The sequence below is a fragment of the Coregonus lavaretus genome (assembly GCF_964263955.1).
Source record: "Coregonus lavaretus genome assembly, chromosome: 2".
NCBI classification, from domain to species: Eukaryota; Metazoa; Chordata; class Actinopteri; order Salmoniformes; family Salmonidae; genus Coregonus; species Coregonus lavaretus.
This window is the reverse complement of record NC_139989.1, coordinates 35113782-35185870: the sequence shown is the minus strand read 5'-3', so window position 1 is coordinate 35185870 and position 72089 is coordinate 35113782. Positions and strand designations below refer to the sequence as shown.

Here is a 72089-nt window from a genome sequence, read left to right as displayed (position 1 = left end):
GGGTCACGCCTAGGCTCTTCGCACTCTGGGAGGAGGACACAGCGGAGTTGTCAACCGTGATGGCGAGATCATGGAACGGGCAGTCCTTCCCCGGGAGGAAGAGCAGCTCCGTCTTGCCAGGGTTCAGCTTGAGGTGGTGATCCGTCATCCATACTGATATGTCTGCCAGACATGCAGAGATGCGATTCGCCACCTGGTTATCAGAAGGGGGAAAGGAGAAGATTAGTTGTGTATCGTCAGCGTAGCAATGATAGGAGAGACCATGTGAGGATATGACAGAGCCAAGTGACTTGGTGTATAGGGAGAAAAGGAGAGGGCCCAGAACCGATCCCTGGGGGACACCAGTGGTGAGAGCACGTGGTGCGGAGACAGCTTCCCGCCACGCCACTTGGTAGGAGCGACCGGTCAGGTAGGACGCAATCCAGGAGTGAGCCGCGCCGGAGATGCCCATCTCGGAGAGGGTGGAGAGGAGGATCTGATGGTTCACAGTATCAAAGGCAGCAGACAGGTCTAGAAGGACAAGAGCAGAGGAGAGAGAGTTAGCTTTAGCAGTGCGGAGAGTCTCCGTGACACAGAGAAGAGCAGTCTCAGTTGAATGACCAGTCCTGAAACCTGATTGGTTTGGATCAAGAAGGTCATTCTGAGAGAGATAGCAAGAGAGTTGGCTAAAGACGGCACGCTCAATAGTTTTGGAAAGAAAAGAAAGAAGGGATACTGGTCTGTAGTTGTTGACATCAGTGGGGTCGAGTGTTGGTTTTTTGAGGAGGGGAGCAACTCTCGCTCTCTTGAAGACGGAAGGGACATGGCCAGCGGTCAAGGATGAGTTGATCAGCGAGGTGAGGTAGGGGAGAAGGTCACCGGAGATGGTCTGGAGAAGGGAGGAGGGGATGGGGTCAAGCGGGCAGGTTGTTGGGCGGCCTGCAGTCACAAGTCGCAGGATTTTATCTGGAGAGAGAGGGGAGAAAGAAGTCAAAGCATAGGGTAGGGCAGTGTGAGCAGGACCAGCAGTGTTATTAGACTTAACAAACGAGGATCGGATGTCGTCAACCTTCTTTTCAAAGTGGTTGACGAAGTCATCCACAGAGAGAGAGGAGGTGGGGGGGGGGGGAGGAGGATTCAGGAGGGAGGAAAATGTGGCAAAGAGCTTCCTAGGGTTAGAGGCAGATGCTTGGAATTTAGAGTGGTAGAAGGTGGCCTTAGCAGCAGAAACAGATGAAGAAAATGTAGAGAGGAGGGAGTGAAAAGATGCCAGGTCGGTAGGGAGTTTAGTTTTCTTCCATTTCCTCTCCGCTGCCCGGAGCTCTGTTCTGTGAGCTCGCAGTGAGTCATCAAGCCACGGAGCTGGGGGGGAGGACCGAGCCGGCCGGGAGGATAGGGGACACAGAGAGTCAAAGGATGCAGAAAGGGAGGAGAGGAGGGTTGAGGAGGCAGAATCAGGAGATTGGAGGGAGAAGGATTGAGCAGAGGGAAGAGATGATAGGATGGAAGAGGAGAGAGTAGTGGGAGAGAGAGAGCGAAGGTTGCGGCGGCGCATTACCATCTGTGTAGGGGCAGAGTGAGTAGTGTGGGAGGAGAGCGAGAGAGAAAAGGAAACAAAGTAGTGGTCGGAGACTTGGAGGGGAGTTGCAGTGAGATTAGTAGAGGAGCAGCATCTGGTGAAGATGAGGTCAAGCGTATTGCCTGCCTTGTGAGTAGGGGGGGACGGTGAGAGGGTGAGGTCAAAAGAGGAGAGGAGTGGAAAGAAGGAGGCAGAGAGAAATGAGTCAAACGTGGACATAGGAAGGTTGAAATCCCCCAAAACTGTGAGGGGTGAGCCATCCTCAGGAAAGGAACTTATCAAGGCGTCAAGCTCGTTAATGAACTCTCCAAGGGAACCTGGAGGGCGATAGATGACAAGGATATTCCCCCACACACACAGTGAAATGCCCCAATTAAATTCTTGGCCCAGTAACAAATAATTCTAAATCAATGTTCGTGATTAACCCAGTTCTATCTCCTAATCCATTAAAAAATACACATCATATCCCTCCTAATGAGATTACTAATCCCATAAATGTACAAAAGTATATTATATTTATGCTATCAATCACCATCTTTGCATTCAAAGTTATACTCATAATGAAAACATCACTATTTCTACTCAAAATAATTCCAATATAAGTGTTATTCTCCTAACATATTAAAACAAACGTAGCATTGTTTTAACCATATTACCGAGGACATGTTTAAAAATAGTGTCAACATCTTTAACTCACATATCTTCATTTAGATCACTCAGTCAGCTTACAATTCATAATCATAATTACCCAAAACAAATTTAGAATGACAATTCTTAGTTAGTCACCTTGGTTCCATCATTCAAAGTTAAAACTCTCACCTTGGCACATATTGACACTAACAGAATGTACATTTATATTATCCATAATTTTAGCATTAGCTTCCTCATAAGGAGAATTACAACAGATCAGTATCTCAATGCATTCCTAGTCTAAATTACTATACATTTAGCAGTGTATAATACCTCCTTAATCAACCTACTACCTCAACTAACACTCCCTTCCTCTACCGGCACTCAATCTTCTGACGTCCTCATTATGTTCTTCAGATAGCTTCAAATTTCATCTTGGATTGCCCATGGCAATGTCCCAATTCCAACGTCACACCTGAGCCGCCCCACCTCTACCTCCATTCTGTTTTGTCCATTGTGAAGATTTTGAACTACTGTTAATTCTTTAAACGGAGATGTGGTGCATATTATACTATTTTCTTTATTTAATTGTAATGTAATATATTGTACTCATCTATACCAATCATTGTCTAATGACTCCTTCCTTTCCCTTTCTTCTGCAGTTGGTATGGCTCTAACATGTACAGGTTTAGTGCACTTTCCCAAGGAATAACTACTTCAACAACCCTGCCCCCTGGAAATGTAGCACTAAATACTACATCAAATTGTTTATCTAAGTCTTGGGCTGTTACCCTTATGTCTATGATCCATCTGTCTTTTTCTTTCATTATTTTAAGGTCACCGTTACCCCATGTGATTTCCCCATAATCCTTGTGCTGGTTCCTCCCACACCAATAACCAGTTAACTCTTGTATTTTAGTAGTGATCCCTACCTGTAGTTTAGTTATGGTTCCTGCTGGTGCAGGAATATACATTCTAATCCTGTCTACATCCCTTCTATGTCTTGTTCTTCTGCTCTTTACTATTATCAGTACCCATTCCCCTTATTCTCAGGGAACTAGTCAATTGCAGAGAAATCGATGATGGGGATATCTGGTAGGTCTTGAAGGTCTCGAAAGTCTCGAAGGTCTCGGTGGTCTGCCCCTCCGCCGAGGGAATCAGCAAGAACACGTAGCTCATCAGTAATTGCCATCCTCCCCCATCTGATTCTCGCCAGCATCCTCAGCTCTCTCATCTCTTAGTCATCAGTTCCCTCACTCTGGTACAATGGTTTAGATGATACAAGCTGTTCCTGCTCCTCGCACCAAGCCAGTGCTGCGCGTCGCCAGCCCGGTCCGGCCTGTTCCTGCTCCTCTCACCAAGCCAGTGGTGCGCGTCGCCAGCCCGGTCCGGCCTGTTCCTGCTCCTCGCACCAAGCCAGTGGTGCGCGTCGCCAGCCTGGCCCGGCCTATTCCTGCTCCTCGCACCAAGCCAGTGGTGCGCGTCGCCAGCCTGGCCTGTTTCTGCTCCTCGCACCAAGCCAGTGATGCGCGTCGCCAGCCCGGCCCGGCCTGTTCCTGCTCCTCGCACCAAGCCAGTGGTGCGCGTCGCCAGCCCGGCCTGTTCCTGCTCCTCGCACCAAGCCAGTGGTGCGCGTCGCCAGCCCGGCCCGGCCTGTTCCTGCTCCTTGCACCAAGTCAGTGGTGCGCGTCGCCAGCCCGGCCTGTTCCTGCTCCTCGCACCAAGCCAGTGGTGCGCGTCGCCAGCCCGGCCCGGCCTGTTCCTGCTCCTCGCACCAAGCCAGTGGTGCGCGTCGCCAGTCCGGCCCGGCCCGTTCCTGCCCCTCGCACCAAGCCAGTGGTGCGTGTTCCTAGTCAGGTCTGGCCCGTGCCTGCTCCTCGCACCAGACCAGTGGTGCGTTTGTCCAGTCTGGCATGGCCCGTGCCCGTTCCACCGGTGCCTGGTCCGGCACCGGTCAGCTGCTCCACTCCGGAGCCAGAGCAGTCCGCTCCACCGGTGCCTGATCTAGTTCCGGTCAGCTGTTCCACTCCGGAGCCAGAGCAGTCCGCTCCACCGGTGCCTGATCCAGCTCCGGTCAGCTGCGCCACTCCGGAGCCAGAGCAGTCCGCTCCACCGGTGCCTGATCCAGCTCCGGTCAGCGGCTCCACTCCGGAGCCAGAGCAGTTCGCTCCACCGGTGCCCAGTCCAGCTCCGGTCAGCGGCTCCAGTCCAGACCATGACGTCAGCCCCTCTCCAAGTTCGGGGTCTCCCACACCAGGGTCCAGACAGGGCCTGGTGTATCGTGGGAGGAAGGAGAGGGGAAGTAGTGCGCCGAGGTCCAGACCAGACCAGGGGTGCAACTGGGATGCGGAGAGTGAGAGGTCGTCACGCCCCGAGGCGGAATGCCCACCTGGCCCCTACCCTGTTATGTTTATGTTGTGCGGTCGGAGTCCGCACCTTTGGGGGGGGGGGGGGGTTTAGTTTGTTGTTTTGTCGTTGTGTTTATTCGGTATAATAAACATGTATGCATATCACGCTGCGCCTTGGTCCGTCCCGTCTATGAACGAACGTGACATACAGCTCGATTCGTACTCGCTAGTCTGTCTCTCTTTTACCCGCGAACTAAAACATGGCATTAGTAAAGTCTATTCCCAAACCACCAATAACTAATAGTATATTTGCATTCATATCATTAAAATACAGTACTTTCCTCTGTCTATCCATACAATTCACCATTGAAATTCTAACTTCCCTATTAAATTGCTTTCCTTTGTTATCAATTCAAATCACGGCCTCAGCTCTATCGCAATTGCCAGTCCGCTATTCAATTTCTGTAACTGTCCTTTCTGATTATGCTCTAATTAGTAAAACAAACACTGGCTATAATTGACCCGCATACACTCAATTCATATCCATATTCAATTCAATATTCCAAATTCCAACCCTATTCTCAATAGTTTTCAAATTATCAACTCATTCGGGCGGCAGGTAGCTTAGTGGTTAAGAGCGTTGTGCCAGCAACCGAAAAGTCGCCGGTTCTTATCCCCGAGCCGACCAGGTGAAAAATCTGTCTATGTGCCCCTGAGCAAGGCACCCAACCCTAACTGCTCATGTAAGTCACTCTGGATAAGCGCGTTTGCCAAATGACCAAAATGGAATTCGGCGCCACAGAAAATAACTATCTTTCTTCCCCCCCCTATTCCGGTTGAATACAGGAGTCGTTCAATTTGAAATCAGCAAGCTGCTAAATCGTCCAGTCTTATAACACAAAATGAACACTGACTGTTCTATCAATCTAAGCAACCCATAATTGGACAATAATCAGAAAATCTAGATTTTAGTCAGTAATGCAAAATCTATGCTTTATTGGAATGACAAGTAAATCCTCCGTTATTCCAATTATAAATGGTCTGTATTTTTAGTATCTGACACATACCACATTTATCTCAAAATAGCTTTGAAGGACACAGATCTCACACGCTCAACGTAAATAACTTAGCAGTCAACGAGTCAAACCCACATTCATTGATTTGAAAACAGATCTAACGACTTTACTCAAATGAATTATATTTTCCCCCTAATATACTAAAATTCCTTGACCATATCACCTCTGCTTCTGAAATGATAATGAGCTATTATAATGCTTAATTGTATCTCTATCACATGATCTATGTACTGTCTCCCACCCCCCACGTATGTCTATGTGTTTGGGCGCGCAAGCCAGCACTTATATATTATTACACTTTTATCCACCCTCTACTAATCAATTACCCACACATAACATTCATCATATTTTAATATTATTCATACCAACCAAACCATTCGTATTTCTAAGGCTTCTTTATTGCCACACGTTAATTTACTCTAATCTAGTCCCAGTGGAACATCAATTTAACGACCTAGACCCCCGTCCCTCAGTCATAGCATCCTCTCAGAATCCTATGGACTGGTCACTGATAATACAATATTCTATGCCAGGCCGCGTTGTACACCCCCCAAGATATTATTATATAAAAAGCTTATTATCCACACCTATATAACATTATCATACACACCTCTTTATCTCTTCATCAAATCACATTCACACAATGTTGTTCTCAAACACGCTTCATCACTACTTGCATAACCTACAGGAATATTCCTTTACTATGGTCAATTTTACCATAATCCTACAGTGAGGGAAAAAAGTATTTGATCCCCTGCTGATTTTGTACGTTTGCCCACTGACAAAGACATGATCAGTCTTTATGTAAAAAATGTTATAAATTGATTTGCATTTTAATGAGAGAAATAAGTATTTGACCCCCTCTCAATCAGAAAGATTTCTGGCTACCAGGTGTCTTTTATACAGGGAACAAGCTGAGATTAGGAGCACACTCTTAAAGGGAGTGCTCCTAATCTCCGCTTGTTACCTGTATAAAAGACACCTGTCCACAGAGGCAATCAATCAATCAGATTCCAAACTCTGCCATGGCCAAGACCAAAGAGCTCTCCAAGGATGTCAGGGACAAGATTGTAGACCTACACAAGGCTGGAATGGGCTACAAGACCATCACCAAGCAGCTTGGTGAGAAGGTGACAACAGTTGGTGCGATTACTCGCAAATGGCAAAAACACAAAATAACTGTCAATCTCCCTCGGCCTGGGGCTCCATGCAAGATCTCACCTTGTGGAGTTGCAATGATCATGAGAACGGTGAGGAATCAGCCCACAACTACACGGGAGGATCTTGTCAATGATCTCAAGGCAGCTGGGACCACAGTCACCAAGAAAACAATTGGCAACACACTATGCCGTGAAGGACTGAAATCCTGCAGCGCCCGCAAGGTCCCCCTGCTCAAGAAAGCACATATACAGGCCCGTCTGAAGTTTGCCAATGAACATCTGAATGATTCAGTGGAGACCTGGGTGAAAGTGTTGTGGTCAGATGAGACCAAAATCGAGCTCTTTGGCATCAACTCAACTTGCCGTGTTTGGAGGAGGAGGAATGCTGCCTATGACACCAAGAACACCATCCCCACCGTCAAACATGGAGGTGGAAACATTATGCTTTGGGGGTGTTTTTCTGCTAAGGGACAGGACAACTTCACCGCATCAAAGGGACGATGGATGGGGCCATGTACCATCAAATCCTGGGTGAGAACCTCCTTCCCTCAGCCAGGGCATTGAAAATGGGTCGTGGCTGGGTCTTCCAGCATGACAATGACCCAAAACACACGGCCAAGGCAACAAAGGAGTGGCTCAAGAAGAAGCACATTAAGGTCCTGGAGTGGCCTAGCCAGTCTCCAGACCTTAATCCCATAGAACATCTGTGGAGGGAGCTGAAGGTTTGAGTTGCCAAACGTCAGCCTCGAAACCTTAATGACTTGGAGAAGAGTGGGACAAAATCCCTCCTGAGATGTGTGCAAAACTGGTGGCCAACTACAAGAAACGTCTGACCTCTGTGATTGCCAACAAGGGTTTTGCCACCAAGTACTAAGTCATGTTTTGCAGAGGGGCCAAATACTTATTTCCCTCATTAAAATGCAAATCAATTTATAAAATTTTTGACATGCATTTTTCTGGATTTTTTTGTTGATATTCTGTCTCTCACTGTTCAAATAAACCTACCATTAAAATTATAGACTGATCATGTCTTTGTCAGTGGCAAACATACAAAATCAACAGGGGATCAAATACTTGTTTCCCTCACTGTATATCCCTTCTAAATTTCCCAACTTTAATGACCCCCTAAAAGCTTGCCCGAAATTCAATGTGTCGACGTCATATGATCACCCCCGTACACGTGACCTGTTCCTTCAATAGGATTTCTCTCTCCTTTACGTTAGTAAATGAATATCCACTTACTATTAATTATTCTCTCCCTAATGCAAGATTGGGCTTTCCCTTTCTCTACCAGCCTTAGAAGCTTCAAACAACCTAAAATATAGTCCCTTTCCTTACACTTTCTCCACAAAGAAAAGGCTATTATTTACAGGATTTCTTTTGTTGTCCGATCACCCACACAAATAAGCCGCCACTCGTGCTTAAATGAATCACTGAATGACTCACAGCCGCTCAAGCTAACCATTCACCCGTATGAGATGAGCAGACCTACTCTATCTTATTATTTCTCTATACTTTGAAGCCCTGGTGGCGTTCACATCCGTTCTCCTACTAGGGATGAAAAGCGCGACTTCCAATTCAGGTGTCACCTTCTCAGGATGACTTACTTTTTTACCCGATTAGCTGTCTAATTTGTGCATCACCTCAACCAGGATAATGCACACCTACCCGAGCAGTCCTCTAATGATGAACTCCACGTTAGAGCGGTACCGTAGGCCCTCTCAGTCTTATGTACACTACAGTCTTATGTACAACTCTTGGCTAGCCACCTACTCTTCCAGCCCTCTGGAGTGCTAACTTAGCTCTCCACAGCGGTACCACAGGATTTAACTTATTTACACTTTTCAACAATCACATTGCATGCATGTTTATTCTTTATTCAAACAAAAACTCTGTTCTTCTGCTAAATTTGGTCCTTCAATTCTGGAGAGAACCCTTCCATACCCTACCCTCAGATTCAGCTGGATCGAAACACACAGTTTAATTAAGAACGTTGCTTACCTTTTTTTAAACAGTGGCCACTGATTGTGTGATTCGTCAAAACCTCCTCCGATGGCAAAGCACTCAAAGATCTCTATATCCAGTCCCTTCGTGGTCGCCAATTATGTTTTGGAAAATAACCACTATACTTCATTACAAATAAGGTCTTACAGAGTTTTTGTTGCATCAAGAAATGACTTTATTAAAGTTTCAACAAAGCCGATACCAGTCTGCAGAGTGGCACCCCGTTCTCTCTCTCTCACGTCACATTATATACCATCATCCCCAACTCTTCTAGCTCTAAATCCCTCCGTCTTCAGTTTCCCGTTCTTTATCACTCCACGCCCACTTCCTTTGTATCTGAGGGCGGCTAAACTCAACTTTTATTTTGCACATAATACTCCAACCAATCACTCACTCCCCTGTCTTGCACACACACTCATGTTTAGTTTAAACATGACAAGGCCCTAACATACACAAACCTCACCCCATCATGCTGTAATCAATCAAGAAGATACCAAGGAGACAAAGGTGTATCCCAAACTCCATTCAACCCTGGTGCCGCTCCCTTCATGGTGTTTGAAGAGAGAGACAAAAGGCCACAAGCTAGTTTCAGTCTCTCATCAGATAAGACAGCCATGGATTGAAGTAAGAGCAAGCCATTTGACCCTAGGGTAGATTTCCTCTCTACTCCCCCACACACACAGTGAAATGCCCCAATTAAATTCCTGGCCCAGTAACAAATAATTCTAACTCAATGTTCGTGATTAACCCAGTTCTATCTCCTAATCCATTAAAAAATACACATCAAAACTGGTTAGAATTGAAGGAATGATGGATGGCACTAAATACAGGGAAATTCTTGAGGGAAAGCTGTTTCAGTCTTGCAGAGACTTGAGACTGGAACGGAGGTTCACCTTCCAGCAGGACAATGACCCTAAGCATACTGCTAAAGCAACACTCGAGGGGTTTAAGGGGAAACATTTAAATGTCTTGGAATGGCCTAGTCAAAGCCCAGACCTAAATCCAATTGAGAATCTGTGGTATGACCTAAAGATTGCTGTACACCAGCGGAACCCATTCAAAAGCTGGAGCAGTTTCTCCTTGAAGAATGGGCAGGAATCCCAGTGGCTAGATGTGCCAAGCTTACAGCAATTACAGACTTGCAGTTGTAATTGCTGCAAAATGTGGCTCTACAAAGTATTGACCTTGGGGGGGGGGGGGGGGTGAATAGTTATGCATGCTAAAGTTTTCTGTTTTTTTGTCCTATTTCTTGTTTGTTTCACCCCAAAAAATATTTTGCATCTTCAAAGTTGTAGGCATGTTGTGTAAATCAAATGATACAAACCCCAAAAATCCATTTAAATTTCAGGTTGTAAGGCAACAAAATAGGAATAATGCCAAGGGGGGTGAATACTTTCGCAAGCCACTGTAGGTGCTGTTGTGAGAATAACAGTTTTAGAGAGGATGGATGCTTAAAATTCATGTATGGGGACATATACTGTAGCAGTTAGTGCTAGACGAGAATATATGGATTTTTAGAATTCCTAAATTGCTGTATTAATCACTTGAATGCCATTCTCAACTGTGCTTTAAAATTTAAATTGAATACATTGGGAGGTTACATTAAATTAAATCTAATCACATTGTATTTGTCACATAGACAGTTTACAGCATGTATAAAAGGTGCAGTGAAATGCTTGCATGCTAGGCTAGCGCCCTCAATATTATTATTACATGCTTATTGCCTGTATAATTAATCAATCACATTTTATTTATGAAGCCCTTTTTACATCAGCAGATGTCACAAAGTGCTATACAGAAACCCAGCCAATGCAGATGTAGAAGCACGGTGGATTGGGAAAAACTCCCTAGGAAGAAACCTAGAGAGGAACCAGGCTCTGAGGGGTGGCCAGTCCCCTATAAGCAATATGAAATGATTAACTTGTCTGTTGCCTACGTCATCTCTCCTCATTCTCCTTGTTAAAAGTACAATACTGTCTGCTTTTGGTCAAATATGGCAGATAAACACCTGGTTTCAGTTCTGTTTGCTTTCAGGACAGTACACGTAATCCAATACAATGTGATTGTGCAGCCTATTCTGAAACCCCTTCCCCCATCCACTTTTCTGTGGACTCATTGTAATGAAGGATTTAGTCTTTAGCCCTGACATTGGCAGGATGTTTTTACACAATGAAGTGCATCCTCCATATTGCCTTTTAAAAAGGAAATTGTTCTGATAAGTGTGATTCATGTCACAATGTCCTACATCTGTCTAATAGGAATCATTCAAACAACTTATTATTCATAAATGTGATTAATAAAGCTAATTCTTTCTAGTTTATTTTTTATTTTTAAGTACGTATACAGCCATATCTCAGACTGCCCATCTTAATCTTTTCTTTTTATTGGCCAGTCTGAGATATGGCTTTTTCTTTGCAACTGTCAAGGGGTGCTGAAGGTGGGTGTGGTGCATGAATCAAGCGCAGGACGCAGAAGCTCAGTCCAAAATACTTTAGTGCAATAATCACGTAGAAAATAAGCACAATAAGCCCGAAGGCGAAATCACGGCGCACACAGGCGTCAAACAAACGGCGCACTAACATGTGCGAAAACCCTCTCCAAAACACTAGAGGGAAGTACGTAGCTCCAACACGAAAACAGAAGAGCAATCACACACAAAGACAAACACAACCAACGAGAACTAAATAGGACACTAACGAGGACTAACAAGACACAGGTGTACAACATAAAGACAAAACCAAACGAACATGAAACATAGATCGGTGGCAGCTAGTACTCCGGGGACGACGACCGCCGAAGCCTGCCCGAACCAGGAGGAGGAGCAGCCTCGGCTGAAACCGTGACAGCAACTCTGCCTAGAAGGTCAGCATTCCGGAGTTGATGTTGAGACTGGTGTTTTGCGGGTACTATTTAATGAAGCTGCCAGTTGAGGACCTGTGAGGCGTCTGTTTCTCAAACTAGACACTCTAATGTATTTGTCCTCTTGCTCAGTTGTGCACCGGGGCCTCCCACTCCTCTTTCTATTAGAGCTAGTTTGCGCTGTTCTGTGAAGGGAGTAGTACACAGCGTTGTACGAGATCTTCAGTTTCTTGGCAATTTCTCGCATGGAATAGCTTTCATTTCTCATTATTATATTATTTCTCAGAACAAGAATAGACTGACGAGTTTCAGAAGAATGTTATTTGTTTCTGGCCATTTTGAGCCTGTAATCGAACCCACAATTGCTGATGCTCCAGATACTCAACTAGTCTCAAGAAGGCCAGTTTTATTGCTTCTTTAATCAGCACAACAGTTTTCAGCTGTGCTAACATAATTGCAAAAGGGTTTTCTAATGATCACTTAGCCTTTTAAAATGATAAACTTGGATTAGCAAACACGACGTGCCATTGGAACACAGGACTGATGGTTGCTGATAATGGGCCTCTGTATGCCTATGTAGATATTCCATTACAAATCAGCTGTTTCCAGCTACAATAGCCATTTACAACATTAACAATGTCTACACTATATTTCTGATCAATTTGATGTTATTTTAATGGACCAAAAAATTGCTAATAATACATGAAGTAGTACAATTATTCACATGTTCCAAGGCATGAATCATGACAACATCATGGCATTTTATTACCTGACATGTTACATCAGGTATTTATGTCCTTATAGTTGCAGTGTTGAAAAAGTATTGATAGTTCAACTTCCCTTTTGAATATTTGGTATAAGTTGCAGCCTACTTACTTTCCAATGGCAAACACTGTGGTTGCTTTGTAGAGGTTCATGGGCTTGTAGATATTGTCGACGAGCACAGGGTCAAAGGTGCCTTCCCAGACGATGGGTGCCAACCATGGGGTCACTGCCACCACATCAGCATGTCTAGAGAAACAGAACAGGGTCCTGCCTGACTGTGTTGTACTGACCAAAGTCATGTTATGATCTCAATATTTCACTATGGTACTGGCAATTAAAGGACCTTGAAACAAGGTGTGGTATTTAGGCTACACCTCCTCACACTGACGTGTCAGACACTAATGTCAGGTGTGACCTCGTAATATATCAAAGCTCCCCACGCTGACTTGTCAGACACCTACAGTACGTCAGCTAATATGACTTTAACATAAGATAAAAATGCTACTTACCCCACCAAGACACTGGGCTGCTTGTACAATAGCCTGGGAGAACAAAATGTAGTTAATTCCTTAATAATAATGAAGAGATGGGCTGATGTTGGTATTATTAAATAGACCGAACTGTAATATTTGTACTACTACAGAAAATATACATTAATAGAACTACTGCCCCAACCACAGTGCTATAAAATCAACACATACAGTAGCCCATCTCCAATTCATGCAGTGAATCAAACATGATGCTCATGTACATTTCTATGACATAAAAGGACCACTAATCGGATTGATTGTCTGTCCTTTTTGGGAAGATATTTGGTAGGATTGATTTGGTTGTTTTCATCAGTACAGCATGACACCATACTGCTAGGGTGAATGATGGTAGAGTAAAATACTGATACACACTTTTCAGGAGAGACAGTTCCGTACTCTGCTCCTGAACATAGGCTTACTCTGTATGAATAGAAAAGCATAGTTAGAGGAAACACAATGAAGATCATATATACTAAAAAGAGTACTTTTTCATTAAGAAAAATTGTGACTTGCTTCAGCTGTCCAGAAGTATTTATATGTTAGTGGAAGGAGTTTAGAAGTTTAAATTGTTAGAAGCTAGTGTTGACAATTTGAGGCTAGTGTAGTAGTGACTGTATTGTAAATAGTAGTGGGATAGTAGCCAACTGTATTTTTTACAAATTCCAATCTTGATTTTTCGGGCCCACCATAGCACAGAGACAGCCTTAGTTAAAGTGGTAAATGATCTTAGAGCCAACACCGATGCCAAACAGCTCTCTGTCCTCTGACTCTTGGATTTAAGTGCTGCATTCGAGGAGAACCCTATTGGTTTTTAAATCAATCCACGATTGTGCACCCCAATGTCAGACACGCTTTTAAGTTATGTACCCAGTAGGTCCTTCAGGTCCTCTGGCACTGGCCTTTTAAATATCCCAAAGCCTAGGACCAAGAGGCATGGAGAGGCAGCCTTTAGTTACAATGCCCCCAGCCTCTGGAATAGCCTGCCAGTATACCTGAGGGGGGCCGAAACTGTGGACATTTTTAAAAGAGATCTTAAAACACACCTTTTTAGCTTTGCTTTTCCTTAGGGTGCTTTTTAGTCGTTCAGTATTTATTGTTATTCTTTAGTTTTTTGTCCTCTTATTTTTGTTGTGTAGTAAATATTTCATTTTTCATTTTAATATTTTGTTTTAGTTTTTTCCTGTGAAGCACATTGTGTTGCATGCCATGTCTGAAATGTGCTGTATAAATAAAGCTTGATTTGATATTAGTGACAGTAGCCCAGTAGTAGTCGTAGCAGTAGTAGTAGTAGTAGAGGTAGTATTGACTGTGGTAGAAGTTGACCTAATAGTTACTACAGCCAGTTACTCTTGGTGAGTTGGTTATACAATCCTGCCAAATTTCATCAATGTTCACCAGAAGTGGAGAGGAAGAGGCAACACGAGAGGCTTGACTCCGCCCTAAAATGTGTAGTACGAAAATACAGCAAGAAGCAGACAAAGTGGAGATTGTTTGTACAGAGGTCAATAAGAGAGTGTCGAATTTGGTCAACATAAAATGTTATTGCTAATTTGCAACGTGAAGCTTATTTGATTGAATAGCAGTGTCATAATGTTTAGGTTGTTATGAATATACTGATATTAGTGTACGCACGTGGTATTCCGGCAACTTTGAGAAAAACAATTTTATATCGGAGATGTGCGTATCTGCCCTCTCATTGGCTAGAATGTTCCTGCCTGTTCCAGCCTCCTCCCGCCTGCCTTCCTCCTTTTGCGGCCATTTATTCCCACTGTTAGTGGTCAGTATGCATCTTGTCAGTATGTAGATCATCGTTGGCAATGGCACCACCAACTTTCCTGGAGCGGCCATCTTGGAACGCAACGACTATTCCTTCAGAAATTGTCTTTAGACTAGTACAGAGACTATGCATCCCAAATCTGAAGTGAAGTGGATTTGCGGTTCATAGCAGTTTCGATTCCCTCTAGCTTCTATATTGTTTGAGATATTAACACCAAGGGTCTTCAGGGTGCTGTAGACCCCCATGCAGTGCTTAATTTTAAAATAGGAAGGTGCTGTAACAAAAAGTGAGCACAAGAGGGGGGTGACCTGGTGAGCACTGAGATACCAGAACACATGAGACTAAAAAAAGATTCTATATAATATAGCATTGCATTTACACTACCGGTCAAAAGTTTTAGAAAACCTACTCATTCAAGGGTTTTTCTTAATTTTTTACTATTTTCTACATTGTAAAAATAATAGTGAAGACATTAAAACTATGAAATAACACATATGGAATCATGTAGTAACCAAAAAAAGTGTTCAACAAATCAAAATATATTTTATATTTGAGATTTTTCAAATAGCCACCCTTTGCCTTGAAAAAAAAACTGAAATATGACATTTACATACAGTACTTGAATGTGTAGTGTAAGAGTTTGTTGCTGTCATGTCATGCCTAAATTTGCTAATATTGCCAATGAAAAAAATCATTAAAGTAGTTGGCAATATCAGTTGGTTTTGTTGTGAATGAGCCATCTGATTCAATGAATGATGGAGCTGAGTTTGCCTTTTTTCTCAAAATTTAATTGAAGGTGCTCCAAAGCGTTTTACTATCATTCTTTGCCATTTATCTTTGTTTCATAGTGTAGTTTCTTCATCTTTTTATTCATTTTAGTCACATGATTTCTCAATTTGCAATACTTTAGCCAATCAGTTGTGCAGCCAGACTTATTTGCCATTCCTTTTGCCTCATCGCTCTCAACCATACCATTTTTCAATTCCTCATCCAGCCACAGGGATTTAACAGTTTTTACAGTCATTTTCTTTATGGGTGCATGCTTGTTTGTAACTGAAATAAGCAATTTCATAAATGTGTTAAGTGCACCGTCTGTTTGCTCCTCATTACACACCACGGCCCAACAAATATTATTTACATCAACAACATAGGAATCACTACAAAACATATTGTATGACCTCTTATACACTATATTAGGCCCAGCCTTTGGAACTTTGGTTTCCCTAGATATGGCTACTATATTGTGATCACTACATCTGATGGATCTGGATACTGCTTTCAAACACATTTCTGCAGCATTAGTAAAGATGTGATCAATACATGTTGATGATTTCATTCCTGTGCTGTTTGTAACTACCCTGGTAGGTTGACTGATAACCTGAACCAGGTTGCAGGCACTGGTTATAGTTTGAAGCCCTTTCTTGAGTGGGCAGCTTGATGAAAGCCAGTCAATATTGAAATCACCCAGAAAATATACCTCTGTTGATATCACATACATTATCAAGCATTTCACACGTTATCCAGATAGTGACTGTTAGCACTTGGTGGTCTATAGCAGCTTCCCACCAAAATGGGCTTTAGGTGAGGCAGATGAACCTGTAGCCATATTCCTTCAACAGTATTTAACATGAGATCCTCTCTAATCTTCACAGGAATGTGGTTCTGAATATAAACCGCAACACCTCCACCATTGGCATTTCTAACTTTTCTGTAAATGTTATAACCTTGTATTGCTGCCACTGTATCATCAAAGGTATTATCTAAGTGAGTTTCAGAGATAGTCAGAATTTGAATGTCATCTGTTACTAGCAAATTATTGATTTCATGAACCTTGTTTCTTAAGCTACATGTGTTAACGTGGGCTATTTTGAACACTTTTCATCTGGGATGCTTACTTGTTTTCAATGCTTTACTGGGAAGCTGTCACGGAATCAGCCGAGGCTGCTCCTCCTCCTTGCTCGGGCAGGCTTCAGCGTTCGTCGTCCCCGGAGTACTAGCTGCCACCGATCTATGTTTCTGTGTTTGACTTGTTTTGTCTTGATTGTGTACACCTGTTTCCTATTATGTTGTATTGTATTCCCTATTTAACCCGCCGTCGTTCATTGTGTGTTGTGTGTGATTGTTTCTCGTAATTTTCGGGAGTTGCTAGTGTGCGGGTATTTCTCCTCCCTGTTTGGAGGTTGTTTCGTACTCTGGTTACTTTGTTAGTAAAGTATTGTTTCCAGTAGCTTGACTTCGCCTACCGCATTCACGTCGCAATTTGACAGAAGCTTAGCAGAAGAAGATATGCTCACGTTATTTATGTTGGTGAAGGGTGAGCTGCACATAGTGGACTTCCTCCTAGTGCACACTGCCTCAGTGCTAACAGTATAACTCTGGTTCATAGGCACATGACTACTGCATACACTAGCTGTAGGGTCAGCAGAGGCATTCAGGGCAGTTAGAGGGACATAAATTAGGTTACTTACATTCTGTCTACCAACACCCCTGGTGTAATGTACATTTGCTGAAGAATTATGACAACTCTGCGTCACAATGGTAGGGATAACCTGAGCTGGGCCTGCATCATATACCAGTAGAACCTGTTGGACCAACACCAGATTGTTGTGGCATAATTTTAAGTTATCCTATTAGCTGCAGATCATGTGTAAGACTCAAATGGAACTGTTTTGAACATAGACAACAACACTGGAGGGCAAAGCCATTGTGGCCAGCCTCATTGGAAGGTTATGCATTTCATTTGAGTTATTTAGCAGACACTCTTATCCAGAGTGACTTACAGGCAAAATTAGGGTTAAGTGCCTTGTTCAAGGGCACATCAACATATTTTTTACCTGGTCGGCTCTGGTATTCGAACCAGCTACATTTCGGTTAATGGCCGAATGCTCTTAGCTGCTAAGCTGACACAGTCCATGGTCCGGGTATTGATTTCACACCTCATTAGCAGTTTGGAGAAACATGTGTTCTACAGTAGTTACATTATTAAAGGTCCTAATGACGGGAATTGTGACTGTGACTATTTTGTAAACATTGTACCTTTGATTAATGTTGTATTTTCTGTTTATCCCCCTTTTCTTTCAGCCCAACATCTGAGACAAAGACAAAACGGGCATCTTCATTAGTGGAACAGTTTTCTTGCCTCAAGGATTCAGAGGGTAAAGGCTGTAAGTTAGGTTAACATTTTGAAACTCACTGCATTATCTATCATGCATGAGCTCTGCTATTTCCACCGAAATGGAGTCCTTGAAGGTGTAATACTTTTTGATTAGGTTTACAAAATTCTAGCCATATTGAACACAAAGGGTCTTAAAAAAAACGCAGACTTTTATCTTCAAGGATGCTTGGTACACCCAAGGATGAGGCCACTGGTTTCCTTGAGGAACGCCTCGGGAACCTGAGAAAGTGGCGTCGGAGACCAGGACGGCTCAATTCCACAGCTGCAGCCGCCGAAGATGACAGACAAAGCAGAAGCCCTGTCTTGACTGGTAAATGTTTTAGTATATGGAACGTATATACATACAGAATCTCCTGAGAGGAGCAGATATTAATAGACAGACCAGATCGCCTGTATGAATTCTGATATTTGTTGTTACTGAGAGCTTTAATTTATTGAAATAGATGTATAATGATATTAGGCCACATTTTCATTAGATGGTCTAGAGTTTTTCCACACATCAGCTGCAACTTTGTTGATGTACACAACTCAAACTATACATAAACTATATTTAAGGGAAAGAGGGATTTCCCAAGTGAAATGTTACAGCGCCGGAATGTTACAGTAGAACAGCGCCGGAAGAAGATGGCTGCCGTTTTACAGCCCTCTAACCAATTGTACTACTATGTGTGTTTTTCCGCGTTATTTGTAATTTATTTTGTACATAATGTTTCTGCCATCGTCTCTTATAACCAAAGAGAGCTTCTGGATATCAGGACAGCGATTACTCACCTCGCGTTGGACGAAGACTTTTTCTTCAACGAGGCGTTCGCGAAGGATATTCTACAGACTCCCGACAAGGCCCAGATCCCCGTCATTCGTGTGAGGAAGAGACGGAGATATCGTGGACGCAGATCCGGGTGCCTTGTAAGGATCCGACGGCGAACGAGTAAACTGCCTCTCCCATCAATCCTATTAGCCAATGTTCAATCTTTTGAGAATAAAATTGACGATTTAAGATTACGGTTATCCTACCAACGGGACATTAAAAACTGTAATATCTTATGTTTCACGGAGTCGTGGCTGAACGACAACAATGACAACATTCAGCTAGCGGGCTATACGCTACATCGACAGGACAGAACTGCAGACTCTGGTAAGACAAAGGGTGGCGGTCTGTGTATATTTGTAAACAACAGCTGGTGCACAAAATCAAATACTAAGGAAGTCTCGAGGTTTTGCTCGCCTGAGGTAGAGTATCTTATGATAAGCTGTAGACCACACTATTTACCAAGAGAGTTTTCATCTATATTTTTCATAGCTGTCTATTTACCACCACAAACCAATGCTGGCATTAAGATTGCACTGAATGAGTTGTACAAGGCCATTAATCAACAGGAAAACGCTCATCCAGATGCAGCGCTCCTAGTAGCCGGGGACTTTAATGCAGGGAAACTTAAATCCGTTCTACCTCATTTCTACCAGCATGTTAAATGTGCAACCAGAGGGGAAAAAACTCTAGACCACCTTTACTCCACACACAAAGACGCATACAAAGCTCTCCCTCGCCCTCCATTTGGCAAATCTGACCATAACTCTATCCTCCTGATTCCTGCTTATAAGCAAAAACTGAAGCAGGAAGCACCAGTGATTCGGCTAATAAAAAAGTGGTCAGATGACGCAGATGCTAAGCTACAGGACTGTTTTGCTAGCACAGACTGGAACATGTTCCGGGATTCTTCAGACAGCATTGAGGAGTACACCACATCAGTCACTGGCTTCATCAATAAGTGCATCGATGATGTCGTCCCCACAGTGACCGTACGTACATACCCCAACCAGAAGCCATGGATTACAGGAAACATCCGCACTGAGCTAAAGGGTAGAGCTGCCGCTTTCAAGGAACGGGACTCTAACCCGGACGCTTATAAGAAATCCCGCTATGACCTCCGACGAACCATCAAACAGGCAAAGAGTCAATACAGGTCTAAGATTGAATCATACTACACTGGCTCTGACGCTCGTCGGATGTGGCAGGGCTTGAAAACTGTTACAGACTACAAAGGGAAGCACAGCCGCGAACTGCCCAGTGACACAAGCCTACCAGATGAGCTAAACCACTTCTATGCTCGCTTCGAGGCAAGCAACACTGAAGCATGCACGAGAGCACCAGCTGTTCCGGACGACTATGTGATCACGCTCTCCGTAGCCGATGTGAGTAAGACTTTTAAGCAGGTCAACATTCACAAGGCCGCAGGGCCAGACGGATTACCAGGACGTGTACTCCGAGCATGTGCTGACCAACTGGCAAGTGTCTTCACTGACATTTTCAACATGTCCCTGACTGAGTCTGTAATACCAACATGTTTCAAGCAGACCACCATAGTCCCCGTGCCCAAGAACTCTAAGATAACCTGCCTAAATGACTACCGACCCGTAGCACTGACGTCTGTAGCCATGAAGTGCTTTGAAAGACTGGTCATGGCTCACATCAACAGCATAATCCCAGAAACCCTAGACCCACTCCAATTTGCATACCGCCCCAACAGATCCACAGATGATGCAATCTCTATCGCACTCCACACTGCCCTTTCCCACCTGGACAAGAGGAACACCTACGTGAGAATGCTATTCATTGACTACAGCTCAGCATTCAACACCATAGTGCCCTCTAAGCTCATCACTAAGCTAAGGATCCTGGGACTAAACACCTCCCTCTGCAACTGGATCCTGGACTTCCTGACGGGCCGCCCCCAGGTGGTAAGGGTAGGTAACAACACATCTGCCACACTGATCCTCAACACGGGGGCCCCTCAGGGGTGCGTGCTCAGTCCCCTCCTGTACTCTCTGTTCACCCATGACTGCATGGCCAGGCACGACTCCAACACCATCATTAAGTTTGCCGACGACACAACAGTGGTAGGCCTGATCACCGACAACGATGAGACAGCCTATAGGGAGGAGGTCAGAGATCTGGCCGTGTGGTGCCAGGACAACAACCTCTCCCTCAACGTGACCAAGACAAAGGAGATGATTGTGGACTACAGGAAAAAAAAGAGGACTGAGCACGCCCCCATTCTCATCGACGGGGCTGTAGTGGAACAGGTTGAGAGCTTCAAGTTCCTTGGTGTCCACATCACCAACGAACTATCATGGTCCAAACACACCAAGACAGTCGTGAAGAGGGCACGACAAAGCCTATTCCCCCTCAGGAGACTAAAAAGATTTGGCATGGGTCCTCAGATCCTCAAAAAATTCTACAGCTGCACCATCGAGAGCATCCTGACTGGTTGCATCACCGCCTGGTATGGCAACTGCTTGGCCTCTGACCGCAAGGCACTACAGAGGGTAGTGCGTACGGCCCAGTACATCACTGGGGCAAAGCTCCCTGCCATCCAGGACCTCTATACCCGGCGGTGTCAGAGGAAGGCCCTCAAAATTGTCAAAGACTCCAGCCACCCTAGTCATAGACTGTTCTCTCTGCTACCGCACGGCAAGCGGTACCGGAGTGCCAAGTCTAGGTCCAAAATACTTCTCAACAGCTTCTACCCCCAAGCCATAAGACTCCTGAACAGCTAATCATGGCTACCCGGACTATTTGCACTGCCCCCCCACCCCATCCTTTTTACGCTGCTGCTACTCTGTTAAGTATTTATGCATAGTCACTTTAACTCTACCCACATGTACATATTACCTCAACTACCTCAACTAGCCGGTGCCCCCGCACATTGACTATGCAACGGTACCCCCCTGTATATATAGCCTCCCTACTGTCACTTTATTTTACTGTATATATAGCCTCCCTACTGTCACTTTATTTTACTTCTGCTCTTTTTTTCTCAACACTTTTTTGTTGTTGTTTTATTCTTACTTTTTTTGTTTAAAATAAATGCACTGTTGGTTAAGGGCTGTAAGTAAGCATTTCACTGTAATGTCTGCACCTGTTGTATTCGGCGCATGTGACCAATAAAATTTGATTTGATTTGATTTGATTTGACATTAAATACTTTTTGCCCATAACAGAGTCAGATGTGTCCCCCAAAGGAGCAAGCCAACCAGAGGGCAAAGTGGATACTTGAAAACGGGTCCAAGACCATGGAGACCAGTTGCTGGAACAGGGTTAAAGTCGAATCCGTTTCCATATATGATTTAAAGCAGGAATCATCAACTAGATTCAGCCGCGGGCCGATTTCTTTCTGGAGCGGATGGCCGGGGGTCCGGAACATAATTACAAATTATTTGTAGACGCCCAAACATATATACTTTTTGACTAAAACATAATCAGTTCAAACCTTGCTTACATTTGTATAAGATCACGTCGCTCTATTATGCGTGGGAATACTTGGAAACAGATTTCTTGAATAAAAATCACTTGGAGCTGATTTTCTGGTGTTTTTAGTCTTTTATGTTCAACAATGAAAATTCCACACAAAAATGTTTTACACATTTTTGCTCAGAAAACTTGGGGTGCCCTGATTGAAAGTGTCACGGTTTCGGCCGAGGCTGCCTCTCTTCCTTGCTCGGGCAGGCTTCGGCGTTCGTCGTCTCCGGAATACTAGCTGCCACCGTTGTATGTTTCTATGTTCGTTTGGTCTTGTCTGGTATTGTACACCCGTTGTCGTTTAGTGTCATTAGTGTCCTATAAGTTCTCGTTGTGTTTGTCAGGTGTTGTGAGTGATTGTTTCCTATGTCGTGTTGGTGCGCTACCCTTTTCGGTGCGCTATTTGTAGCTTGCCTCCTTTGTATTTTAGGAGAGGATTTTCGCACATGTTTAGTGCGCCCGTTTGTTTACGCCTGTGTGCGCATTTTCTCGCCTCCGGGCTGTTTGGATTGTGTTTTTGTGTGCTCTACTAAAAGTCTTTGTTGGACTTAACTTCTGCGTCCTGCGCCTGATTCCACCCCACACCCACCTACAGCACCTACTGACAGAATCACTCACCTTCTGAATGGAATCAGCAGGAGCCGCAGCAGCACAGGAGACGTTGGAGGATCGGGTTCGGGAGCAGAACGACCAGATCCTGCGGATCGGGACCGCCCTGCAGGATGTGATCAATACGCTCCAACGCTGGGAGACCCGAGGAACACCCCCAACGCCACCGTCCCTACCATCACCATCAGCAAGTCAGCCCATTCCCGCTCCGGAACCCAGAGGAGTTCGACTCTCGCTCCCGAGGGCCTACGATGGGACCGCTGCCGGGTGTCAGGGCTTCCTTCTCCAGGTGGAGCTGTACCTGGCCACCGTGCACCCGGCGCCCTCGGGACACGAGAGCGTGTCCGCCCTTATCTCCTGCCTTTCCGGCAAGGTGTTAGAATGGGCCAACGCCGAGTGGAGGAGGATAGACGCTACCACCATCACTTACGCTGAGTTCTCCCGCCGCTTCAGGGCGGTGTTTGACCATCCACCAGAGGGGAAAGCGGCGGGGGAGCGTCTGTTCTGCCTCCGGCAGGGGAAGAGGAGTGCCCAGGAGTTCGCGTTGGAATTCCGTACTCTAGCGGCGGATGCAGGGTGGAATGAGCGGGCCCTCATCGATCACTACCGCTGTAGTCTACGTGAGGACGTCCGTCGGGAGCTGGCCTGTCGGGACACCAGCCTCTCTTTCGACCAGTTAGTCGACATGTCCATCAGGCTGGACACCCTGCTGGCTACCCGCGGACGTCCCGAGGGAGGTCCGTCCATTTCACCCTCCAGCGTCTCCGAGCCGAGCCCCATGGAGCTCGGGGGCGCTGGCGCTAGAGAGAGGAGGGGTCGGAGTACGAGGGGGTCCATCTCCTGCACCAGCTGTGGTCGGGGAGGACACACCGCGGCTAGGAGCTGGGGATGGCCTCCTAGGGGAGAAGACAACAGGCCCCGCACTGGGGAGTCCTTCCAGGTGAGTAGGCGCCCCACTCACCCAGAGCTCTCTGTTGCGCACTTCTGTATACCTGTGCGTTTTCCACAGGTAGCACCTCATTCCCAGCATAAGGCGCTGGTAGATTCAGGCGCGGCTGGGAATTTTGTTGATAAGAAATTTTGTTTAGCCTTAGGGATTCCCCTTCTCCCTGTTGACGTCCCTTTCCCCGTTCATGCCCTAGATAGCCGTCCGTTGGGATCGGGCTTGATCAGGGAGGTCACGGCGCCACTTAGGATGTGTGCGCAGGGGGGTCATCAGGAGATGATCCAGCTATTTCTGATTGACTCGCCTGCGTATCCGGTGGTGCTGGGCATGCCCTGGTTGAGTACCCATAACCCGTCTATTTCGTGGCAGGAGAGGGCTCTGATGGAGTGGTCTGCCCAGTGTGTGGGTCGATGTTTAGGCGTTTCCGTAGGGGCTACCTCGATGGAGAGTCCAAACCAGGTGCCCGCATTGCACGTTCCCCCTGAGTATGGGGATTTGGCTATTGTGTTCAGTAAGTCGAGGGCGACGCAGTTGCCTCCCCATAGGCAGGGAGACTGTGCGATAGACCTCCAGGCAGGAGCTGCGCTCCCACGGAGCCATGTGTATCCTCTGTCTCAGGAGGAGAAGAGAGCTATGGAGACTTACATAGACGAATCTCTGAGACAAGGATACATACGGCCCTCCACTTCCCCTGCGTCCTCGAGTTTCTTTTTTGTGAAGAAAAAGGATGGTGGGTTACGCCCGTGCATTGATTACCGTGGTCTCAATCAGATCACGGTGAAGTACAGTTATCCACTCCCGCTGATTGCGACCATGACGGAGTCATTGCACGGGGCGCGTTTCCTCACTAAATTAGATCTCAGGAGCGCGTACAACATGGTGCGCATTAGGGGGGGCGATGAATGGAAGACAGCCTTTAGTACCACCTCGGGCCATTACGAGTATCTTGTCATGCCATACGGGTTGATGAACGCTCCTTCAGTTTTCCAATCATTCGTGGATGAGATCTTCAGGGACATGCAGGGGCAGGGGGTGGTCGTGTACATAGATGACATTCTCGTGTACTCGTCTACCCGAGTCGAGCATGTGGCACTGGTGCGCCGAGTGTTGCGGAGGCTGTTGGAGCACGACCTGTATGTCAAGGCAGAGAAGTGTCTGTTTTTCCAGGAGTCGGTCTCCTTTTTGGGTTATCAGTTGTCTGCGTCAGGGGTGAAGATGGAGGTAGACCGGGTGTCAGCCGTGCGTAATTGGCAAACGCCAACCACTGTGAAGGAGGTGCAGCAGTTTTGGGGTTTGCGAATTACTACCGGAGGTTTATCCGGGGTTTTGGACAGGTGGCAGCTCCCATAACGTCTCTTTTGAAGGGGGGTCCGGTGCGTCTGCAGTGGTCAGCCGAGGCGGACAGGGCGTTTGGGAGGCTGAAGGACCTGTTTACCTCGGCTCCGGTGCTGGCGCATCCGGATCCCTCTTTACCATTTCAGGTAGAGGTGGACACGTCAGAGGCCGGTATAGGAGCCGTGCTTTCGCAACGGTCCGGCACGCCACCTAAACTCCGCCCCTGTGCTTTTTATTCCAAGAAGCTCAGTCCGGCGGAGCGAAATTATGACGTAGGGGACAGGGAGCTGTTAGCCGTGGTACAGGCCCTAAAGGTGTGGAGGCACTGGCTTGAGGGGGCTCAACACCCTTTCCTCATTTTGACGGACCACCGTAACCTGGAGTACATCCGGGCAGCTAGGAGACTAAACCCTCGCCAGGCGCGGTGGAATATGTTTTTGACCCGGTTCATATTTAAGATCACATACATCCCTGGGTCACAGAACGGTAAGGCAGACGCGCTGTCTCGGCGGTATGACACGGAGGAGAGGTCCGTGGAGCCCACTCCCATACTGCCGGAGTCTTGTCTGGTGGCACTGGTAGTGTGGGAGGTCGATGCTGAACTCGAGCGGGCGCTGCGCACCGACCCTAGTCCACCTCAATGCCCGGAGGGTCGGAAGTACGTTCCGCTCGAGGTTCGGGATCGATTGATCTATTGGGCTCACACGTCACCCTCCTCTGGACATCCTGGTATCGGCCGGACAGTGCACTGCCTTAGTGCTAAGTACTGGTGGCCCACGTTGGCGAGGGATGTGAGGGTTTATGTCTCCTCCTGCTCGGTGTGCGCCCAGTGTAAGGCGCCTAGACATCTGCCTAGGGGTAAGTTACTACCCCTGCCCGTTCCACAACGACCATGGTCTCACCTCTCGGTGGATTTCATCACTGACCTTCCTCCCTCACAGGGGAATACTACTATACTGGTCGTTGTGGACCGGTTCTCTAAGGCCTGTCGTTTGCTCCCTATGCCGGGCCTTCCTACGGCCCTACAGACCGCCGAAGCGCTATTCACCCATGTTTTCCGGCACTACGGGGTACCCGAGGATATTGTGTCTGATCGAGGTCCCCAATTTACCTCCAGAGTCTGGAGAGCCTTTATGGAGCGGTTGGGGGTCTCGGTGAGCCTCACCTCGGGTTACCATCCGGAGAGTAATGGGCAGGTGGAACGTGTGAACCAGGATGTGGGTAGGTTTCTTAGATCATACTGCCAGGACCGGCCGGAGGAGTGGGCACGGTACGTTCCCTGGGCAGAAATGGCCCAGAATTCCCTACGCCATTCCTCCACTAACCTAACCCCTTTCCAATGTGTGTTAGGTTACCAGCCGGTTCTGGCACCTTGGCAGCAGAGCCAGATCGAGGCTCCTGCGGTGGATGAGTGGGTGCGGCGCTCGGAGGAGACGTGGAACGCTGCACACGTCCACCTGCAGCGGGCCCTCCGTCGTCAAAAGGCGAGCGCCGATCTCCTCCGCAGTGAGGGACCGGTGTACACACCTGGTGATCGAGTCTGGCTCTCTACCAGAAACCTGCCCCTCGGCCTGCCCTGTCGGAAACTGGGTCGGCGGTTTGTGGGGCCATTTAAAGTCCTGAGAAGATTGAACGAGGTGTGTTACAGATTACAACTACCTGTTGAGTATAAAAGTATTAACCCCTCGTTCCATGTGTCTCTTCTCAGGCCGGTGGTAGCTGGCCCACTCCAAGAAAATGAGATCAGGGAGACTCCTCCGCCCCCATTGGACATCGAGGGGGCACTGGCGTACTCCGTGCGGTCCATCTTGGATTCGAGACGTCGGATGGGGGGTCTCCAATATCTGGTGGAGTGGGAGGGGTACGGCCCGGAGGAACGGTGCTGGGTGCCGAGGGGAGACATTTTGGACCCGTCCCTCCTGACGGAATTCCATCGTAGTCACCCGACGCGCCCTGCTCCGCGTCCTCCTGGTCGTCACCGAGGCCGGAGTCGGCGCACGTCTGGAGCCGCGCGTCAAGGGGGGGGTACTGTCACGGTTTCGGCCGAGGCTGCCTCTCTTCCTTGCTCGGGCAGGCTTCGGCGTTCGTCGTCTCCGGAATACTAGCTGCCACCGTTGTATGTTTCTATGTTCGTTTGGTCTTGTCTGGTATTGTACACCCGTTGTCGTTTAGTGTCATTAGTGTCCTATAAGTTCTCGTTGTGTTTGTCAGGTGTTGTGAGTGATTGTTTCCTATGTCGTGTTGGTGCGCTACCCTTTTCGGTGCGCTATTTGTAGCTTGCCTCCTTTGTATTTTAGGAGAGGATTTTCGCACATGTTTAGTGCGCCCGTTTGTTTACGCCTGTGTGCGCATTTTCTCGCCTCCGGGCTGTTTGGATTGTGTTTTTGTGTGCTCTACTAAAAGTCTTTGTTGGACTTAACTTCTGCGTCCTGCGCCTGATTCCACCCCACACCCACCTACAGCACCTACTGACAGAAAGTCTACTCATCAGGGTTTGGGTAAATTCCATTTAGATTACAGTCAATTCAGAAAGTAACCCAATTCCAAATTGTCCTCATTGAAAATCCATGAAGAGAATTTGAATTTTAGTGTGCTTCCTGAATTGTCTGTAATTGGAATTGGCCACAGCCCTGATACTCATATTTGTCAGTAGGTAGAATTCAATGTATGTTTTAATTATGATTTCTATTCTTGTGCCAGTTTCATAGATGTACAAAATTACATGCATTACAGCTTAGATTTTGCTGTTGAAAGTGCTACCTTTCCATCTACCCTTCTAAACTGAATAATAAACAAATTCATAGATTTGTTTGTGTCTACCTGTTCTCCAGATTGCTCCAGATTTTGATTCACTCAACTTTGGATGTTCAACAAAGCTGACTAAGAAGAAACTGCGTCTGACCCGCAAGGATATTTATGCCGAGAACCTGCTGGAGGCAGATGTGACTTCTGCAGGTACATATGGCAATAAAAGTATTATCTCAAATGTTCATCCACTTTTATCCATTTTGACTCTCCACTAAACCTTGGTATGACTTTCTCCCCCAGATAAAAAAGGCAACATGGCCCGATGGTGCTGTCAATGCTGCTCCCACCACCAATGTACTGAGTTGGGAGGAAGAATGTCCGCTCAACTGTTCTTGAGGCCAGAAAGTCATTAATTGTCTTGCAGCCTGTAAGTATAGGTGTGAAATAGTAAGTATGTCTTAAAATGTAAACCACGGACAGTGGCAGAGTCAACACCATGCAGATTAACATCCTGCATAGAGCGATAGATTTATATGAGCATGTTCTGAGCAATAGAAATGGTCACATTTTGTGTGTGTGCATGTCTGCACATGGGTGAGCTTGCCATGTGTCTTATGGTTATTGGTTCAACATTTTATAAGCATATTCTCTAATAGACAGGTCGGACCATACCCCTCTGGAGGTGCAGTTGTAAAGCGACCTCGGACTGGTGCTAAAGTATGCACCAGACAGACATGGGGGAGTGGAGGACGGCCACGAAAATAAGTTGTTGTTGTTCTGTTGTGTTCATCTATGTAGATCATCTCACCATTGTCATAGTAGCTGGATATTGTGATACAGTGCCTTGCAAAAGTATTCATCCCCCTTGGCATTTTTCCTATTTTGTTGCAATACAACCTGTACTTTAAATTGATTTTTATTTGGATTTCATGTAATGGACATACACAAAATAGTCCAAATTGGTGAAGTGAAATGAAAAACAATAACTTGTTTCAAATAATTGTAAAAAAGAAATAACAGAAAAGTGGTGCATGCATATGTATTCACCCCCTTTGCCATGAAGCCCCTAAAAAAGATCTGGTGCAACCAATTACATTCAGAAGTCACATAATTAGTTAAATAAATTCCACCAGTGTGCAGTCTAGGTGTCACATGATCTCAGTATATATACACCTGTTCTGAAAGGCCCCAGAGTCTGCAACACCACTAAGGAAGGGGCACCACCAAGCAAGCACCATGAAGACCAAGGAGCTCTCCAAACAGGTCAGGGACAAAGATGTGGAGAAGAACAGATCAGGGTTGGGTTATAAAAAAATATCAGAAACTTTGAACATCCCACAGAGCACCATTTTAAATCCATTATTAAAAAATTGAAAGAATATGGCACTACAACAAACCTGCCAAGAGAGGGCCGCCCACCAAAACTCACGGACCAGGCAAGGAGGGCATTAATCAGAGGCAACAAAGAGACCAAAGATAACCCTGAAGGAGCTGCAAAGCTCCACAGCAGAGATTGAAGTATCTGTCCATAGGACCACTTTAAGCCATACACTCCACAGAGCTGGGCTTTACGGAAGAGTGGGCAGAAAATAGCCAATGCTTAAAGAAAAAAATTAATGTTGGTGTTCCCCAAAAGGCACGTGGGAGACTCCCCAAACATATGGAAGGAGGAACTCTGGTCAGATGAGACTAAAATTGAGCTTTTTCGCCATCAAGGAAAAATATATGTCTGGCGCAAACCCAACACCTCTCATCACCCCAAGAACACCATCCCCACAGTGAAGCATTGTGGTGGCAGCATCATGCTGTGGGGGAAGTTTTTAATCGGCAAGGACTGGGAAACTGGTCAGAATTGAAAGAATGATGGATGGCGCTAAATACAGGGAAATTCTTGAGGGAAACCTGTTTCAGTCTTCCAGAGACTTGAGACTGGGACGGAGGTTCACCTTCCAGCAGGACAATCACCCTAAGCATACTGCTAAAGCAACACTCGAGTGGTTTAAGGGGAAACATTTAAATGTCTTGGAATGGCCTAGTCAAAGCCCAGACCTCAATCCAATTGAGAATCTGTGGTATGACTTAAAGATTGCTGTACACCAGCGGAACCCATCCAACTTTAAGGAGCTGGATCAGTTTTGCCTTGAAGAATGGGCAAAAATCCCAGTGTCAGTAGGTGCTGTAGGTGGGTGTGGTGTGGAATCAGGCGCAGGACGCAGAAGATAAGTCCAACAAAGACTTTTAGTAGAGCACACACAAAAAACACAATCCAACAGCCCGGAGGCGAGAAAATGCGCACACAGGCGTAACCAAAAGGGCGCACTAAACATGTGCGAAAATCCTCTCCTAAATACAAAGGAGGCAAGCTACAAATAGCACACCGAAAAGGGTAGCACACCAACACGACATAGGAAACAATCACACACAACACCTGACAAACACAACGAGAACTTATAGGACACTAATGACACTAAACGACAACAGGTGTACAATTCCAGACAAGACCAAACGAACATAGAAACATACAACGGTGGCAGCTAGTATTCCGGAGACGACGAACGCCGAAGCCTGCCCGAGCAAGGAAGAGAGGCAGCCTCGGCCGAAACCGTGACACCCAGTGGCTAGATGTGCCAAATTTAGTGATGTATAACTTGACATTTCTGCCATCCATTGTGACATTGTGGGAGGATAACCAACCTTCCAATTAATAGCAATGCATTTCTTAGCCGCTGTAAATGCTAGGTTACACAGTTTCTTCTGATAACAGTCTCCAGTATCAACATTACCAAGAAAACAAAAAGAGGGAGAATATGTAGACATGCTGAGATAAAATAATATACTCTTTGCCAGAATTCAGCCAGCCTTCACAAGACCATAGCATATACAATTATGTTCCCTTTTGTGTGTTTTACACCTCCAGAAGGATAATTACATTTCTGAGCTCGTGATATTCAGTTTAACTGGCATATAGTACGTTCTATGGATGGTCTTAAACTGCAGTAATTTATGTCTGAGATTATATGAAGAGACGCAACACAGACAGCAGCTGCCTCTGTTCATCTCTCCCGTGCTGGCCTTCACCCAACCTGTCTGCACACGCTCTGTTGTCCGTGTGGTCCTAAATCCAGCCTCCTGCTTACCCAACCATATGCTTGTGCATATGACAAAGAGACGTGCATGAACACGCAAATGGAGGGGTGAGGGGAAGGGAGTGATTTGGGAATCAGCCAAAGAGAAAAAAAATAGAAACGAGCCAAAGGAGGAAACACAGACAGAACATCAACTGCTCCCTCATGATAGGCTACACAGTACATATACGTTTTGCCTGTCACACCAGTTTAAACATATTTTCATGGGTCCTGAATCCAGACAAGGGTTGATTTACTGGTGATAGATGTATCTACTATCATACTTGTGACCAGTATTAATAGGATAAACGAAATATTTTGGTGACACTATTGGAGGAACAATGCGTTTTAGTTCAAATGTTAGGGCATATGTTCTGCTTGTCATTGTTGGAATCTTCTTGCTTCTGGGGTATGTAAACCATTTTGACATTACTTCCAGTTTATTCCTTTTTCTGGGATTAAATGAGGGGCTTTTGTGAAAGATGTTCATATTAGTTTCTAAGAGCTCTGAGATGTCATTTTTTAAACATGTTTCTTGAATGTGAGTATGTTCTAATCTGTTAAGGGTTGGATGGATTTAAGATATTAGATTTAATGAAGATTAAAGATATAACATACCTCTTAAACTGAAATTATGTAAATTATATTTCAATATCTGGTGTTGAAATATAATATCAGCAATGACTAAAATGTACTTCTCTTTACTTTATTTTTTCTTTGTAAATGTATTATAATAGTAGCATTAACTGTAGCCAATGTATTAGGCCATTTCTTCACCTTATACAACAATAATTTAATATCATTTTATTGATTTTGTGTTGTATTCACATATTATCTAATCTTGAAGGGGGTTTACATAAGACATTTAATGTCATATCCTAATTTGATCACTCTGTAGTCACAGATCATTTTCCTGAGTTGCAGGGAATTCAAATGGACTTGTCATTTACATAAATTCAATGAAAACACGCAGTTCTTATTCTCTCTCACTCGCTCGAGACAACGTAGTCCAACTTAATGAAACCAGTTATAACACCTTTATAAGGACTGAAGTATAATGCACAACAACCTTCATAACACATTATTTCATTATCATTCATAAGTATATTTCAAAATAAAAGCCCATTATCATTACAGAACTACAATGCTTGAAGAGTATGTTATGTCTGTTGTGATGAGTAACTTATTCATAAGACATATTCACCATAGTGCTCCCGAGAAAACCCAGTGATGTTGGTAGAGATGTGATATCTTAATTTGAAAAACAATCCAGCAGCAGGAGAATTTGATTATCAAAACAAAAGGTGATATTGTCTAACAGGAAATTCATTTTTGATAGGCTATAGTTTATCTGTTGTTATTAATAAGCTATATAAAACGACGGTTGTTGATGTGTATGGCTGCATTTCAAAAACATTTTTGTATATTTGAATGTCGCAGTAGTAGGACCTGCAGTAATAGGACATTTATTATGTCTGATGCTTTAGCGCTTGAGCGAGCGGGAGAGAATGAGAACTGTGGATTTGCATTGAATGTATGTAAATTACAAGGCTCATTTGAATTTCCTGCAGCTCAGATAAAAAACCTCCTGCAGCTGGCTTCTGGGTTAAGCGGGCAGGTGTTTCAGAAGTGCGATTTTGTCGAGTCATGTTTCAGAGGACACATGACTTGACCTTAACCTCTCTTAAACCTATTGGGGAGTTGCAGCGATGAGACAAGATCACAATACAAAAAAATAATAATACACTCTTAGAAACAAAGGTGATATCTAGAACCTAAAAGGGTTCTTTGGCTATCCACATAGGTGAACCCTTTTTGGTTTGAGGTAGAACCCTTTTAGGTTCCATGTAGAACCTTTTCCACAGAGGGTTCTACATAGAAACCAAAAGGGTTTACCTGGAACCAAAAAGGGTGTGAGGGTGATAGGTGTAGCCATTCTTCAGATAGGGTTATTCACTGCTCAGGAAGGGTTCATTACTACTGTGATGGTTGTGAAGAACCATCCTGTTCTTTCCCTCTACACCATGTTTTCCTTTATGCCATGAAATGCTACACTGTTAAAAAGTTCCTGTAATTTTAAGGTAAACTACAGACTACTGGTTGCAGTGAAAGTACAGTAAAGTTACAGACTTTTGTGTATTTGTGCCAACAGTCAGTGGAAGTGTTGTACCAGTTTAAGTGGCTGATGGTTTTGTTGTGAAAGGTTGAGCACATCGTTTAACAGTGTCATTTCTGCCATCTTCGTAAGAGCATGTGACAAAGAGCTGCAGGTGCTCAACCTTCAACAACATAATGATAAAACCACTTAAACTGGTACAGACACGAACTGTTGGCACAAAAATAACATATTTTAGACCATGCCCCCAAATATGCGAATGAGTCCCCGCCAGCACATTGACCCCACCTACATTTCAAATTGCAGTAATGATTGTACCTTACATTGAATATATTTGGTCTAAAAATGTACCATTATACTAGATTTTGTGCAAATGTACCCTTGAAGGTACCGACCAGTACCATGTGAGTGCCTAACAGTGTGTGCCACAAACACATCTGAAGTATCCTATGAGTATAACTGTAAAACCTGTCATTGGTTCTACCTGTAACAGAGGGTTCTATATGAGAGGGTTCTAAATGGAACTCAAAAGGGTTCCCCTACAGGGACAAATCAAAGGGTTCTACGTGGCACCCAAAAGGGTTTGCCCATAGGGACAGAGACAGGATCCTGCAACCAGAGGGTTCTTTATGAGAGGGTTCTACCCAATTGGGTTCCCCTAAAGGAACAAAAAAACCTTGTGAGAGGGTTCAAAATAATCAAACTGTTCTACGTGGACCAAAAAAACAGGGTTCCTTGTGAGAGGGTTCTAAAAAATCAAAGTGTTCTACGTGGCACCCAAAAGAGTTCCCTCATAGGGACAAATGACAGAATGTCTATTGGTTCTAATCTTTTAAAAATCTCTACTATACCCAGAGACCTGGTGGTGTAGCAGGAAATTCATGGTGCCGGTAACCGAGAGGTTATGAGTTGAAACCCAAAGTGAGGTTGACTCCCAAGTAATACACTAACCTTTTGGATATTTACAGCATTTTCAATGCAACCAGTAGCCAGGAAAGGTTTTACTCACAATCTCTCAGTTGCCAGCGACCTGTATTTCCTGCTCTGCCACCGGGTCTGTGGGTATGATAGGGACTGTTAAAAGATTAGAACCAATAGACATATGGGGGAACCCTTTTGGGTGCCACATAGAACCCTTTGATTTGTCCCTGTAGGGAAACTCTTTTGAGTTCCATTTAAAACCTCCCATGAAGAACCCTCTGGTTCCAGGTAGAACCAATGGCAGGTTCTACAGTTATACTTATAGGATACTTCAGATGCGCTTGTGGCACACACTGTTAGGCACTCACATGGTACTGGTCGGTACCTTTAAGGGTACATATGCGCAAAATTTTTCTTGCCAATATAGTGAATATTTTCAATGTAGGTGGAGCAATGTGCTGGTGGGGACTCAATAGCATATTTGGGGGCATGGTTCTAAAACAGGACTTTTCAACCCTGTTCCTGAAGAGCTAATGTTGTGTAGGTTTTCACTCCAACTCTAATATAATGAAGCACACCAGATTATAATAATTAGCAGGTTGATAAAATGAATCAAGTTACAACTAGGGTAGCTCTCCAGGAACAGGGTTGGAGAGCCCTGGTCTAAAATGTTTTGTCAACCATCTACACAAAATACTCTGTAATGTTAAAGATTAATAGAAATTAAATAGCTAAAATATAGTTATTGCATAGGTATTCAACTCACTGAGTCAATACATGTTACAAACACCTTTGGCTGTGATTACATCTGTGAGTCTCCTTAGGTAAGTCTTTTAGAGTACGACATCCGGGAACTTTTGGCATACTAACTATATCCATACTATGACCTATAAGCATACTACATACTCCATTTACATCACACATAGTACGGTTAGTGCCAGTATTCGATCACAGCTCGTTTAATTTTCAATAATTTACTGTCAGCTTGCTGCATTAACTTACTGTGGCTGATCTCTGTCACAGTAATGTCAGTTGTCTGCCAACCAAGAGGTTGAGGTCAGGTGACTATTTGTGCTAACTGTTAGTGGTTGTACCAGTGTCGTATCGCGTAAGTGCTGGCAATTATTGCTGATAAACAAAGGAGTCCGCTCATACTGAATTTGGATCATAAGGTTTATTCATATCACAAGCTTCAGCATAAGTGACAGATGTCATGACATCCGGAGAACGGCGTCCCAGATTGCAATGGCCGTTCTGCCCTTTCTTTGTCTAGCCCCTACTTATAAACAATGCAAAAAGATGGGTGGCTCCCTCTTCTGGCCAATCACCAGTCTCCCCTGGGGCGTCACCCCACAAACGGCTACATTTGACCTAACATAAACAACATTCCATTTCTTCAAGAAAAACATTTAACAAAGGCATAATCCCAATACACGACACCAGTTTAACTGGTTTTATAGTTATGTTGATCAAGGTAGAGCACCAGTTGGCCACCAGAAAGTTCACAAAGAATGCTTAGCAGTTGTCAAATGTTAAGCCATCTTGTAATCAGAAAAGGTACAGTAAATCACTGGCAGCTAGTTTTAAGTTACTAGCAGGTACTGGCTATTAGGTTACTGTGCATTTTATAATAACTTACTGACAGATGGTTGTCAGTTAGGTAATGTATAATTCACTGTGGCTTCTGAAGTTTCAAACCATATCAACTATCTCATTGGAAACAGGCCATGCAAGCCATACAGATCATATCTGATATCACACTCACCATAAGGAAAAACATGGCTAGGGAGTGGGCAGTGGGAGATGAAATAAATCAACTAAGTCGCTTGTGACACTTAGGCTTATACGTCACATCAAATCAATGTTTATATGTCATATGCACTGAATACAGCAAACTGTAAAAAATATGTGCTTGTTCTACTTAAAACGATGGAAGCAACTGTTTGCGTCAGCTTTTTGAGTATTTCCAACATTAGGTATTTTTATGTATAATATACTTTGCTTTTAGTGTTTCACAAACAATATTATGTGCAAACTACTTACAGCATCTCCAAACTTGGTTAGATCTAACTTAATTGTATAATTTACAGAACTGTTTTTGTAAATTGGATCTCAATTTATTTTGGATAATTTACTCAATTATTTTTGACACAACACCTACATGGGAATATGCATAAAAGTAAAACAGAGGAACTTTGAAAATTCCGTTTTATTGCTTACTTTTCTTTGAAGTGCAATGTGTTTCTGCAAGAGAAACCTGGCAAAATAATTAAGTTTCAGTGGCAAAGTCAAAGGCATTTGTCCTCTAGCAGCTCCCCAACATCAACATATGTGAAACAGTCGTGTTATAAAAAGATACGTAGTTTTAATGAAACTGGAATCTGATGTTACAATAATGTTCATGTGATTTTATACAAATATGAGCGGGCAAAGTTAGGCCCAATTGCAACTCATCACCCAAACCAGACACTCTGTACTTGTGGAGAACTGAGAAGATTTGACAGCTGTTATCTGATAACTACACCTTACCTCCCTAGGTGGTAGTTACACCATATTGTGTATACCAATCAAATCTTCACAAGTGCATCAGGGACTATTTGGGATTGGCCCTTTGTAACCTTTCCTGCCCATTTGGTTCAAGAACCTCCTCAAGTATAACAGTATTGGTTCAGCTTCTCCATGAAGGTGGACTGAAAGCAGATGGTTCTGATCATTGACCCAAATTATACATAAATCATGAGGTTGAATAGCGGTGAGATTTGAAAAGATTCAAAAAGACACAGCAGATATTGTTAAGCACACAAATGAGGCACCACAATTAACCTTCTGCAGGAAAAGTCCTCTTAGCAAACTCAAAAGGCTGCCCAGTCTTTTAGTTTGAGTAAACATAAAACTTTGTAATAAGTATTGAACACTTTTCTGCTTCCAAAAACATTTGAAAGATTGAAGTAGTGCTGATTCAAAACAATGCACACTGGCTTGACAGAAATATCAGTAAACACAGAACATCACATCTGATTAAAGTCTTAGGTTGCCTAGGCAAAAGCACCTTCACAATTTACACTTGCCATTTAGGCCAGGGTTTCCCCCAAAAAAACATCCTCTCCCCCTCAAAAGTATATTTCAGTTCTTTGGGATTGCTTAGTTTGTGTTGTGGAAAGAACAGCTGCTTTCCCCAGTAACATGGACTCTTTACAATATGATTAAACTTTGTTGCTCCTTGTTTTAGCAAGGTGTTGTAGCAAAAAAGTATCATGAAATATGCACCCGATCAATGGCTTACCAAAACAAAAATAGAACACTGACTTGACTACAGAAATATCAACAAAAGTAAACACAGAACAGCATACTGATACAGTCTATGATTTGAGTCTTCGGTTGCCTAAGTAAAAGCTGCACCTTCAATGTTATATCCTTGCCATTTAGGCCAGCATTTTCCAACCATTAGAGTTTACTTCTGGGCCTTGGCATAACAAGTAAAATAAAAAATCCCCAAGCCATGGGGTTGGGTAGATGGTTTTGGGAACCCCCGATTTAGGCGAGTAACTTGGTCCTCTGAGTTTGGATCTTGTGGGAGGCTTTCAATGTATCTATTTCCAAGAAGACTTTCTGGAACATCTCAAAAGCTTAGGTTTAAGCAATAGAAAAGGCCCATAAGCAAGATACATGCCTGTGCAACGCTGGGAATACCAGCCAGGACCTTGGGATCTGCATCAAAGGAGCCATGCTCAGGATCCCAATGCAGATCCCTCACCACGAATACCTTCAGCACATGCTAAGCGAGGTCCTCTTGGATTAGGTTGTCGTCAGCATCCTGAGAATTAAAAGACAATAAAGTAAATATGCATAGACGGTGACAAGTACTGAGGATACGAAGAGGCAGGATGCAGGAATCAACAAGGTGAAGGTTTACTTAACAAGGAGGAAGCGAATAACATAGATCAAGTAACCGACACTACGCTAACAATTACACACAACAATGACTGAACATTGTTCTATAAATTACATATTTTCAACTTTTATTAATGTTAAGATGGCGCTCATTCGTGTTAAGATGGCACCGATAGACATGGCAGCTCTGCTTCTAGCTCCTAAGCAACTTTGCAGTATTTTATTTTAGTTATTGTTCCCTTTCATACTTTTGTTCACCTAACCTAGAATACCTCACAATCAAATGCCGACTGTATTACCTCCCAATAGAATTATCTTTGGTTATGGTCACTGCCGTGTATATTGGGGATGTTGTTCCCACTGTGACTATTAAAACCTACCCAAACAAAAAAACTTGCATAGATGGCAGCAACTGAAAGCGCGAACCACCGCATTTAACCATGGCAAGGTGACTGGGAATATGGTTGAATACAAACAGTGCAGTTATGCCCTCCGTAAGGCAATTAAACAGGCAAAACGTCAGTACAGAGAAATGCAATTCAACGGCTCAGACACGAGACAGCAGGGACTCCAGACAATCGCGGATTACAAAGGGAAAACCAGCCACGTCGCGGACCCCTCCTGGACAAGCTAAACACCTTTGCCCGCTTTGAGGATAGCACAGTGCAACCGACGCGGGCCGCTCCCGAGGACTGTGGGCTCTCCTTCTCCATGGCCGACGTGAGTAAAACATTTAAACGTGTTAACCCTCGCAAGGCTGCCGGTCCAGATGGCATCCCTAGCTGCGTCCTCAGAGCATGCGCAGACCAGCTGGCTGGAGTGTTTACGGACATATTCAATCTCTCCCTATCCCAGTCTGCTGTCCCCACTTCAAGATGTCCCCAAACGAGGGCATTGCGTTCATCCACCTCTGGCCTGCTGGCTCCCCTTCCTCTGCGGAAGCATAGTTCCCGCTCAGCCCAGTCAAAACTGTTCGCTGCTCTGGCACCCCAATGGTGGAACAAGCTCCCTCACGACGCCAGGACAGCGGAGTCACTCACCACCTTCCGGAGACATTTGAAACCCTACCTCTTTAAGGAATACCTGGGATATGATAAAGTAATCCTTCTACCCCCCCCCCCCCCCCAAAAAAAAAAAATTGTAAAGTGGTTATCCCACTGGCTATAGGGTGAATGCACCAATTTGTAAGTCGCTCAAAATAAGAGCGTCTGCTAAATGACGTAAATGTAAATGTAAAATGTCCAACATTGTTCCTGTACCCAAGTAAGCAAAGGTAACTAAACTAAATGACTATCGCCCCGTAGCACTCACTTCTGTCATCATGAAGTGCTTTGAGAGGCTAGTTAAGGATCATATCACCTCCACCTTACCTGACACCCTAGGGTCACTTCAATTTGCATACCGCCCCAAAAGATCCACAGATGATGCAATCGCCATCGCACTGCACACTACCTATGTATCCCTCTCGGCCTTCAACACCATAGTACCCCCAAAGCACCCACCCTGTGCAACTGGGCCCTGGACTTTCTGACGGGCCGCCCCCAGGTGGTGAAGGTAGGAAACAACACCTCCACTAGGCTGCTCCTCAACACATGGGCCCCACAACGGTGCGTGCTCAGCCCCCTCCTGTACTCCCTGTTCACCCATGACTGCGTGGCCACGTATGCCTCCAACTCAATCATCAAGTTTGCAGATGACACAACAGTAGTATGCCTGATTACCAACAATGAAGAGACAGCCTACAGGGAGGAGATGAGGGCCCTGAAGGAATGGTTCCAGGAAAATAACCTCTCCCTCAACGTCAACAAAAAGAAGGAGCTGATCGTGGACTTCAAGAGACAGCAGAGGGTGCACGCTCCCATCCACATCGACAGGGCCGCAGCGGAGAAGGTGAAAAGCTTCCAGTTCCTCGGTGTACACATCACAGACAATCTGAAATGGTCTACCCACACAGACAACCTCAGGAGGCTGAAGAAATGTGGCTTGGCCCCTAAGACCCTCACAAACTTTTACAAACGCACCATTGAGAGCATCCTGTCAGGCTACTTACTGGGACTAATCGAGTTTTGCAATGGCAGCAATTTTTGTTCTCGAGAAGTTCAAATAGCGTCCTGTGATTCCTTTTTTTTTATATATATTTTTTTATACAAAAACAGAAATAAACGAACAAGAGTACATAAACCTAACAGACAGGGGTATTACATGTCGAGATACATTTTCAATTTGTCAATACGTATTGCTTTTTTGTTTTTACACTTACTGATAATTTCAAAATAATGTTTCAATTCTATCTTAAACAATGTGAAGAGGGGTTTGTTCTCCGCCCACTTAAAGATAAAGAATATTCCATGAAAAATAAACAAATGAACAATGAAAGTTAAATCGGGGTCCATATCATTTGGATCAAAATAAAACATGATATCAGTCTTTCAAATTAACATTAATAGTAGTTTATTTTAAAATAAAATCTTCTAACTCACTCCAAAATCTTCTGACATAAGAACAGTCCCAAAATCAATGTGTCTCTGGGTCACAACCACAAAATACACATTTGTTATCAATAGCAATTTTGAATCTGTGTCCAATAAAGGTCTTTACAGGGTAGATTCTATGAATGAGTTTCATCTTATTAGATATACAATATTTGCCAGACAACAACGAGACTTTGTTCCAGTTCACTTGTCCTATGGCTGCATTCCAGTATATTCGAGCAGAGGGAATAGTAACATCTTGACAGTTTTCTTATATATATATATATATATATATATATATATATATACTGTATGTTATTACATTTATAGTTTAAAATGTCAATTCCTTCTAGCTGAATAGAGGCTACAAAATCCTCAACAGTTGCACTTGGAGTATTGTTATATTCTCCTAAAAGAAGAATAGCACCTTTAGGGACAGCTCTAAAAACTATTTGATACTCCTCAGGACTGAATGTAACATTGTGTGTTCTCATGTATTCTGGATAATCATATAGTTGTCGATCATTATTCAACAATTTCTTAACCCAGATAATGCTGTTGTCAAACCAGCTCTGGAAAAACAAAGAATTGTTTTTGTATTTTATGTCTTTATCATTCCAGATTGTATATCTTTGTTGGGAAAAGTTATATTTCTACATGAGGTTCCAAGTTATAAGTACTTGTTTATAGCAAGCTTAATAGGAATTTTACCCACATCAAAGTTGCATTTGAGTAATAACTCTAGACCACCAATCTGTTGGAATATTCAATTAGGGTTTATATTCCAAATGCAATCCTTATTTCTTAAATAGTTTTGTATCCATTTTAAAGATTATATTAGAGGTTTTAAAATCCAGAGCATTCAACCCTCCCTCATATTGGGTGCTAAATATTACCGTTATTATTAAATAATGAGGTTTATTCCTCCATATGAAGTTAAATAATTTAGTATCAACAATTTAGTTACTGACAGAGAACATCCAAGGCAAGGGAGGTATAAACTAATCTGGACAGACCTTCAGATTTTGACAAAAGTACATGTCCAGATGAAGAAAGATCTCTTAATAACCAGGAGTTAAATCTCTTTCCAATTTTCTCTAAAATAGGAGATACATTTAAGTTGGCCCTTTCTTTCTGATCTTTTTTAACTTTAATACCAAGATATTGTCCGAAGAGCTAAGAGACAGGATTGTGTCGAGGCACAGACCTGGGGAAGGGTACCAAAACATTTCTGCAGCATTGACGGTCACCAAGAACACAGTGGCCTCCATCATTCTTAAATGGAAGAAGTTTGGAACCACCAAGACTCTTCCTAGAGTTGGCCGCCCGGCCAAACTGAGCAATCAGGGGAGAAGGGCTCTGGTTAGGGAGGTGACCAAGAACCTGATGGTCACGCTGACAGAGCTCTAGAGTTCCTCTGTGGAGATGGGAGAACCTTCCAGAAGGATGGAAGCCACTCCTCAGTATAAGCCACGACAGCCCGCTTGGAGTTTGCCAACAGGCACCTAAAGAAACTCAGACCATGAGAAACAAGTTCTCTGGTCTGATGAAACCAAGATTGTACTCTTTGGCCTGAATGCCAAGTGTCACGTCTAGAGGAAAACTGGCACCATCCCTACGGTGAAGCATGGTGGTTGCAGCCTCATGCTGTGGGGATGTTTTTCAGAGACAGGGACTAGGAGACTAGTCAGGATCGAGGGAAAGATGAACAGAGCAAAGTACAGAGAGATCCTTGATGAAAACCTGCTCCAGAGCGCTCAGGACCTCAGTCAGGGGCGAAGGTTCACCAAGACAACGCAGGAGTGGCTTCAGACAAGTCTCTAAATGTCCTTGAGTGGACCAGCCAGAGCCCGGGCTTGAACCCGATCGAACATCTCTGGAGAGACCTGAAAATAGCTGTGCAGCAATGCTCCCCGTCCAACATGACAGAGCTTGAGAGGATCTGCAGAGAAGAATGGGAGAAACTCCCCAAATACAGGTGTGCCAAGCTTGTAGCATCACGCCCAAGAAGAGTCGAGGCTGTAATCGCTGCCAAAGCTGCTTCAACAAAGTACTGAGTACAGGGTCTGAATATGTATGTAAATGTAATATAAAAATTTTTAACCTGTTTTTGTTTTGTCGTTATGTGTTATTTTGTGTAGATTGATGAGGGGAAAAAATCAATTTTAGAATAAGGCTGTAATGTAACAAAATGTGGAAAAAGTCCAGGTCTGAATACTTTCCGAATGCACTGTAAGTCATGGTCCAATGACTGTACCTGCTAGCAGCATGTGTCCCACATCCGAAGCTACATCCATAATCGGTAGACGGTTCCGATTGGATCCATATGGGAAAAACCACATTAATTTCACGTGATCAAGTTAATGTGATAACATGTGACAACATGTAAAAGCAACATGTTATAACATGAAACGACACATAAATGTGAAACAGGGGGATGCAAAATTTCAACATGTGATACCATGAAACTAAATGTGACAACATTTGAACGTTTTTCACATGTGAAAATGCAATTCCACATGTGAGAGTTAGATTAAATCAGTCATTGACACAGACACGGTGGCATAGAATGAATGCTGTGAACCAAGAGGTTGTGAGTTAAAATTCCAGATGAGGACATGTTGAATAATAATTAATGTATAAATAAACATACACAATGTAATCATGTATGTCAAAGTTTGTCAAATATGTACGTGGAAAACATTGTGGCTATTTCGTGACGTTCAGGGGACATCTTAATTACTTTTTGTTTGCAGGGCATCATGTGAAAATGTGAATCCACATGTGAAAGTTTATGTGATCACATATGAAATATCATCATGTGTGGTGTACCAAAGCCACATAGTTTAACATGATATCACGTGAAATTTCACAAGTGAAATACAATTTCACATGTGTATAACATGTGGACATTTCACATGTGAAATCATGTAATTTTCCACATGTGAAATCATGTGGTTTTTTGTAAGGTGAGAATCGTCATTTGCATTGCTGAGCAACAAACAAGAACTGTTAAATCCAGTTTTAGATGCTACCCCCCTACCCAAATCAATTCCAGTTGGTGTTCTCACTTTGCGCACACCCCTGCCTTTGTTTCACACACCTGTTTGTCTAGCTAATCAGCCTCGCAATATGGGCACCATGGTGCCCCAGATGTTAAGTAGAGGAAATGTGTGCGCAAAAAGTCAGAACAAAACATTGCAAACCAGATTACATTTTGATCTGCGGAGGGGATGTAGAATATAAAAACTGGATTCAATTGTTTATTTTTCACTGCTCGACGAGGCAAACAGCGATTCTCCAATTGGAGCCGTCTACCGATTTATGGATATTGCTTCAGACGGGGGACACATGCTGCTAGCAGGTACAGTCATTGGGCCATGACTTACCTCGATTTACCTAATTTACAACCTACACAATACAATAAGGTACGCAAATGTGTGCTGCCCCGTAATTTGTAACTCCACGCAACTACGCAGGATTGCCATTTTGCGAAGCAAAATGCGTCCTTGCGTAGTGTACTTGCGTAAGGTATAAATTATGTTTCAAATAAATGTTGAAAATCTGATGTCAAAGAAAGGCAGCGCCGGCAACACATTTTGTTAGTGTAAAAGTACCCTAAATGTTTTCATGACAGACTTTAACTGATTCTCTCCTGCCTCCCCAAAGCTATGTCTATTTCAACTTCTTCTCTGAAAGGCTCAACAGGTAAGATCAAGTTCTGTTAATCTATTACAGCCTAATGATGCTGTAATGTGAGATGCAAGTCACAATATTGTCTGATTCTTATTAACAGGGTTTGGTTTGAGGCTTGAATTTCAGGGGAACGTTATTTTATGGTTTCATTGTTTCCAACAGAGATATCCCAATTGATGAGGACCAGAAGAGCACCAGGTTAGTTGAGATAAACTGAGAAATTCCCCAACAAGTCATGGTACTTGGTACTTTTAAAGGTAGGATGGTACTTTTAAAGTTAGGATGTTAGGATTTTTGTAGTTTTGTTCTGTCACAAGATAGTCCATAGAATTGCGGTAAACAGCGCCACATTCAGGCAGAAAACTGAATGTTCTATTCTCAGCTAGGCCCATCTTTTTGAGCAAAATAAGTGATCACAAGAAAATCCTAACAATCAGGTAAAGAGCGCCACAGTCAGGCAGAAAAATCTGAATGTTCTATCATAAAGTGATAACAATTAGTTTCCATGGCTGATATGGCTGCCAGGGAGTTCACAGAGTTTCATAACATTCAGGGCTCATTCCTGAAGACCAAGGGCTGAGGGGTGTGTTGGTCCAAGAAAAAAGGGCCTTTTATAAAATAATTTCTTGCAATTTTACGTAATGTTACATGACTGGAGACATTAAAATAATATTTATTTATATCACACAAATTATCAAAATGACAAGCTACTCTGACATTTACATGCTGTGATCAATAGAAAGAACGACCCATGTCTTAAATGCAACCAATAGCATAGGCCAATGAAAATAGTGGATACACAGATCTTAGGCCTACAATAATAAGGAGGAAATTATAGTCCATCAACTTTCCAGTGGCACTCACCTATTCAAAAAGATTTTTCCCGCAATTGTATTTTGAAATATTGCCCAAATACCTTCTAGCTGCTGCCTACTGTTCATTGACAGCCACAACTCAACAATCAGCTGTTTTATATTTGAGGCGCGGGCTGCATTGGCTGCTACTTAGAAATACTATAACAGTAAATGTATAGATAACATTCACTTCTATAAACCTCCAAAATAATCGCATAGTTTTAACAGACCCACCACAGATCAAAGAAATCTCTGTGTGAAAAGGCGTTCCATGGTCTGTTTTGTCAACGAACTCAAAGACAAAATTCAAAGAAGTCAAAGATGAAATTAACTGCAATACACTGGTCTCAAATATATTAGCATAACTAGGCTACACAGAACCATTGTAAAATTATAGGCTTTTTCTCGTATTAAATCCATTGGTGTAAAATACTTAAGTAAAATTACTTTAAAGTACTACTTAATTAGTTTTTTTGGGTATCTGTACTTTACTATTTATATTTTTGACAACTTTTACTTTAACTTCACTACATTCCTAAAGAAAATAATGTACTTTTTACTCCAAACATTTTCCCTGACACCCAAAACTATTAGTTACATTTTTTATGCTTAACAGGACAGGAAAATGGTCCAATTCATGCACTTATCAAGAGAACATCCGTGGTCATCCCTACTGCCTCTGATCTGGAAGACTCACTAAACACCTGCTCGTCGAACATCTCATTTCAAAATCATGGGCATTAATATGGAGTTGGTCCCTCCTTTGCTGCTATAACAGACTCCCCTCTTCTGGGAAGGCTTTCCACTAGATGTTGGAACATTGCGTCCGTTCAGCCACAAGAGCATTACTGAGGTCGGCACTGATATTGGGCGGTTAGGCCTGGCTCGCAGTCGGCGTTCCAATTCATCCCAATGGTGTTCGATGGGGTTGAGGTTAGGACTCTGTGCAGGCCAGTCAAGTTCTAACTCAACGATCTCGACATACCATGTCTGTAAGGACCTCGCTTTGTGCACAGTGGCATTGTCATGCTGAAACAATACAAGGCCTTCCCAAAATTGTTGCCACAAAGTTGGAAGCACAGAATCGTCTAGAATGTCATTGTATGCTCTAGCGTTAAGATTTCCCTTCTCTGGATTTAAAGGAACCAGCCCAAATCATGAAAATCCGCCCTAGACCATTATTCCTCCTCCACCAAACATTACAGTTGGCACTATGCATTTGGGCAGGTAGCGTTTTCCTGGCAACCGCCAAACCCAGATTTGTCCGTCGGACTGCGAGATGGTGAAGCGTGATTCATCACTCCAGAGAATGCGTTTTCCAATGGTGCTGAGCTTTACACCACTCCAGCCGTCGCTTGGCATTGCGCATGGTGATCTTAGGCTTGTGTGTGGCTGCTCGGTCATGGAAACCCATTTCATGAAGCTCCCGAGGAACAGGTCTTGTGCTGACGTTGCTTCCAGAGGCAGTTTGGAACCGAAGAGTGAGTGTTGCAACTGAGGACAGACGATTTTTACGTTCTTCAGCACTCGGCGGTCCCGTTCTGTGAGCTTGTGTGGCCTAACACGTCGTAGCTGTGCCGTCGTTGCTCCTAGACTTTTCCACTTCACAATAACAGCACTTACAGTTGACCAGGGCAGCTCTAGCAGGGAAAAGTCAGCAACAGGTGTGGCTGAAATAGCCAAATCCACTAATTTGAAGGGGTGTCCACAAGGTAACTTCGAATGTAAACTACATCAAACCACATCCACTGCGCGCAAGCCTGTTCGCAAAACTATGTGGAGATATGGGATCAGAGCATGACAATGTTCTATTTCACACCGAGGCTTGGTGGTTATCGAGGGGGAGTGTTGGAAAGATTTTTTGCATTGAGAAAGGAACTGTTGTCATTCACAGTGGATGAAAAATAAACAGACTTGGTTGACTTTCTGTGTAATAAAAAGAAAATGTCTCTCCTTGCCTATGTGACAGATATATTTGGGAAACTCAAGGGCGCAACTTTGGTTTTATAAGTGTGGGGGACATAATCATATTTTTTTTTTTTCTTTTTTTTATCCTGTCGGATAAACACTCCAATACAAAAACATTCTACAGATGAGTGACCGAATCAGTGGATTCAGAGGAAAAAATTCATATTGGAGAGAGAGAGTCCTTCAAAAGCAAACCATGCCCCCTTCCCATCGGCTGTGCATGTTTCTAACAGAAAACAGAATCAGTAAGTGTCCCACACGAGTGATGACAACTCTTGGAAAAGCACTTTGGGACCTACTTCCCAATCTGTTTGACAGTGATCCTGGCTCAGTTGACATGGTGGTAAGTGAAATCAAACAGCTGGTCGAGCTGTCATGTGACCGGATGCTGCAGACAACGCATTCACGGGTCACTACGGGGGAGTTTTGGTTCCTGACTCAAAGGGAATACCCTGCTGTCTTCTTTATGTCAGACTAATTTGCGATTGAGTGTAATAGCCCCACATTCAAAGTATGTGATTGTGAGTTGAGAAGACAATCAGAAATAATGTTAGATTGTTTTTCAATAGCCCCAAATAAATAAATAAAAATAGGCTGATAATTTCATAATTATTTTCATATGGTTGGGGTCGAGAGAATTTTCAGATATCAAAATGGGGTCGTGGGCCAAAAAGGTTTGGGAACCCCTGCACTAATAGCTACTATCCCACTACTATTTATAATACAGTCACTACTACACTAGCCTCAAATTGTCAACACTAACCTCTAAAAATTTTAACTTCTAAACTCCTTCCACTAACAAAACAATACTTTGAAGCAAGTCACACAATTTTTCTTACTTAAAAAGTACCCTTTCTAGTTTTCTATGATCTTAATTCTGTTTGTTTTCTTCTTACTATGATTTTCTATTCATACAGCCTGAGTAAGCCCATGTTCAGGAGCAGAGAACGGAACATGATCTCTCTTGAAAAGTGTGTATCTTTATTTTACTCTACCATAATTAACCATAGAAGTATGGTGTCATGCTGTACTGATGAAATCAATCAAATCAATCCTACCAAAAAAAAATCCATAAAGGACTGGCAATCAATCAGATTAGTGGTCCTTTGATGTACATTTCTATTACATAAATGTCATGTTTGATTTACTGCTTGAATTGGTGATGGGATACTTTATGTGTTGAGTTTATAGCATGGTTGTTGGGGTAGTAGTTCTGTTAATGTATACTGAACAAAAATATAAATCAACATGTAAAGCGTTGGTCCCACATTTTTCATACACACAAAAAGCTTATTTCTCTCAAATGTTGTGCACAAATTGGTTTACATCCCTTTTAGTGAGCATTTCTCCTTCGCCAAGATAATCCATCCACCTGACAGGTGTGGCATACCAAGAAGCTGATTAAACAGCATGATCATTACACAGGTGCACCTTGTGCTGGGGACAATAAAAGGCCACTCTAAAATGTGCAGTTTTGTCACACAACTCAATGCCACAGGTGTCTCAAGCTTTGAGGGAGTGTGCAATTAGCATGCTGACTACTCAAATATCCACCAGAGCTGTTGCCAGAGAATTGAATGTTCATTTCTGTACCATAAGCCACCTCCCACATCGTTTTAGAGAATTTGGCAGTACGTCCAACCGGCCTCACAACCAAAGACCACGTGTAACCATACCAGCCCAGGACGTCCACATCCGGCTTCTTCACCTGCGGGATCGTCTGAGACCAGCTACCCGGACAATTGATGAAACTGAGGAATATTTCTGTCTGTAATAAATACCTTTTGTGGGGAAAAACTAATTCTGATTGGCTGTTCCTGGCTCCCTAGTGGGTGGGCCTATGCCCTCCCAGGCCCCCCCATAGCTGTGCCACTGCCCAGTCATGTGAAATCCATAGATTAGGGCCTAAGGAATTTATTTCAATTGATTGATTTCCTTATATGAACTGTAACTCAGTAAAATCATTGAAATTGTTTCATGTTGTGCTTATATTTTTGTTCAGTATATATTTTCTGTAGTAGTACAACTATTACAGGTCAGTCTATTTAATACTACCAACATCAGCCCAGCTCTTCATTATAATTAAGTAATTAACTACATTTTGTTCTCCCAGGCTATTGTACAAGCAGCCCAGTGTCTTGGTGGGGTAAGTAGCATTTTTACCTCATGTTAAAGTAATATTAGCTGACGTACTGTAGGTTTCTGACACATCAGCGTGGGGAGCTTTGATATATTACGAGGTCACATCTGACATTAGTGTCTGACACGTCAGTGTGAGGAGGTGTAGCCTAAATACCACACCTTGTTTCAAGGTCCTTTAATTGCCAGGACCATAGTGAAATATTGAGATCATAACATGGCTTTGGTCAGTACAACACAGTCAGGCAGGACCCTGTTCTATTTCTCTAGACGTACTGATGTGGTGGCAGTGACCCCATGGTTGGCACCCATCGTCTGGGAAGGCACCTTTGACCCTGTGATCGTCGACAACATCTACAAGCCCATGAACCTCACCATAGCAACCACAGTGTTTGCCGTTGGAAAGTGAGTACAACTTTTGCCAAATATTCAAAAGGGAAGTTGAACAATCAATACAATTTCAACACTGCAACTATAAGGACATAAGTACCTGATGTAACATGGCAGGTAATACAATATGATGACGTTGTCATGATTCATGCCTTGGAACACGTGAAGAATTGTACTACTTCATGTATTATCTGCTAGACTGTATATTGGTCAGAAAGTGGTATAATGTCTTATGAGAATGATAATGCAGTTAAGGGGATACCTAGTCAGTTGCACAACTGAAAGCATTCAACTAAAATGTGTCTTCCGCATTTAACCCAACCCCTCTGAATCAGATTGGTTTGGGGGGGGGGGCTGCCTTAATCGAGATCATTGGCGCACGGGGAGCAGTTGTTGTTGGAGGTTAACTGCCTTGCTCAAGGGCAGAACAGCAGCTGTTTCCACCTTAGCTTGGCTCAGGGATTCGAACCAGTGACCTTTTGGTTACTGCCCCAACAATCTTAACCGCTAGGCTACCTGCCACCCCATCAGTTACAGAGGATTGCTGACATCAAATTATCAGGTGTGACCTACTGCCGTTGTGTCCTTGAGCAAGGCACTAATCCTTATGATATGTATGTCTTTATATACTGACAGATACGTCAGCTTTCTCCAAGATTTTCTGGAGACAGCAGAGAAGCACTTCATGGTCGACTTCAACGTGCGCTACTATGTTTTCACTGATCGTCCACACGATGTTCCTTCAGTGAACCTGACTCAGGGGAGACATTTGAGTGTGATCCAGGTCCCGGGTTCAAACCGCTGGCAGGCGATATCAGCCCGGAGGATGGAAATCATCCAGACCACCATCGAACGTCAGATCAGCAGGGAGGCCGACTACATCTTCTGTCTCGACGTGGACAGCAAGTTCCACGCTCGCTGGGGGGCCGAGTCTCTTGGAAGGCTGGTTGCAGTGTTACACCCAGGCTACTACGAGCAGACCCGTGACCACTTCCCATACGAACGGCGTCCAGCCTCGATGGCCTTCATCCCCATGGATGAGGGAGACTACTACTATGGCGGGGCTATGATCGGAGGGTTCGTGGAGGATGTTTACACACTCACAAAGGTATGTCGAAACCGGTTTGAGATGGATGCGGGGAATTCCATCGAGGCTGCCTGGCAGGAGGAGAGCCACCTCAACAGGTACCTGCTCTACAACAAGCCCAGCAAGGTGTTGTCTCCAGAGTACCTGTGGCAGGACTTCAAGGCCAAAACCAAAGAGGTCAAAGTCATTCGCTTCTCAGGGGTCATTAAAAACTATGCTGAAGTTCGTCCCAATGTATAAAACTAGGAAGTGGATATTCGACCGGCAGAAGAAAAACTTAATTCAGTCATAGTTGTAAAAATTAATTGAGGTGATGATTCAGGTTAGGTTTAGGAATGAGGGTTAGGTTAAGGTTAAGTTTAGGTATAGTTTGATGTTTGGGTTAAGGTTAAGGAAAGGCATAATATTAATAATTTGGGGGATACTTATATTTGTCCTGTTACACACATGTGGGTGTAATGGAAATGAGTAATGGAAATGTATTTCTTGCATATCCCAACTCCTGAGACACCCGCAGGGACTGGGGTCACGGCCAGGGTCACCATTGTTAATTTTTAACTAATAAGAACATGTTTTTTCATTTTCTATCTTATATTTCATTCTGTATCCTGTAGCCTATCTATTTTGCTTGTTGATTACTGTGAGGGGGGAAATAATAAATAAATATATCCAAAAATATAACACAATAGTATTATTATTATTAATAGTATTATTTATTATTATTATTATTATTATTATTATTATTATTATTATTATTATATTATTATTATATTATTATATGTTATATGTCTTTTCTTGAAATAAATATTTTACCACTTTCCATAATGTTTGTGTTGTGTCACTACTTTTTATTTAACCAAGGTCCAAGGTGAGGTTTTGATTTAGAGCTTTGGTGGGATTCACACTCAAATGTGAAGTAGTGCTACCCTACCCTCTGGTGGACAGTTATGGTGCATGAAATACTGCGAAATGAAATGTATTCCATAGCCAAACTAAAAACAACAACTTTGGTGAACTAATCATCTGGCAACCACAGCACGGTACCAGCAGAAGGGGAAGGCCAGAGAACACATATGTGGAACAGCTAAGGAGTAACACCGAACTGGAGGAGGTGGAGATTGCGTCTGCAATGGAGGACAGGCAGCTCTGGAGGACCCATTTATAATCCCATCGACCCAAGACGTCCAAATCTAAATCCATATGGTGAAAAATTAAAGAACGAAGGATGAGCTTTATTAATCACACGTATGAATAATAAGTGGTTTGAATAATGCATATTAGACAGATGTAGGACATTGCAACATGAGTCACACTTATCAGAACAGTTTCCTTTTTAGAAGGCAATATGGAGGATGCACTTAATTGTGTAAAAACATCCTGCTAATGTCAGAGCAAAAGTGTAAATCCTTAATTACAATGAGTCCACAGAAAAGTGGATGGGGGAAGAGGTTTCAGAAAATCCTGCCCAATCACATTGTATTGGGTTATGTGTACTGCCCTGAAAGCAAACAGAACTGAAACCAGGTGTGTATCTGCCATATTTGACCAAAAGCAGACAGTATTGTACTTTTAACCAGGAGACTTAGGAGAGATGATGTAGCCAACAGACGAGTTCATCATTACATATTGCTTATACAGGCAATAAGCATGTAATTATAATAATATTGAGGGCGCTAGCCTAGCACGCAAGCATTTTACTGCACATTCTGTATGTGATGTAAACTGTGTGACAAATCTTATTTTATTTTATTTTATTTAGTCTCCAAATGTATTCAACTTATATTTTAAAGCACATAGTTGAGAATGGCATTCAAGCGATTAATACAGCAATTTAGGAATTCTAAGCATCCATACCCATATATGAATTTTGAGCATCCATCCTCTCTAAAACTGTTGTCCTCACAACAGCACCTAAGGTGGAAGAATGCCCCCTGCTGGCCTGTTGACATCACTTCAAGCAGATCAGAACATTTCTTTGTTCATGTGGTTGTCTGAATCACATCACACTCTTACTGAAATATGACAGCCTAAATTATTTGTGGATAGCGAGTATTGTAGATTATAATGCAGCGTTAGACAATTTTTATTTTTTGGGCCTATAGCCAATAGAATATCCAGTTGGTATGAATTGTATTTATAGTAAGGTTTGGTTTATTGTCATGGTGTACAACATTGGCAGGTAAGCTCTGAATTGCATTGTACAGTTCATTTAAGTAAATAAACAAAAATTACATAAACAAAACAATAATATGAAATCATGTGATATATTCATAAAAATATATAACAGTTATGTTCAAAACCATATTAGAACATGGCTACAAAATAGAATTCACGACAATTGGGCTAACCATCTAAAAAGGTGACGTGTTACGTTCTACCTGCTGGAATAGATGGCGAAATGCAATGCTAAAGTAAAAACGGTTGGCAACTCTTAACGTGTACTTTGTGGTACATCTTCTTTGTAGAATTGTTCTTTACCCAGTTGTGTATGCTAAATGCAGTGACCGAAAAGAGCAAATGCATTATCTTTCTCAAACTCGCCAGACCCTCAATGATCTTGCCATGGTAGCTGTCTTGTTTTGTATGCTTTGTACAAAATAATAAAATGCAGGATGACAGGATCTTTATAAACGTAGCTCTTTATTAACTAGCTATAACTGGCATGTTTATGTGTCTCTGGCCATGATCATCTTTAGAATGACCTCACCACCTGGGTGGTCTTAACCAATCATAGCACAGTATGATATGACTGTAGAATGCATCCAATTACAATTCAGTATACTGACATGTGAATATTACATCCCCCTTCTTTAAAAAAAAAATAATAATATGTAGAACAATAAAGCGTTTCTTTTGAATACATGCTCTGTAGTTTGAACTCGAGGTAAGTAACCATTTAAACTGCACCAACTGCATCAACATAACAGACTGAAACAATGATTCAGCATATTGTTACTTTTAGAACAAATATTTCTCAGCAACTCAGCTTTTCACTGTAGCAATGACATCTCAACATTTCAAACAAATACAATACCAAAGCATTTCAAGTTAACTTTCAATAACAAGTTTACAGTCCGGAACTCTTTTAGGGCAGCGATCCGCCTACACCCTTTGACATTTCACAGGTCTAGGACAGGTCTAGGCTTGACCTCTCTTCCTGACCTTGTGTGATATGAAGCTGAGCATGCTTCTGTGTCAGTCAACAGTTCTTGTGGTGTTGCAGGTAAGTATGGTGTATGTTGTGTTGGGTCTGTGTTTAGTCCATCCCGTTCTCTTTCAGGGGAACAGTTCATCTCGTCAGTGTGTTGTTCTTTTGTGTTCAGTAGGTGACGACGATTGCGGCGGTACACCGCTCCTTCTGCGGTGCGAACGTGATATGAACGTTTAGTGTCAGCTGGTTGGATGACGACTGCTGGCTTCCAGTAGCCATGCTCCTGGATTCTAACTGACTCTCCGTCGTTCAGTGGTGGCAGTGTTCTGGCTGACCTGTCGTAGTATCGCTTTTGCTGTTGTTGTCTCTGTGCACGTTTTGCATGCATTTCCTTGTAGCTGACGACCTCAGGTTGCAGCTGCTGGTTGGTGCTGGGAAGGATTGAGCGAAGTCTGCGGCTCATCAACAGCTGGGCTGGTGATTTGAAGTTGTCAACTGGAGTGTTGCGGTATTCAATGAGACTGAGGTAGGGGTCTCTCTTGTCTGCTTTTGCTTTGTCCATGAGTGATTTAGCAATCTGCACAGATTTTTCAGCAAGGCCATTACTTTTAGGGTAATGTGGGCTTGTGGTGACGTGTGTTAACTCCCATGCTTTTGTGGAGGGATTCAAACTCATTTGATTTGTAACAGGGCCCATTGTCAGATATTAAAAACTCTAGAATGCCATGCCTGGCAAAGGCTGCTTTCAGCTTGTATATCACAGCTGCAGATGTGGTGCTGTGAAGCTTGTCGAGTTCGAAGTATCTGCTGTAGTAGTCCACTGTTATAATGTAGTCCTCGTTGTTCCAGGTGAACAGATCGGTTGCCATGACCTGCCAGGGTCGGTCTGGGATACGTTGAGGTAACATTGGCTCTTTGGTGTTTGAGGCATTTACCAACCATGTCCTCTATTTGTTTGCACATTCCGGGCCAAAACAAAATGTCCCGTGCTCTCTGTTTGCACTTTTCCATGCCCATGTCCAGCATGGATCTTTGTCAAAATCTCTTCTCTGAGACTGGTAGGAATGATGATTTTCTCTCCTTTGAAAATTATTCTGTTGATCTGTGATAGTTCGTCACGATGGTTCCAGAACAGACGCGCTCAGGCCATCCTGACTGTATGACTTTCCTCAGCTGTGTGAGTTGTGTCTTTTTCTGTTTCTGCTCGGATCTCCTTCAGTTTTGTGTCACTAACTGGTAAGTTGCTGTACACAGTGTGCACCTGCATGTCCATGCCTTCACTGAGGCTGCTGTCCTTGTAGGTAAGAAACTTCCTGGAGAGTGTGTCTGCGACAGGGATGTCTTTGCCTGGACGGTGAGTGATTGTGAAGTCGTATTTTTCTAGTTGAAGGATCATTCTCTGTAGCCTTGGCGGGGCTGCGGCTAACGGTTTCCTCATGATTGACTTGAGGGGCTTGTAGTCTGATTCCACAATGACTTGTCGTCCATAGACATACTGATGGAAACGCTTACATCCGAACAGAATGGCGTACAGCTCCTTTTCAATTTGAGCGTAGTTGATTTCACAGTCTGTGAGAGATTTGGAAGCGTAGCCGATGGGTTTTCCTTCTTGCAGTAGCACTGCCCCTAGTCCATACTTCGACGTGTCCACCTGGAGTCTGAGCTCTTTGTTGGGGTTGTAGTAGGCAAGGATTGGTCCTGGTTCTCTCGTGATCAAGTCTTTCACTTTCTGGAAAGCGATGTCGTGTTGCTTGTCCCAGAGGAACTCACTGGACTGCTTTAGCAGCTGACGCAGGGGTGCATTAGCATTGGAGAGGCTGGGTGCGAACTTGGCTAAGTAGTTGACCATGCCAAGCACTGTTTCCAGCTCTGCACGGTTCTTTGGTGGCTCCATTTCCTTTATGGCTGAGATCTTCTGCGGATCTGGCTTGATTCCATTCGCTGTGAGAAGATGTCCAAAGTAGCTGACCTCTGTAGCGCCGACTGTGCTCTTCTCGGGGTTGAGCCGGACTCCTCTCTCGCGGGACCTTTGCAGCATCGCGCTGAGGTTTCTGTCGTGTTCCTCTTTGGTTCGACCATAGACAAGGATGTCGTCCACAATTGCCACGACTCCGTCGAGGCCTTCGTACACCTCGTCGATCTTTCGCTGAAACTCGTCTTGGGCTGAGATAATCCCAAAAGCCAGGCGATGGAACCTGTAGCGTCCAAACGGTGTGTTGAACGTTGTGAGCTTAGATTACTCTTTTGTGAGCTTGATAGCCCAGTAGCCTGAACGGGCGTCCATGACACTGAAGTAGCGTGCGCACGCTAGCTTGTGTGTGATGCCATTTAGTGTCGCTAAGGGATAATGGGGGCGTTTGATAGCCTTGTTCAAGTCTCTTGGGTCGAGACATACTCTGAGCTTGCCTGTGGGTGGTTTCTCCACCACCACTAACGCGTTGATCCAATCCGTCGGTTCTGTAACCTTGGTGACGATGTCAGATTGCTCCATGCTCTCCAACTCTTTCTTCAGACGGGCGCGGAGAGCAAGTGGAATCTTTCTCGTGGGTAGACTACAGGGGTTGCGTCTGGGTCAAGGTGAATGGTACATTCTCCTGGGAATAGTCCTATTCCTGTAAAAACATCAGCAAACTCCTCCATGATATTCTCTATCTCTACTGGTGCTGTCACTGATAAAACTAGCTTGATAAGGTCCATGTCTAAACATGCTTTAAGACCTAGCACTGCAGGTGCTCGAGTGTCAACAACGTAAAAGTCCAACATCATGTCCCTTCCCTTGTATTTGCATTTGAAAGTGCATGTGCCTTTTACTGTTCACCACCATAACCAGTCAGTCTGCGTGTGGTGGGCTGTAGCTCGCACTCAGATGTCAATCTTCTGTACTTATTCAGAGGAATAATGTTTACTTGTGCACCAGTGTCTAGTTAGAATTTTAGCTCTGTGCCTTGTCTTCCTATCTCAATGTCAGCAAAGGCTTGCTCTGTCTCTGATATCTGACTTTTCTGTGTCACTGAATCAATAAACAGTTCATCAGCATTTAACTCTTTGATTGACATTTCATCTTCACTCACTGTATGTACTGTTTTTCCACGGTAAGCTCTGCACACTTTTGCAAAGTGATTCCATTTTCCACATTTAGTACACTGTTTGCCTTTAGCTGGGCAATTCCCCTGTTCGCCATGCACGTTGTATCCACAATATCCACATGTTTTGGGGCGTTTGGAGTCTGTGTCACTCTGTTTTGGAGTTCTGTCTATCTACGTTCTGAAACATGCTCTCTGGGCACAGGAGGTGTGCTTTGATGTCTGCCTGACTGCGTGCACTGCTTGTTCACGTGATGCGCTCGTGCTGCCGCCCGAAATGGTTTTCATCTGAACCTGTGCTAGCTCGTGAGATCTGGCTATGTCGATAGCTTTGTCCAGCGTTAGCTCTGATCCAACATTCAAAAGTTCTCTCACTAGCGGTGAGTATATTCCAAATACAATACGGTCCCTGACCATCTCATCCTTGTTCGCATAATCACAGTCTTTCACAAGCAGACGCAGCTCAGTGACAAACTGTTCAAACGATTCGCTAGTGCCTTGTACTTTCTCATGGAATTTGTACATAGCGAAAATTGCATTGGTATTACTTCAAAACGATCGTAGTATGTTTTCAGTACCTTTGATTCAGCCTCGGTAAGTGTCCATGTGTTGTAAATGTCTCTCCCGTTTTCACCGATCCAGAGGAGCAGGTAGCTGCGCTTTTCCTCTTTCCACCAAGGCACCTGCAAGTTCCCTGACATTTCTGGGAGGAATGGCCCCAGCCCTCACACTCCGATCCAACAGGTCCCAGACGTGGTCAATGGGATTGAGATCCGGGCTCTTCGCTGGCCATGGTAGAACACTGACATTCCTGTCTTGCTGGAAATCACGCACAGAACAAGCAGAATGGCTGGTGGCATTGTCATGCTGGAGGGTCATGTCAGGATGAGCCTGCAGGAAGGGTACCACATGAGGGAGGATGATGTCTTCCCTGTAACGCACAGTGTTGAGATTGCCTGCAATGACAACAAGCTCAGTCCGATGATGCTGTGACACACTGCCCCAGACCATGACGGACCCTCCACCTCCAAATCGATCCCGCTCCAGAGTACAGGCCTCTGTGTAACGCTCATTCCTTCGACAATAAACGTGGATCCGACCATCACCCCTGGTAAGACAAAACCGCGACTCGTCAGTGAAGAGCACTTTTTGCCAGTCCTGTCTGGTCCAGCGACGGTGGGTTTGTGCCCATAGGCGACGTAGTTGCCGGTGATGGCTGGTGAGGACCTGCCTTACAACAAGCCTACAAGCCCTCAGTCCAACCTCTCTCAGCCTATAGCGGACAGTCTGAGCACTGATGGAGGGATTGTGCGTTCCTGGTGTAACTTGGGCAGTTGTTGTTGCCATCCTGTACCTGTCTCGCAGGTGTGATGTTCGGATGTACCGATCCTGTGCAGGTGTTGTTACACGTGGTCTGCCACTGCGAGGACAATCAGCTGTCCGTCCTGTCTCCCTGCAGCGCTGTCTTAGGCGTCTCACAGTATGGACATTGCAATTTATTGCCCTGGCCACATCTGCAGTCCTCATGCCTCCTTGCAGCATGCCTAAGGCATGTTCATGCAGATGAGCAGGGACCCTGGGCATCTTTCTTTTTGTGTTCAGTAGAAAGGCATCTTTAGTGTCCTAAGTTTTCATAACTGTGACCTTAATTGCCTACCGTCTGTAAGCTGTTAGTGTCTTAACGACCGTTCCACAGATGCATGTTCATTAATTGTTTATGGTTCATTGAACAAGCATGGGAAACAGTGTTTAAACCCTTTCCAATGAAGATCTGTGAAATTATTTGGATTTTTACTAATTATCTTTCTTTTTTTGCTGAGTGATATAGGACAGTGAAATGTTTGCAAATAAATTCATATTTATTCATCTGACTAAAATGGGTTCACATGTCTATTTTCCTTTCATATAAAACATACAACCTAGTTGATAAAAAACAATATTTCATGATAAAATAAAACATTAATCAAGAATTTTACCATTTTTCGAGAGATGCACCTGTCCTTTCCGTGCATTTTCTCCAGACGGAAAACAATACTCTCAGATATGAAAGTGCCCGTCTACGGGGACTTCCACCTTTCACTTTTGGAACAGCGTGTAGAATCTTAATATAAATGATCGATACGGAATTGGAGCATGGCAGAAGTCGGGAATTCGAGAAGGGGATCTTTCAGGAAGAACACTACACTGTAAGATTTTTCTGTAATTTCTACAGTAAAACACTGTAGGATACACAGTATAATACCATACATGTGTTTTACAGCATTCATGCTGTAGATTGCACTGCATTATGGGTAAAATGCTGAAAAATACTGTTATTAACTGTAATTCGGAAGCCTCCTGTAAAAAGTACTCTAACATACTGTATTTCTTTACAGTAATATCTTATGCCTACTGTAGATTCAAATGATCTGTTTCAGGCGCCATCCTCATGCTGTCGGGTGAGACACATGAAGCTCCGACTAGTTTAGTCAATATCTTCTTCAAGTAGCTGTGCTGTGGCCATACTCGCGAGCCGCTAAAGTTGATGCGAACGACCAGTGCACCATATTGTATCGAGGTGCCTGCCGACCTAACGGGCCGTGCCACTGGTCTGCTGTAGCCTAACACAGTGTCGGCGGTGGAAACTAGTAACGTGGTGAATTTCCCCCTCCCAGGAATATACAGTATTTCAAGTAGGATTGCAGCCTACACAATAAATAACTTATATTGGTAGCCATCTAGATGTCACCGTGATATATTCTACTCAATGGGGAGAGCATAAATGTCAACAACACAGGGACAGACTGTCCTCCTTAGCTATTACAACCCTGTGTGATTCGGTTCACTTGGCTCTCTTCTGCGTGACATAAATCATCCTTTTGTAGGCCATGATTGTCCATATTGCCTCTCCCGCTAACCATTTGTTTAATTTTAAAAACATTGTTCCATAATGTTACAGTATTAGCTAAACCTGTTCACTTTACCAGTAGTTCGCAAAAATTTGGTGGCACAGCTAGAAATAATCTGTGATCTGGTGTAGGCTATAGCAATGTTGTATTCGTATGCTAGGGTTTGAAGTAGGTGTATCTAGCTGTCTTATTTGTATTTGTTCAATGCCTCAATTGATTTCATAAACTATATTGGATATATGCTGTAGGTTCGAATTAACCCAAGATGATGAATCCTGAAGATGGAACAAAGTGCATGACAAGGTGGCCCAGAGGAAGCCAGCTGTTTGTTCTCAATCCCTACCTTGCCCATTCTTCCAAGAGCTCACAGTTTGAATGAAGACCTCTAGTGAGGTAAGTACACATACACACGACACCAGCTTGATATGCCCCTTGTCCCCTGTCTTTTTACCCACAGAGTAACATCCCTGGTGCTCTCTGTCTCATTATATTCTTTCTTTTTCTTTGCTTGTCCTAGGGGTGAGAAGAGCTGACAAATCAGAATTGAGGAGGTTTGTTACAGAGCCCCATGAGGAACACCTGATGCTGTGCTGACTTCTCTCTCCTGGATGCTCTCCGGCCCAAACTGTCCTGTTGTGTGTTTCACCTCCTCTGGACCCCCTTACCCCAAACAGAGTTGCCCCTGATCATAGATCGGGCTGCATCACAGACTGGTATGGCAACTCCACCGCCGCGGACCGCAAGGCGCTTCAGAGAGTGATACACGCACCATTGGGTGCACACTGCCTGCCCTCCAGGACACCTACAACACCAGGTGTCGCAGGAAGGCCAAGAAGTAGCCACCCTTTGCCTTGATGACAGCTTTGCACACTCTTGGCATTCTCTCAACCAGCTTCATGAGGTAGTCACCTGGAATGCATTTCAATTAACAGGTGTGCCTTGTTAAAAGTTCAATTGTGGAATTTCTTTCCTTCTTAATGCGTTTGAGCCAATCAGTTGTGTTGTGACAAGGTAGGGGTGGTATACAGAAGATAGCCCTATTTGGTAAAAGACCAAGTCCATATTATGGCAAGAACAGCTCAAATAAGCAAAGAGAAATTACAGTCCATCATTACTTTAAGACATGGAGGTCAGTCAAAAGGGAACATTTCAAGAACTTTGAAAGTTTAATCAAGTGCAGTTGCAAAAACCATCAATCGCTATGATGAAACTAGCTCTCATGAGGACCGCCACAGGAAAGGAAGACCCAGAGTTACCTCCGCTGCAGAGGATAAGTTCATTACATGCTACCCAGACCGCATGCACGCGTGCGTCCACGTTCGCCATCGAGCTCTAGTTGATTTTGTCCCCCCACACCAGACGCGATCAGGAAACGCAGGTTGAAATATCGAAATAAACTCTGAACCAATTATATTAAAACGTTTCTTCAAGTGCAGTCGCAAAAAACATCAAGTGTTGAACACTGATGAAACTGGCTCTCATGAAGACCGCCACAGGAAAGGAAGACCCAGAGTTACCTCTGCTGTAGAGGATACATTCATTAGAGTTACCAGCCTCAGAAATTGCAGCCCAAATAAATGCTTCACAGAGTTCAAGGAACAGACACATCTCAACATCAGCTGTTCAGAGGAGACTGCATGAATCAGGCCTTCATGGTCTAATTGCTGCAAAGAAACCACTACTACATGACACCAATAAGAACAAGAGACTTGCTTGGGCCAAGAAACATGGGCAATGGACTTTAGACCGTGGAAATCTGTCCTTTGGTCTGATGAGTCCAAATTTGCGATTTTTGGTTACAACCGCCGTGTCTTTGTGAGACGCAGAGTAGTTGAACGGATGATGTTCTCATGTGTGGTTCCCACCGTGAAGCATAGAGGAGGAGGTGTGATGGTGTGGGGGTGCTTTGCTGGTGACACTGTCAGTGATTAATTTAAAACTCAAGGCACACTTAACCAGCATGGCTACCACAGCATTCTGCCGCGATACGCCATTCCATCTGGTTTGCGCTTTGTGGGACTATAATTTGTTTTTCAACAGGACAATGACCCAACACACCTCCAGGCTGTGTAAGGGATATTTGACCAAGAAGGAGAGTGATGGAGTGCTGCATCAGATGACCTTCACAATCACCTGACCTCTACCCAATTGAGATGGTTTGGGATGAGTTGGACCGAATAGTGAAGGAAAAGCAGCCAACAAGTGCTCAGCATATGTGGGAACTCCTTCAAGACTGTTGGGAAAGCATTCCAGGTGAAGCTGGTTGAGAGAATGCCAAGAGTGTGCAAAGCTGTCATCAAGGAAAAGGGTGGCTACTTTGAAGAATCTAAAATCTAAAATATATTTTGATTTGTTTAACACTTTTGTGGTTACTACATGATGTGTTTTGATGTCTTCACTATTATGCTACAATGTAGAAAATAGTTTCAAAAAAGAAAAACCCAGGAATGAGTAGGTGTGTCCAAACCTTTGACTGGTACTGTATGTGTAAACTTTTTTTTTACTTCTTTTGTCAATACTGTTAATTTGTTTTTAATATTGTTACCAATTTGAATAAATGTATCTTATGTACAAATGTTTTTCTTACATTTAGATTTCAGGTAGAATTTCTCTGTAAATGTACAGTATTATCCTGGCACCACAGTGGCCAGCTTAATAATATAATTTTGCTTTGCTATGTTTTACAGTACTATTTACCTTACCGTAAAACATTACAGCATCCCTGTACATTTACAGCAAGGATGCTGTAATAGGTCTTTACGGTAAGGAAAATAGTACTGTAAAACATAGCAAAGCAAAATTATATTATTAAGCTGTAAAACTTTTACCTGTAAATGTACAGCATTATACTGGCACCACAGTGGCCAGCTTAATAATATATTTTTGCTTTGCTATGTTTTACAGTACTATTTTCCTTACAGTAAAACATTACAGCATCCCTGTACATTTACAGCAAGGATGCTGTAATAGGTCTTTACGGTAAGGAAAATAGTACTGTAAAACATAGCAAAGCAAAATTATATTATTAAGCTGGCCACTGTGGTGCCAGTATAATGCTGTATATTTACAGGTAAAAGTTTTACAGTGCATTGTTGGCTCTGAGGTTGAATCATTGTTTGAAATTCACTCTCCACTATCCTCTGACATTACAGAGATAGGGGAAGTTGCTCTCAAATCATGAGAACCACTACTTTTGCAAACAGATGGACCTCATTAAAGAAATACAGTGGGGGAAAAAAGTATTTAGTCAGCCACCAATTGTGCAAGTTCTCCCACTTAAAAAGATGAGAGAGGCCTGTAATTTTCATCATAGGTACACGTCAACTATGACAGACAAAATGAGAAAAAAAAATCCAGAAAATCTCATTGTAGGATTTTTAATGCATTTATTTGAAAATTATTGTGGAAAATAAGTATTTGGTCAATAACAAAAGTTTCTCAATACTTTGTTATATACCCTTTGTTGGCAATGACACAGGTCAAACGTTTTCTGTAAGTCTTCACAAGGTTTTCACACACTGTTGCTGGTATTTTGGCCAATTCCTCCATGCAGATCTCCTCTAGAGCAGTGATGTTTTGGGGCTGTCGCTGGGCAACACGGACTTTCAACTCCCTCCAAAGATGTTCTATGGGGTTGAGATCTGGAGACTGGCTAGGCCACTCCAGGACCTTGAAATGCTTCTTACGAAGCCACTCCTTCGTTGCCCGGGCGGTGTGTTTGGGATCATTGTCATGCTGAAAGCCCCAGCCACGTTTCATCTTCAATGCCCTTGCTGATGGAAGGAGGTTTTCACTCAAAATCTCACGATACATGGCCCCATTCATTCTTTCCTTTACACGGATCAGTCGTCCTGGTCCCTTTGCAGAAAACAGCCCCAAAGCATGATGTTTCCACCCCCATGCTTCACAGTAGGTATGGTGTTCTTTGGATGCAACTCAGCATTCTTTGTCCTCCAAACATGACGAGTTTAGTTTTTACCAAAAAGTTATATTTTGGTTTCATCTGACCATATGACATTCTCCCAATCCTCTTCTGGATCATCTAAATGCACTCTAGCAAACTTCAGACGGGCCTGGACATGTACTGGCTTAAGCAGGGGGACACGTCTGGCACTGCAGGATTTGAGTCCCTGGCGGCGTAGTGTGTTACTGATGGTAGGCTTTGTTACTTTGGTCCCAGCTCTCTGCAGGTCATTCACTAGGTCCCCCTGTGTGGTTCTGGGATTTTTGCTCACCGTTCTTGTGATCATTTTGACCCCACGGGGTGAGATCTTGCGTGGAGCCCCAGATCGAGGGAGATTATCAGTGGTCTTGTATGTCTTCCATTTCCTAATAATTGCTCCCACTGTTGATTTCTTCAAACCAAGCTGCTTACCTATTGCAGATTCAGTCTTCCCAGCCTGGTGCAGGTCTACAATTTTGTTTCTGGTGTCCTTTGACAGCTCTTTGGTCTTGGCCATAGTGGAGTTTGGAGTGTGACTGTTTGAGGTTGTGGACAGGTGTCTTTTATACTGATTACAAGTTCAAACAGGTGCCATTAATACAGGTAACGAGTGGAGGACAGAGGAGCCTCTTAAAGAAGAAGTTACAGGTCTGTGAGAGCCAGAAATCTTGCTTGTTTGTAGGTGACCAAATACTTATTTTCCACCATAATTTGCAAATAAATTCATTAAAAATCCTACAATGTGATTTTCTGGATAATTTTTTCTCAATTTGTCTGTCATAGTTGACGTGTACCTATGATGAAAATTACAGGCCTCTCTCATCTTTTTAAGTGGGAGAACTTGCACAATTGGTGGCTGACTAAATACTTTTTTTCCCCACTGTAGTTCCTGGACGTATTTACTTGTACCACAGCTAGGGGTGTGAAGACCTATGCGACCAATATGTTTTTTGTTTCTTATTTTTTATTAGTTTCAGAAAACGTCTATAATTGTTCTTTCACTTTGAAAATGTGGAGTAGGTTGTTTAGATCATTGGGTAAAAATCCCAATATTAATCCCTTTTTAGATAGAAATTTAAGGCAGGAAAATGTGAAAACTTTGCAAGGGTGTTGCCGACTATTTGGTAACAAAAGGCACAGAAAGTGGTGCTTACTGAAATAATTCCCAAATACACCAACATATAATCATTACTGTCAGTAGATTTTTGCACTGATGAAAAAATGACAATTTTTCATGATGGTATTGTATTCACCCTGTGGTCTCTATTGCTGAGTTACAAACCATCTTATTGCAAACAGGCCATGCCGGCCTGCAGGGAGATTAAATAGATCAACTAGTTTGGGACACTTCTACACCACATACCCCTCTCTCTGAGTGGTATTAAATAAAGAGTGGTTCTCCGAAGCTACATGACCATTATTTATACCAGTACACCACATTTTTGTTGTATTAGCAAAAACATTTTTACTGCACACAATGTAAAAATGTATGCACATCTGTGAATCATTGCATTGGATAACACTTTATTTGGATAGCCCATCTGTATATGCTCTACAGACTATCTTGCATTACTCAAGTGTGCAACATTACCTGCAATTTGGTTTGGTTGAAAAGCTCCTGAATACTTTGAGTATATTGCTTACTTTTATTTACTACTGCATACTATGGTATTCACAGTATGTTAATAGCTGCACATACACATGTAGCATGAATGTGGCTTTGGCCGCACCACATCCAAGGTAATGTAAGGATTGTGTAAAGCCTAATTTACTGCCTACGCAATACAATAAGACAAGCAAACATATATAGCCCATCATTTTTTTACCTGACGCAACTATGCAGGATTTCCATTTTGCGAAGATAAGTGTGCCCTTGCATTGTGTGCTTGCGTAAAGGGACCGAGTGGCGCAGCGGTCTAAGGCACTGAATCGCAGTGCTAGAGGCGTCATTACAGACCCGAGTTTGATGCCGGGCTGTATCACAACCTGCCATGATCGGGAGTCCCATAGGGTGCCGCACAATTGGCCCAGCGTCGTCCGGGTTAGGGGAGGGTTTGGCCGGGGTAGGCCGTCATTGTAAATAAGAATTTGTTCTTAACTGACTTGCCTAGTTAAATAAGGGTATGAATTAGGCTTAAAAGAAGTAAGTCGAAGTAAGGCAGTGCCGGCAACACGTTTTGTTAGTGTAAAAAAGCCCTTAATTGTCACGCCCTGGCTCTGGGGACTCTTATATGTTGAGCCAGGGTGTGGAGTTTCTATGTGTTATTTTCTATGTTGTGTTCTAGTTCGTGTTTTCTATGTTGGCCAGGGTGGTTCCCAATCAGAGGCAGCTGATTCTCATTGTCTCTGATTGGGAACCATACTTAGGCAGCCTGTTGGCACTTTTGTTTTGTGGGATCTTGTTCCGGAAGGTTTGTGTATTTAACCTAGGACTTCACGTATCGTTTATTGTTTTGGTTCGTTGTGTGTACACTAATAAAAGTATGTACGCCTATCACGCTGCGCCTTGGTCCGCTTCATCATGTGTCAACGATCATGACAGAAGATCCCGCCATACAAGGACCAAGCAGCGTGTACAGGAGCAAACGCCGGGTAAGGAGCTGGAGAGGTTGGCGATGGCCCAGGTGGGCCAATGGTGGTCCTGGGAGGACATGTTCGCGGGCAAAGGGCCATGGGCTAAAGTTAAAGCCCTGGCGAGAGAGGAGGTACGGCGTCAACAGTGTCGTCGTCGGACAGGCGAGAGGCAACCCCAAGATATTTTTTGGGGGGGGGGCACACGGCATGGACGACGGGGCTGCTGGAGGCAGCTACAGGGCGAGATTGTGGACTAGGAGAGAAGGCCACCAGGTTACGGGGGCCATTGGTCATCAGAGGGAAGGAGAGTGTAGAGGCACGGCGAGAGGTACTGGGGTGTGTTACAAGTCCGGTCCGGCCCGTTCCTGATCCCCGCACAAGGCCAGTGGTGTGTGTTCCCAGTACGGTCTGGCCTGTTCCTGTCCCTCGCACCAAGCCTGTGATGCGCATCGCCAGCCCGGCCCGGCCTGTTCCTGTCCCTCGCACCAAGCCTGTGGTGCGCGTCGCCAGCCCGGTCCAGCCTGTTCCTGTCCCTCGCACCAAGCCTGTGGTGCGCGTCGCCAGCCCGGTAAGGCCTGTTCCTGCTCCCCGCACCAAGCCAGTGGTGCGCTTCGTCAGTCCGGCACAGCCCGTGCCTCCACACCGGAGCCTGAGCAATCCGCTCCACCGGTGTCCAGTCCAGCTCCGGCCAGCGGGACCAGACCAGGGGCGCTACGAGGGGGTAGCGAGAGAGTGGTGGTCACGCCCGGATGCCTCCCCTGTTGGGTTTGGTTGGCGCGGTCGCAGTCCGCGCCTTTGGGGGGGGGGGGGGGGTACTGTCACGCCCTGGCTCTGGGGACTCTTATATGTTGAGCCAGGGTGTGGAGTTTCTATGTGTTATTTTCTATGTTGTGTTCTAGTTCGTGTTTTCTATGTTGGCCAGGGTGGTTCCCAATCAGAGGCAGCTGATTCTCGTTGTCTCTGATTGGGAACCATACTTAGGCAGCCTGTTGGCACTTTTGTTTTGTGGGATCTTGTTCCGGAAGGTTTGTATTTAACCTAGGACTTCACGTATCGTTTATTGTTTTGGTTCGTTGTGTGTACACTAATAAAAGTATGTACGCCTATCACGCTGCGCCTTGGTCCGCTTCATCATGTGTCAACGATTGTGACATTAATGTTTTCATGACAGACTTGAAATGATTCTCTTCTGCCTCCTCAAAGGTATGTTTACTTCAGCTTCTTATTTGAAAGGCTCAACAAGTAAGATCAAGTTCTGTTAATCCATTACAGCCTAATGATAATATAGTATGATATGGAATTCACAGTATTTTCTGATTCATATTTACATGGTTTGGTTTGATGCTTGATTGAATTTAAGGGGAACGTTATTTTATGGTTTCATTGTTTCCAACAGATTTATCCCAGTTGATGAGGACCAGAAGTGCACCAGGTTAGTTGAGCTAAACGTAGAAATTCCCCCAGCAAGTCATTGTACTTGGTACTTTTAAAGTTTTAAATATTGTGTTCTGTCAAGAGGGAGGACATGTCAAAATAAGGATTTTCTGGCACTTTAGCAAGTCTTTATTCATATTAAAAATCTGATTTATTGAATTTTCCATGAGGTCTATATTAAAGCAGCAATCAGCAGTAGAAACAATAAGAATTTTGGGTTATGATGGGGTATGACAGTTGAACTAAGGTCATGAAGCATTTATAAGTTATTTTCTTCAAGAATAATGGGTGCATATCATTAATTTAAAAGTGTAAAAATGTATGTAGCGACTGCTGATTGCAACTTTAAAGGGAACTTCATTTAAATGAAGAGGCTTTTAAAATGCAATGTTGGTGCACCATTTCTACTTTAAATGTCAAAGGGACGCAAAAGGCAATCTTTTCGTGGAACGACCGTCAAGGTACTTGGTACTTTTAAACACTGTTTCCTATTTCCTCAATATTACCATGAGATAATGTACAGCGATTGCATAGATTAAATTACAGTACATGCATTCAGCTTCCAAATAACTGGCACCCTTGATAAAGATTAGCAAAAAATACTGTATAAAATACATTATATATATTGTATACAAAAAAAAGAGGAATTATATTATTATAATGCAAATCAAATTTGATTTGCCACATGCGCCAAATACAACAGGTGTAGACATTACAGTGAAATGCTTACTTACAAGCCCTTAACCAACAATGCAGTTTTTAAAAGAAAAAGTAAAGTGTTAAGTAAAAAAAGAAAAGCGAATAACTAAACAGCAGCAGTAAAATAAAATAACAGTAAGGAGGCTATATGCAGGGGGGTACCGGTACAGAGTCAATGTGTGGGGGCACCGGCTAGTCGAGGTAATTGAGGTAATATGTACATGTGGGTAGAGTTAAAGTGACTATGCATAAATAATAAACAGTGTAGCAGCAGCGTAAAAGAGGGGGATGGGGTGGGGGGGGGCAGTGCAAATAGTCCGGGTAGCCATGATTAGCTGTTCAGGAGTCTTATGGCTTGGGGGTAGAAGCTGTTGAGAAGCCTTTTGGACCTAAACTTGGCGTTCCGGTACTGCTTGCCGTGCGGTAGCAGAGAGAACAGTCTATGACTAGGGTGGCTAGAGTCTTTGACAATTTTTAGGGCCTTCCTCTGACACCGCCTGGTATAGAGGTCCTGGATGGCAGGAAGCTTGGCCCCAGTGATGTACTGGGCTGTACGCACTACCCTCTGTAGTGCCTTGAGGTCGGAGGCCGAGCAGTTGCCATACCAGGCGGTGATGCAACCAGTCAGGATGCTCTCGATGGTGCAGCTGTAGAACTTTTTGAGGATCTGAGGACCCATGCCAAATCTTTTCAGTCTCCTGAGGGGGAATAGGCTTTGTCGTGCCCTCTTCACGACTGTCTTGGTGTGTTTGGACCATGTTAGATTGTTGGTGATGTGGACACCAAGGAACTTGAAGCTCTCAACCTGTTCCACTACAGCCCCGTCGATGAGAATGGGGGCATGCTCAGTCCTCTTTTTTTTCTCCTGTAGTCCACAATCATCTCCTTTGTCTTGATCACGTTGAGGGAGAGGTTGTTATCCTGGCACCACACGGCCAGGTCTCTGACCTCCTCCCTATAGGCTGTCTCATCGTTGTCGGTGATCAGCCTACCACTGTTGTGTCATCGGCAAACTTAATGATGGTGTTGGAGTCGTGCCTGGCCATTCAGCCATGGGTGAACAGGGAGTACAGGAGGGGACTGAGCACGCACCCCTGAGGGGCCCCCGTGTTGAGGATCAGCGTGCCAGATGTGTTGTTACCTACCCTTACCACCTGGGGGTTTCCCGTCAGAAAGTCCAGGATCCAGTTGCAGAGGGAGGTGTTTTTCCCAGGGTCCTTAGCTTAGTGATGAGCTTTAAGTGCACTGTGGTGTTGAACGCTGAGCTGTAGTCAATGAATAGCATTCTCACATAGGTGTTCCTCTTGTCCAGGTGGGAAAGGGCAGTGTGGAGTGCAATAGAGATTGCATCATCTGTGAATCTGTTGGGGCGGTATGCAAATTGGAGTGGGTCTAGTGTTTCTGGGATTATGCTGTTGATGTGAGCCATGACCAGCCTTTCAAAGCACTTCATGGCTACAGATGTGAGTGCTACGGGTCGGTAGTCATTTAGGCAGGTTATCTTAGTGTCCTTGGGCACAGGGACAATGGTGGTCTGCTTGAAACATGTTGGTATTACAGACTCAGTCAGGGACATTTTGAAAATGTCAGTGAAGACACTTGCCAGTTGGTCAGCGCATGCTCGGAGAACACGTCCTGGTAATCCGTCTGGACCTACAGCCCTGTGAATGTTGACCTGCTTAAAAGTCTTACTCAGTCGGTCAGCTCGATACAACACAGATATGGTGAATTTGTGTGCTAGCGCCCTCTACAGAAGAGCATTAGAATCATGCCTGACAAGGCCAATGAACACCATGCCTCACTAGAAGCCCTGCCTTCCACAGGTGATAAACCAGAGGAACTAATTAATTCCTTCAATTCCATTTCAATTTAAGGGGCTTTATTGTCATGGGAAACATATGTTTACATTGCCAAAGCAAGTGAAATAGATAATAAACAAAACTGAAATAAACAACAACAAAAACATTTACAGTAAACATTACACTAAAAAAAGTTACAAAAAGAAAATACATTTCAAATGTCATATTATGTGCAAATAGTTAAAGTACAAAAGGGAAAAATAAATAAACATAAATAAGGGTTGTATTTTCAATGGTGTTTGTTCTTCACTGGTTGCCATTTTCTTGTGGCAACAGGTCACACATCTTGCTGATGTGATGGCACACTGTGGTATTTCACCCAATAGATATGGGAGTTTATCAAAATTGGGTGTGTTTTCAAATTCTTTGTGGGTCTGTGTAATCTGAGGGAAATATGTGTCTCTAATATGGTCATAAATTTGGCAGGAGGTTAGGAAGTGCAGCTCAGTTTCCACCTCATTTTGTGGACAGTGTGCACATAGCCTGTCTTCTCTTGAGAGCAAGGTCTGCCTACGGCGGCCTTTCTCAATAGCAAGGCTATGCTCACTGAGTCTGTACATAGTCAAAGCTTTCCTTACGTTTGGGTCAGTCACAGTGGTCAGGTATTCTGCCACTGTGTACATTCTCTGTTTTTGCTTTTTCATGATTTGGTTGGGTCTAATTGTGTTGCTGTCCTGGGGCTCTGTGGGGTCTGTTTGTGTTTGTGAACAGAGCCCGAGGACCAGCATGCTTAGGGGACTATTTTCCAGGCTCATCTCTCTGTATGTGATGGGTTTGTTATAGATGGCTTGGGAATCGCTTCCATTTAGGTGGTTGTAGAATTTAACTGCTCTTTTCTGGATTTTGATAATTAGTGGGTATCGGCCTAATTCTGCTCTGCATGCATTATTTAGTGTTTTGTTTTACGTTGTACATGGGGAATATTTTTGCAGAATTCTGCATGCAGTCTCAATTTGGTGTTTGTCCCATTTTGTGAATTCTTGGTTGGTGAGCTGAGAAGAACAATTCATGCATTTCTTGCATTTCTTAAAAAATTAACATTTGAACACAAAATGTATCAGGTTTTACTCCAACTTAACTGTTCCACTTAAGGAAGACGTGCTCATCCTTCTGGAGGTTGTGTGTTAAAGTTTGGTAACTAGTTTCGTGAAGTTCCCTACCAATTTGTTAGTTATTCTGCTGCCTGTTTAGCCTCGCTAACTGGTTGTAAGGAAGATGACTAGCACAAACGAATCGACGAAGGCTGTTAAGCCGGGTTCGAGTTCATGACCTTGCACACAGTCTTGCTGTTTCACCATGTCTTTGAATGATACGAGTGTTGTCTTGTATGTCTCGGCTGGGTGCATGCTGAGGCTGCCCTGGATCGAACCAACTCATGCGGCCGCTGTCGAGGGAGGAGTGTAGCCTTCTTTAGAAGGCTTGGTGGGACTGAAGTTGACTTTCCTCCCCTGGTTGCCTGTACCTTGGCTGCAGGATGCGGGGGTGGATCTGGGCTCGTGGTCGGCTCGTATGGAGCTATCCTCCAAGCAAGGCGATATGGAGTCGGTTGTATCTCAGTCTCCTTCTGTGTTCTTATTTTTTTAATGTATTTTCTTTGATATACTGCATATACACTCATCATTTTTAAATATATTTTCCTTTATTATTTTTCACTAACCCTACCACCCCTACCATAATTGTTTTAAGTACACACACACATACCTACCATGGACAACCACATGATATTTAACATAATTGATTATACTAAATTGTTTTTGGTATCTTTAAGTTTGTTTTCAGTGTATTAAACGAAGCATATACAGTTGAAGTCGGAAGTTTACATACACTTAGGTTGGAGTCATTAAAACTAGTTTTTTTCAACCACTCCACAAATGTCTTGTTAACAAACTATAGTTTTGGCAAGTCGATTAGGACATCTAATTTGTTCATGACACAAATAATTTTTCCAACAATTGTTTACAGACGGATTATTTCACTTAT

The 72089-nt window shown here is 43.7% G+C and overlaps 1 protein-coding gene across 1 annotated transcript; it reads left to right on the top strand.

The window, feature by feature from the left end:
* Positions 1–31161: 31161 nt before the first annotated feature.
* On the top strand, positions 31162–51149 carry LOC311101178 (globoside alpha-1,3-N-acetylgalactosaminyltransferase 1-like). The gene is made up of 7 exons (XM_084142271.1): positions 31162–31354; positions 44014–44052; positions 44203–44238; positions 47780–47833; positions 48976–49008; positions 49272–49406; positions 50028–51149. The coding sequence occupies exons 1-7, from the start codon at positions 31287–31289 to the stop codon at positions 50716–50718; spliced, it is 1056 nt and encodes a 351-aa protein (XP_083998397.1). The 5' UTR covers positions 31162–31286; the 3' UTR covers positions 50719–51149.
* Positions 51150–72089: the final 20940 nt, after the last annotated feature.

Bases quoted from the DNA above. Each gene is read 5' to 3' on its own strand.
- LOC311101178 (XM_084142271.1), top strand. From the start codon at position 31,287: ATGCGTTTTAGTTCAAATGTTAGGGCATATGTTCTGCTTGTCATTGTT. The intron at 47,834-48,975 runs GTGTGTATCTTT...TTGTTCTCCCAG, and splicing joins AACATGATCTCTCTTGAAAA to GCTATTGTACAAGCAGCCCA. The intron at 49,407-50,027 runs GTGAGTACAACT...ATATACTGACAG, and splicing joins ACAGTGTTTGCCGTTGGAAA to ATACGTCAGCTTTCTCCAAG.